We start from the raw sequence: 72,089 nt of genomic DNA, 5'->3' as shown, positions 1-72,089 counted from the left end.
CTTTCTCATCTTAAATTTACTTATTCATTGCTTTCATCCATTGTCCCATAACTCTCAATTCCCTCCCCCTTCTCCCTCCTTTGTAATCACTTGGCAAGACCCCATTACTCGATAAATGCCATTTTCTACCTACTTTGTGATTTTTACTTGAGCCCTGGAACATGGGGCCCTGGAACTCTCATTCCTGACCCACAATTGTACCCTGTTACGTAAGTTCAGGGATTTTGCAAACAGTGAGACACAACCCAGTGGAGGGACATAAGATTAATTTCAGAGGTGACAACATGCATTATCAATGAATTAGAAGACAAGAACAGAATTGTCAGAGTATATTAGACATAGGAATGGTAAGTATTGTTCACAAAACATTTGTTCCAGATTGCATATATGAATTGCAGAAGAGTTCACAATATTTTAAATATTTCCTATAATGGATTAGAGTCAACAATTCAAAACACTGACCTAGTCAATTTTCTATTTTACAGCTACTCTTTTCTCAAATCTCTAACCTGCCTTCCTCACTTCACACCTGATTTCACATACAAAATAGGAGAAGAAAACGCCCTTAACTTTCCACCACCACCAATACTAGACTATCAACATCTGTACCATATACACTGACTTATATCCTTTTTGAATGAACTTCTCTTCCTATTTAAGGCAGCCACTCTATTACTACATTGGTTCCTATGAACTTTTGCTTCCTCGAGACCTTTGTTCACGAAATGAAACCTCTGTCTCCTACATTGTTAATTATTCACTTTTGCTTGGATTATTCTCATTAATAAACAGAAATGTCTAATAAAAATGATAGGTATCATATACATAGTAGTTATTATGTGCCATATCCTGTTGTAAAATTTTACACGTTACTTATTTTTATTCTCACTCAAATTAGGAATTCTTTTTCTTACTCTTTTATGGACTGAGGCACAGAGGGTTAGGTAACTAGCTCAGAGTGACAGTACTGGGATGTGACAGAATCAATATTTGAACTAGGCAGTCTGGCTCCTGAGTCTGAATTCTTAACCACTATGCAATTTGCTTCTTTCATATGAATAAAACTTCTTTACTAAGTTGCCCTTCAGCTATTTTTAAATTTTCTCCAGTTCCCTTTATGACACTGTCACAAATGCCTTTTGTGCGGCACACCACAACCCCTCTTCACCGGGTTGTGGCATAGCTGAGGCTGATGGTTCCTTTTATGCTGCCAGCATTCACCCACAGCACCTGTGAAGTGTCTCTTGGTCTGTGTGTAGGTACGGCCCTGGAGATCAGAAGAGTTATTGTTCCTCAGGCCGCATTCTCAAACGAAGAGGAACAGGAGTCAATGAATATGTGTCCTAGGTTCCAGTTTGTTGAGCAGACCCCCCAGTGGTTTCCTGCTTTCTAGTATCCATGCTTTTGTGTAATTTTCTTTCTCTGGAACATGGGTAGGACTTATGAGTTGCTTTTCATCAATAGAACATGGCAAAAGTAATAGGATGTCATTCCTGTGGCTGTGTTTTATAAGACTCTATTTTAGAAGACTAAAGAAGAAGTTTTCCTTGCTAGCTTGGAAGTAATAGCCATGTTAAGAAAGTACATGTGGTAAAATCCCCTAGAAACTCCAGGTGGCCTGTAGAGTTAAACAGTGGCCTCCAGCCAATAGCCAGCAGAAAGCAGGCCTTTGGTTATACAGCAAGAGGAAATCTGCCAAGAACATGACTGGGCTTGAAAGTGAGTCCTTCACCAGTTGAGCCTCCTGATGAAAACACAGCCCAGCCAATGCCTGGTGAGATTCTCAAGCTGAAGACCCAGCTCTGCCATGCCTAGACTTCTGTTATACAAAAACTGTGGACAATAAATATGTGCTGTTTCACACATAGAATATTTTGGCAGCTTAGGGTTACTTAGTAAAAAATTTTTGTTTCAGAATATAACTCTGAGGTGCATTCTACATCATATCTTAGAGGGTATAGCCCACAGGATTATACTGCATAAATCAGCTCAATAACACACCTTTTATTGATTTTTATATTTTCCCATTCTCTGCCTCTGCCTCTGGGTTTATATCCTGATAGAATAGCATCACTCACATCTGTGTTTCAGGTTCTGCTTTCAGGAGAACCAAGATGTGACAGGCGTGAGGGAATAAGGATCTGAGAAACATCTGGCTCTGCCTTCTTTTCTTTATTCTTTTACCTAGTCTATCTTTGGCTCTCCACAGTCACATTTTTCTCATCATCACTCCAGTAAAACTTAATTTCTTGTTATCACCGATGACTTTATTCATGTCAAATCAAATGGTCAGTGTTTAGCCCTAATCTCACTTGACTCCTCAAAAGATGGTGCCAGAGTTAATTACTTCCTCTTTTTTTTATTATTATTATTATACTTTAAGTTCTAGGGTACATGCACATAACATGCAGGTTTGTTACATATGTATACTTGTGCCATGCTGGTGTGCTGCACCCATCAACTCGTCATTTATATCAGGTATAACTCCCAATGCAATCCCTCCCCCCTCCCCCCTCCCCCTCCCTCCTCCCCATAATAGGCCCCGGTGTGTGATGTTCCCCTTCCCAAGTCCAAGTGATCTCATTGCTCGGTTCCCACCTATGAGAGAGAACATGCGGTGTTTGGTTTTCTGTTCCTGCGATAGTTTGCCGAGAATGATGGTTTCCAGCTGCATCCATGTCCCTACAAAGGACACGAACTCATCCATTTTTATGGCTGCATAGTATTCTATGGTGTATATGTGGCACATTTTCTTAATCCAGTCTGTCACTGATGGACATTTGGGTTGATTCCAAGTCTTTGCTATTGTGAATAGTGCTGCAATGAACATATGTGTGCATGTGTCTTTATAGCAGCATGATTTATAATCCTTTGAGTATATACCCAGTAATGGGATGGCTGGGTCATATGGTACTTCTAGTTCTAGATCCTTGAGGAATCGCCATACTGTTTTCCATAATGGTTGAACTAGTTTACAATCCCACCAACAGTGTAAAAGTGTTCCTGTTTCTCCATATCCTCTCCAGCACCTGTTGTTTCCTGACTTTTTAATGATTGCCATTCTAACCGGTGTGAGATGGTATCTCATTGTGGTTTTGATTTGCATTTCTCTGATGGCCAGTGATGACGAGCATTTTTTCATGTGTCTGTTGGCTGTATGCATATCTTCTTTTGAGAAATGTCTGTTCATATCCTTTGCCCACTTTTTGATGGGGTTGTTTGTTTTTTTCTTGTAAATTTGTTTGAGTTCTTTGTAGGTTCTGGATATTAGCCCTTTGTCAGATGAGTAGATTGCAAAAACGTTCTCCCATTCTGTAGGTTGCCTGTTCACTCTGATGGTCGTTTCTTTTGCTGTGCAGAAGCTCTTTAGTTTAATGAGATCCCATTTGTCAATTTTGGCTTTTGTTGCCGTTGCTTTTGGTGTTTTAGACATGAAGTCCTTGCCCATGCCTATGTCCTGAATGGTATTACCTAGATTTTCTTCTAGGGTTTTTATGGTATTAGGTCTAACATTTAAGTCTCTAATCCATCTTGAATTAATTTTCGTATAAGGAGTAAGGAAAGGATCCAGTTTCAGCTTTCTACTTATGGCTAGCCAATTTTCCCAGCATCATTTATTAAATAGGAAATCCTTTCCCCATTTCTTGTTTTTCTCAGGTTTATCAAAGATCAGATGGCTGTAGATGTGTGGTATTATATCTGAGGGCTCTGTTCTGTTCCATTGGTCTACATCTCTGTTTTGGTACCAGTACCATGCTGTTTTGGTTACTGTAGCATTGTAGTATAGTTTGAAGTCAGGTAATTACTTCCTCTTGTTGACCAACTGTCCTCTGGCTTATGGGACACCACGTTCATAGGATGCTCCTCCACAATCACTGGCTGCTCCTCCTTAGTCTAGGTAGAGCTGGTTCCTCTTGCCCTCCAGACTCTAGGAGTTGGAGTACCCATGACCTCTATCTGCACTCACTGCCTAGCTTTTCTCCTCCACTCCCAAAGTTTTAAAATATACATGCCAACTGGGATCAATAATAGGCATCTCAAATTTCATATGTTCAAATAAAATCCCTCGATTCTTAGCCCAAATTATTTTCCCTCATAATATTCCCTATTTAATACTCATTCTATTCACAAAATTAGTCCAAAACCCTTGAAAGGCACCCTTTAGCCTTAGTCTTAGTCTTCTCTTTTTCTCACAATGCATCTCCAATCTATAAGCCAGTCCTGTGAGGTCTAACTTCACGTTGTATTACAAATCCAAGTTTTACTTCATCTGCCATTTGTTGCCCTCTACAACCTGTGTTCTTGCAACAACCATAAGTGATTTTAAAAATGTATAAATCAGATCATACCATCCTCTGAATCCTTCAGTGGTTTTTAAGAACACATGAGATTAAAACAAAACCTAACCTCTTTAGGCCATTGAGTTGTTTTTTATCTTTTTTTTTTTTTTTTTCTACTTCTTGTTCTAGTACCCCTCATTACCTCATTCTGCTCCAGCATCTGTGGGCTTCTCTGTGTTCCCTGAACATACCCAGCTATTTGGACAGGGCTTTTACATTTGCAGTTCTTTCAGGCTAGAATACTTTTACTCCAGATTATCAATCTCTTCTATCATTCAAGTCTCCAACCAAAGTTCACATCTCAGTAAACCTTTCCCAGGAAACCTCTCTAAAATACCCATTTCTCAGGCTATTTAAACTAGCTCAGTTGTCAGGGCTGTTTGGATTTCCTAAAAGAGGTGTGTCAGACAATTGTTGTTTCAGGCATTATGCAGTCATCATTGTTAATTACATGTGGCCTGAGAACATTATTAATGTTCCAGTTGAGAGTGTGAGCTAGAAAGACAAAGAAGTAATTAAAGCTTGAGCTAAAGAAAGAAATTAAGACAAATCAAAACAAAAACAAAACCCCATAACCTCTAAGTAGAGACGAATAGAACTATTTCAAAGAGAAGTAGGGTTTGATTTTAAGACTGGCATAAACCCTTTACTAATAAGGTGTTGTATTGTCCCATTTAGTATGAAGACAGTCAAAACACCTATCTTTGTTCCATGTTTACTCAAGCCTTAGATAATCATTTTGGCTATCCAAGTAAGAAAAGAATACCAAAATAATGTGGGGATATATTTTTCTTGCTAATGACTGTGGACATCAAAGTAAATTGTGAGAGTTTTGTCTACTGCAAGCAGAGGAAAATCTTAATGGCAAGTACAGTCTATCTGGAAGTCATATAAAACATCAAGATGCAGGGATTAGAATAAATACTCTTTTCCTTCACCTGGGCAAGAGAACCATTAGAAGCTTTCTAGCCATAAATATTTCACTAAAGATAGGAAAGATCTGGACATGAATGGTTATGTGGGAGAAATACTTTCTTGATGTAGGTTTCTACTGAAACTTGCTTGAATCAAAGGAAAGATGTTGCAAGTAAGAATAATGGAGTACAGATAACAACAGTCCAGGCAGTACAAGGGGTAGAACTGCAGTACATTTTGTTATGCCTACCATGAAAGAACCTCATGAAATATGCAAAGGTAGATCTAAGCCTTTCTCGTTAAAACACAGATTAGACAGATTATATAAGTGCTGCAAAGAAGGCTAAGAAATGGTGAATGGAGATGTTACTTCTAAGTCAAAATAAAACAGTTTTTTTAAAGGGTTATTTAAGAAACTGCCTCTTACAAAAACCCAGAGACCTGAATTCTTCCAAAATTGGTCTCATCATTTCATGGGTTTTATATCTCTGTCATCATATTTCAGAGGAAGTGAAGAACCATCAGGTTCCCAGTGGTGCACATGCTAATGGTTATGAACCACATTTTGAGAATAATTTATCTAGAGCAAGAATTGCCTTCCTGACCTGCACATTAGGGTGTCCAGGGAAGCTTTTAAATAGTGTAAAACATAAAATATAGAGCCCCCATCCCCAAAGATTCTGAGGTAATTGGTTTGAGGCGGATTCTGAGGTGGGGCCTGGTGGTTGGTGTTTATTAAAAGCTCCCTAGAGACACCAACATGCAACCAGAGTTAAAAAAATATTCCTCTTGATGATAATGCTCCTAAATGTGTAGCTTCCCTTGTGGACATAACAGGCCATAGTCAGTTCTGACCCAGGTGCAGCTGAAACTTCCCACACCTTTGAGTCATTTGCAGAGCTGGGCCTTTGTCTTTCATGACAATAAATCTTATCTTGGCATCCACAACAAAACTTTAAAGGGTCTTTTGGTTTAAAAGTTTAGATAGTAATGCTCTAGAGAAGATAATTTTGCCTTCTTCTTTCTACCTACAAATTCACCCTGTGAAACAAGAACTTTCACAGTTCTTATGAAAAGGAGGAATAGAAATAAAAATTCAAGTTGTGTTTTTAACAAATAAAAGATAATTCCATTCAAAGTGCACAAAACTTAATTTTTTTGTTTTTTTGAGACAGAGTTTTGCTCTTGTTGCCCAGGCTGGAGTGCAATGGCTCATTCTCAACTCACTGCAACCTCTGCCCCCTCACACGTTCAAGTGATTCTCCTGCTTCAGCCTCCCAAGTAGCTGGGATTACAGGTGCCCGCTACCAAGCCCAGCTAATTTCTTGTATTTTTAGTAAAGATGGGGTTTTACCATGTTGGCCAGGCTGAAATTTCTTTTAATAAACATTTAAATAATGTATATATTATACATAACAAATAAATTTTCATTAACATTTAGAAAACATTTTTGTTACAAAACAATAAAGAACAAACAAACAACCCAATTGTACTTACAAATGGCAAATAAGCATAGGAAATATTACTCAACATCAATAGCCATCAGAGAAAATTCCAAGCACAATGAAACATAATGTCACCAGGGAAATGCAAATTTAAACCACAATGAGATACCCACAATGGCTAAAATTATAAGACTGACAAAAATCTGCTGGCAAGTATGTAGAACAACTGAAATTCACATATATTACTAAGGAAGAAGTGAGAAATTGGTCTGGTAGTTTCTAATAAAGTTGAGTACAGCATCTATCCTATGACTGGGATTTTCTACAAGTAGATATAAATACAAAAGAAATGAAAACTGATATCTTACTAATATATTCAAACACACTGTATTAATTTAAAATATGTGGAATGAAAGAAACGAGACACAAAAGCATCGATACCATGTGGCATTCAGCCTTGAAGATAGGGCCCAATGATCTCTGTCTCCTGGATGTCACTTCCCTGTGTATTGCTCTTTCCTTAACTGTGGACTGTTCCTGGTGATTTACTTCTACCAATAGAAGTCAGCAGAGGTGATAGGGTGTCATTTCTGATACTGAGTTACAAAAAGACTGTGACTTCCATTTTTGAAACTCTATTTTTCTCACGTGTTCTTAGGGAAGCCAGGTATCCACGTTGTTTGATCCCCTAGAGAGGCCCTTGGGACAAGCAACTGATGTCTCTGGTCAGCAATCATCAAGAACTGGAGGTCTGCCAACTGCTACATGAGTGAGCTTAGAAACAGATTCTCTCTCATCCAGCCTTGAGATGAGCGCAGCCCCAGCTAACCACTTTGATTGCAGCCTGTATGACAGCCTTTGAGCCAGATATGGTTCGCTAAGCCATGCCTGGATTCCACAGAAACTGTGAGATAAGTCCTTCCTCTAAGCCACTAAGTTTTGGTGTAATGCACAAGTGATGTCTAGTGGATAAAAACTGAGGCAGCAATAGGTAACTAATTCAATGTGTGATTCCATTGATGTGAAATTCTAAAGAAGTCAAAACTATTCTTTTGTGACAGAAAGCAGAACACTGGTTGCCCCAGGGTAGGGATGAGTATGAATTGGGGTGAAGGAAATATTTTAACCTGAATGATGGTAACATAGGGATATATGTTTGTCAAAACTCATTGAACTGTACATTTATGGCCTATGGATTTTACTATATATAAATTATTACTCAAGAAAGAAGGAAATGTCAGGAATATTATTCTTTGGCCAACTGACTGGGAATAGGTGTATGGATCACCATAATTGGATCAAATGGAGAAGGAAAAATAATTTTCAAAATTATCCAGTTTTACAAGATTAAGAGGCCAGAGATTTGAAAAACACATGGACCTACACCAAGGCAACTACATCAGGCAAGTCAACAAATAATTCAAAACTTCAGTTAGTCTCTAAGCAGGAGATTTTATGGAACTTATCAAGAACACTGTAATCTTACTAGGAGGGGGAACAAAATAGCTTTTTTGATACATGCCTACAAACCTACTCGAACTATTACTAGCTCCTCAGTTTTTAAATGTTCAGGCAGGACCTCTGTATTAGAGTTGTTTAGAGAAACAGAGATCTGGTAAAACCCACCAAAGATGTGTGTAAGTCAAGACTAGTGCTTATCAGTTAGGGAGGGGTGTAGCTTATAACATTTGAAAGACAGATGCAGATATGAGCCTTGAAAGCAATGCAAGAAAAGAAGTGGTTATTGTTCTGGGATTGTGCCTACTCAATGAACACTAAATAGCTAATTTGTAGAAAGCTACCCGTCATCTAGAGACAAAAGACTTGGGAAACCGGGTAGGTTGGAAAGAAAAGATAAATCAAGATGAACAAATCTTGAGGTAAATAGCATTAATTAATATGTAATTATGAACTAATAAAATAATAAATAATTCTTGAGTTAAATAATTCGCTAGCCCATGGGGAGCTGGTGGCAAAAGCTGCCTCTCTGCTCCTCAGCTAATTAATAGGCATCTAAACTGGGGAATACACCCCTTCTCCAGGCTGATGCTAAGGAATGGTCATCCTGAGCTTCTGAGAAAGAAGAAGACTGATGGGACAGTGAATCAGGGAATGACGCCGGGATCAATGACACATGAGGTCTGGCAGTCAGCCCACTCACACCTGTAACCTTCACTCTTGAGCAATGCCTTCTGAACAGACAGATGCATACAATGAGTTCCTGGAGACGTGTGAATATGCAGGAGAAACTGCAGTCTCACCCAGCGGAGAGAGATTTTTCACTCTAGAGGAAATCAAAGGGAAGAATTATGTGATGATTCTTAGATGAGGTGGACAAAAAATTCACCCTGTATCAGGGCTTGGTTATATGGCTTTCGTTTAGTTGCTATAAGAAGTTATCTCTCACACAATAGGGTTTTGTCTTTTGTGTGGAAATTACCATTCCTTCCAGCCAGTGGGAAGTTACTGGAAGATTGCTCCTCCCTCCTTAAAAGGACTGGTTGAAGAAGAGGATATTTGTAAAGGAGTCTGAAGATTTTAGTGGAGGAAGAGTAACCCCATTGTAACAGATCTTGACTCATTAATTAACAAGGAGAGACTGGAAGGGAACCTTTCTGAGCTTGGCACGCCCTATCTGGACTAAACTATTGTAATAGTGTTACTTAGACTGGACAACGCTGAATTTGAGAAATGTACAAATGTCCGACTTTTGAATGATTGTTGCCAAGGTTATAGTGAAAGGTCACATTTCTGTGGACGGGAGTGAGCTGTCTCCTGAGAGGAAGGGATAGTCCTAGTGTCAATCATTCTGGGGAGATATGATTCCTAGGAAGAGAAGTGAGGACATGAGGAGACCCACAGTAGAATAGGGGGAAGGGGAAATGTCCCTGGAGGCCAAGGGTCATTTGGATCTAGAGTTGAGGTTCTCATTGCTGTGTGGAGTAGCATTCCCATGGGATTGAAATTAGCACCAAGTGCAAATTAGGTGCTTGCCATGGGTAAATAGGTGAGAAGGAGGCACATCGGGATTCTGGGATGGCTCTGCTAGTGGGCAGCAATGCATTATTTCTAATTGACTTTTGACTTAAACTTTCTATTATCCCCAAGGCCCCAGCAGTCTTTTGAAATGACCAAAAAGTCATGGTTGTTCTCACTAGTGTTCTGGGAAATCTGCAGAGCCTCTAGTCACACTGCGGCTATTGATCCTAAATAATATTCCAAACATGCTTCTGAGTTCATGTCCCATGGCAGAATTCATTTTTGTGCCACAAGATCTACACAAATCTTTTACTTGTTTTTAATTCAAGCTTTTTTTTTTTTCATAAATTCCTCTGCTTTTTCTTGTAAGTTTGTCTCAAACATCATATAGTTGACCTGGCAGTATTTTGTAGCAGTATTTGAGGAAACCTACAGTTGCCATGTCACAGTCCAGGTAAGCCACCGAGATGAGTAGGTGTGTTAGACTAGCACCTGTTGGTGCTGAATTGTGCAAGGCAGCCTGGCTGGTGGGCCAGAGGTCAGGTCCCACCCCTAAGATTAGTTAGCTCTTCCATAGCCAGAGGTTTCTCATAGGTCCAGAGTGAGAGTACTCTTCTTCATTCTCTTGTTTGCTTTCTGCTGAATATGTTGCAATTCACCTGAATTCCTGAAGTTTTGTTCTTTAGTCTAAAGTCGCTTCCCATTTTTGATCCTTTGTTATTGCTGCTCTTACCCTTCAAACTAAGAACATAACAAGGGAAAATAATAAATTGTTTTCCCATTTTGGGTCATTATCGTTTTAGCAGTGACTTCCAGTTGACTGTGCAGTTTGAGGGATGGGGTATTAAGATAAAGACGGTTCAGAAAACTCTTTATGCTTTATGATACCTCATGATGATTTAAAATTAATTTTATAATAGAAAGCATCCAGTTCTAACTATATCTAAACTGAAGCTCATATTTTTTAAAAAATCAATAAACTATTTAAAATCATAATTTATATGGGAAAAGTATAAGCAAAAAATATAAGCAATTTAATTTATCCTCAAGTCATATTTATGTTGTAATCTGTAAAGATTCTTCTTTATATGATAAAAATACATTGCTTTTTATTGGGACTTAGATTAGTATGCTCATGATGGACAAACAGGAAATTTCAAAATCATTACTAATACTACCTTCAGTTATTAATGTTCATATTGCACCTAGAATATTGCAATACAAGTTAAAAATATCCATAATATGTTTTCTTCCAGTTTTTCTAAAGTAGATTCTTACAGCTTTTATTTTGCAGAAGCTAAAAATGGAAACTCACAGCAATTGTCATATTAGTCATTAGGCTTAACAATATCCTCTATTACACAGCACAGTGAAAACAACCAGAGGATAGCAATTTTAGAGTTTTAGTCTGTCAGGACAGTCCTAACCAGGCCAGACTCTTATAAATCTGAAGATAAAGTTGAAATCATAGAAAGACTAAGCATAGTTAGAATAAAGAAAAACACTTCAAAGTCTTTTATTCCCTAGGTATTAAAGCCATATTACAGCACAAACGGGTTCATATGTGCAAATTCACCAAAAGTGACACTTCTGTAACAGTAGTTATCCTTTTCACACATTGACTAGATGGTTCTCCATTTCTGTCAGGATGAAATTAAATTCCTCAGCATGGTTTGTCATGAGCCATCTTTTTTTTTTTTTTTTTTTTTGAGATGGAGTCTCGCTCTGTCGCCCAGGCTGGAGTGCAGTGGCCAGATCTCGACTCACTGCAAGCTCCGCCTCCCGGGTTCCCGCCATTCTCCTGCCTCAGCCTCCGGAGTAGCTGGGACTACAGGCGCCCGCCACCTCGCCCGGCTAGTTTTTTGTATTTTTTAGTAGAGACGGGGTTTCACCGTGTTAGCCAGGATGGTGTCGATCTCCTGACCTCGTGATCCGCCCGTCTCGGCCTCCCAAAGTGCTGGGATTACAGGCTTGAGCCACCGCACCCAGCCATGAGCCATCTTTCTAACCTAATTCCCAGCCACAGGAGTTCTTCATCTAACCAATCTGAACCAACCCCTTTCTGCTTCCTTGGCCTGGGGCACTCTCACAGGTCTCTCCGGAGCTTCTCATGTCCTGTTGATGTTGTGTTATCTTGGAGCATTCTCCTACCTTTTTCCTTTGCTTTGCTGGGCCTGTCTCAACATTTTGCTTCTTCAAAGCTTTCTTCAGCTAAGTTAGATAATCTCCTCTAAAATGCCTTAACACCTCAACCCTTCACTCTAACAGTGAATTCAAAGTGGTGAGGCAGGGAGATCAGTACTAGGGTCTCCTTTACTCATCTAAGTTCAAGAAAACCATTCTACTTGGGTTTCTGAGGGCTAGCTGGGGCTGGGGCTGGAAGCTTTCCCCGAGGTCATGCTGGAGGCACGTGGAGGATGGGAGGCGAAAACGCTGGAGTGGAGAGAAGTTTGGAGAACTTTCTCTGAGACTGGAAGGGCTCTTCCATACAGAGACCTCCACTGATGGGTGCCTGGGAGATTGGCACTGGGAAGCTCAACTTAGAGTGTCTGAGCCCTTAAAACTGAGCCTCATGAATTTCAGGGAAGCCCCAGATTTCAGGGAATACATGGCTTAGACGATGAGGAGTCTATTAGACTTGAACCAGAGTGAGATGAATGAAGCTCATACCACCCTTTCATGATTACTTGGCTGTCTGAAATTCTTGACCTTGAAACTTTTGAATGGACCTCGAGGAGTAGCATCACATATCTGAGGGGAATTTCCTCCGGAATCCATAGGTGGGAGCTCGGGGGACATAAAAGTCAGTTTAGAGAGAAATAAGAGAATATCCCCCTGGTGTTACAAACGACATCGCTATGAAAAAGTGTAGCCTAGTGGGCTAGGAATGATTGCCTTTCGTCCCTTTCTGATTTGGAATTGTTTCCGATAGGAACTGGATTTTATGCATTTCCTTTCTTTCAGCCCCTCACACAAAGCTTGGCCGACTTTGGGCCCTGATAAATAGTCGTTGCATGATGTAGAATCTGTAAGCCTCGTTTTAGAAGGTTTCGTGTGGTAGATATTCCTTTGACCACCTGAAAAACTTCATTTTGGTACCAGTAATTAGTAAACCAATAATTTACATCTAACAACAAAGTCGTTTTTAGAAGGTGCATATAAGTCCCCCAAACTGTCAGTTAATAGAGCACTGAGTGTAATCACTCGTATTTTGGTTGCGTAAAAATGGTTAGATTCTAATTTCTTATATTTGGTTTTAATTTCTGACATGCCCAAACCTGTTTATTCATGCCATTTGGCATAAATTCCTTCTGTCGTGTATTTTGTCATGTTAGCCAAATCTGGAGAGAATACTGTACATGTATTTTGCTTTAATCTGAAAACATTGGCAGAATTTGTTCAGACGTCGAAGGGCAGATCCGCTGATCCAATGACAAGGGTGTTCCTGGCATCCAGCAGGGCCCCTGTCGAGGCAGGGATCCCTGCGGGCGGATTGGGGTTCTGCATTGAGATGCACCGCGCAGCGCCGGCGATGGTGCCGCCCTGGGACGATCTGGCCTGCCAGGGCCTCTCTGCAGGCCGGGCGGGGCGGCAGCGCCGCGGGGCAGACGAAGGGCGTGGGAGAGCTGGCAGAGGGTGCGCCAGAGACCGCTTTCCCGAGCGCGATCGCCCCGGTGGCTGCTGGGGAGCAGAGGGGCAGGCTCGGGCAGCTCCTCAGCTGTGCCGGCGATGATAAAACTTGAGAAATAACAAGGAGTGGCCTCTCCGCGTCCTCTGGGTCCAATCTGGTTTCAGGAGTGAAGTTGCTCCCGGGCAGGCAAGCCTGAGAGAGGCCAAAGACACTTAAAGACAAGCAGCGGCGAGAAAAGCACCTCCGCGCCCCACACCTCAGCAGGTCTCGCTCTCGACACCCTCCTGGCGCCCGCGTTCTCCTGGCCCTGTCCCGCATCCGGATGGCCGCCGCTGGGCTCCGGCGCTCCGTGCGCGGAGCCGCCTGCCGGCAGCTGCTGCTGACCCTCGTGGTGAGCCAGACCTCGCCGGATAGGGCTGGGATGGGGACGGGGGTGGATCCGCTCTGGACGCTGCGCGGAGCTGGGGCCAAAGCGGGCCGAAACGTGACCACCGCGGCTCAGATCAATGCTGCGGGTCTGGTAGCCGCCCCAAGTTCGGGCCTGCAAGAGTGAGGAGAGAAAACGCGTGCTTGCTGGTCGACTCTGGACTCAGCTTTTTGTTTTGAGACACCGCGTTCGATTGTTGGAATTCTGAGTCGCGCTCAGGCTTCGCTGCGCTCTGGCGGGCGCCGTCGCGGGTTGGGCAGGGGGTTGGGATTCACGCTCCTCCCCAGGTGGTGGAGCTGCTGGTGGTGGTGGTTGGAGGGCGCCTTTGGGTGGAGAGGGAGGAAGAGAGCTTGTTGGTCAGTATTTTAGGATCCCTGAGAGCTCAAAGCACAGACGTGAAATGGGATTTAGGGGCTGCCCCTCCCCAGCTCCGGGTCCCAGTTGACCTGGATGGGTTCGTTAGTGTGTGCAGCCGGGGCTGTGGCCCTGCGTCCCTTTGTGGGGCTGCCCCTGAGAAGCGGGTTTCTCGGTATCTCCCCTAAAGGGTATTCAGAAGCTCACGCATGCGGTCCACCTCCGCCAGCCTCCCAGCCGGGGGCGGGATGTGCCCGGGGCGCGAAGGTGTGGGAAGGCTGGGCCAGAATGGGGGTTGGGGTTGTGTTGTGTTTTGGGGATTCGGCCGAGGTGGGGAGACGGGTAGAGAGTGACAGTGGTGCTGGATGATGGATGCGGTGGGGTTGGGTAGTACTTGGAAGGGTGCGCGATCAGAGCACAGCCTGGGGTTTCGAGTCTCCGGAAACCTGCCGCCCAGGACCAAATCCTCTAGGAGAGAAAGTTAGAGACAATGCTCTGAGAACACAGGAGACTTGAAGTGTTCAGAACTCTGGCGGCGCGGCTGCACGCGAAGCTTCAGGCTTCAACAGAGTTTCATTCCGCACGCTCAGAAAGGATCCGCGGACCCGCGACTTCCCGCATCCACGGATGTACATGGGGTCCGATGGGAGCGAGGTGTATAGTATCCGCGTCAGCAGTGAGTCGAATCTGGTCTCGCGGATTCTTACTGCTTCCCGGCCCTCCACCCTGGCAAGTGGGAGTGGGTCTAAGGGTTGTCCTCCCTTTAGGTTAGCGAGATATGAATATGGGATTGGTAGTTATGATCTACGATATGTTTATGCAGAAGGAATTGGACAAATAAGCGCATCTATTTGCCCGGGAACTGTTCCGACAAAGTATCTGAGCTTATGAAATGACTACAAATGCAAACTGCTTGCAAAATGTGTTCTTTTGTAACGTATTTAAAAGCTTTTTCAGCTTTTCAGTTTACAAGCATGCATTTGGGGTTTTGTGTTTCCTTTACAAAGGGATTGAGGATGGGGAACGAAACTGCGGGTGCTGCTCTCAGATTTTCTCGCATTCGCTCATGGCTTCTGGAGGCCATAGAAGACCAGGAGATGTCCTGGCAAGGCATGGGTGGGGGTGTCGGGCTGTGGCAAGGAAGAAGGTGCGCGTAAATCTAAATGGAGGAAGCTTCAGCTTTGATCTAGTACATACTGGTTTAAGATATTTTTAAAAAAATAATTCCATTTAGTTTAGATTAAATGCTATATCTGGAGACTTAAATATCCGAAAGTGTACATAAAATGACAATTGCTTTCATCTGCAATTGTCAATTTACAAACACTTGCAATTTCGGACCGAATGGGTCCGAAACACTTCTCTTGACCATCTCATGTCTGTATTTCCTTCCTTTTGACTCATACGACTCTCAACTTTTCACTATAATATTAATGACATAGCATTTTAGAAACACTTTTCATTTTATAGAGACTTTAATGGGTATCTTTAAACCATTATTTATCTTTAAAACATTGCTTGTTCTAAGGAGACAGCTTTTCAAAGCAAGTCTTTAACAAGAATCTGAGACTTGTTAAATTTTAGTCTTCCCAGTAAGCAGCCCAACAGGTTGAGGAATTTTCCCATTCTGCACTTTTCCTGTATCTCCTTCCCAGCCTGTGCCCCACCACACTCTAAAGTGTAAATACAATTTCTAATAATCACACGCAGAAAGAAAAAAATGAGAGGGGAATACCAAAAAAGAAGTATATCGGAGCATCTCACTATTGTTAAGTTTTTGATTGCCTCAGACAGTGTATTTTCTTCTTAATGTAACCAGAATTGTTAGGGATGGTGGAAACTAATTTTCATGAGATCAGTTGTCTTCTGCCTGTTACAAATAATATGATTCTTTTAAAAATGTGTGTTGATACTGTTACCAAATCCACTTTAAGAATTATATTATCTATTATACATTATAAATGGCACATACTTGGACACAGCTAATCCATCATTTTGTTAAATGGGCTCCTTTCCTAAAGGAACTAAAATAGTTGAAACCTTTGAAATAACTCCCCTCAAATCTGTACTTTTCCTCTTTGGAGTATATGAACTCTACCTGCAACCTATGTTGATAAATAGGCATCCAAATTTTTATATTTTATAGGGTTAATGTGAATAATGTGAGTTCTTACCAGAAAAACTTGTGTGATTGTTTTGCTGTTGATAATAGTTGATATATTCATCATTTTAAAATAAAAGGGAGTATAGTAATTTCTAAAGACTTTTACATTCATGAAAAGAAGATTATGGCAAATAAAGGAAGTAGATGAAAACTAGTTTTAAAACTGCAAGCTTAAAAAAGTCAAAATTGTAGTATAGGTATATTTAGATTGATGCATTATCAGCTACCTTATTAAAAGGAGATTGTTGATGTTCCCATTGAGATACAGCTAGATACGGAAGCACGTTCTGAATAAATAAATGTAAACTCATGCACATTTTTTGGTCCTGTTGTAATTCCCATGTGGCAGTCCTGTTCCATAGATGGTATCTGTGGTGACCTGCAGTTAATCATACTTTCCACTGAAAGTGTGATAGCTGGAATTCCCATCTTACAATGAGTTTGGGTAGAAACAAATTTATTATACTCATCTAAGTACTGAGAATGCAGAGCAGTAAATCTTGCAATTTACTTTTTGAAGTGGTAAGAATTGGAAAGGTAATATTTCCATTCTGAAGAAGACTTATGGCCACAGGAGAGATGAAGAGTTTAAAATTCTGTAATTATTGTGTTCAACCCAGAAGATGCTCTTCACATTTAAGACATACCATAAATTTCCATTTTTTTCTTCTTTCTCTACTGAAGCAGGGTGTCATTTTAGAAAGCCTACTTTGTGTATTTACTATAAAATTAAACACTAGCATAAAAGTGAAACAACTGCAGACAACACCTTTAATTTTCATTCTCTCTTTGGCATTAAATTTTTCAATCAGGATTTAGTGATTTGTCTGATAAGCTTTCTATCATGCAATTAATACAATTTGCTTAGTACTGTAAAATGCAACAAACCAATTTATTTTGCTTAGGCTGCAGTAGGTAATACTTTATCATTTTTAAGCTTAGTTTTTTATATTTTAATTTAAAATATGGGCACTCTTGTATACAGAAGTTATTTTTATTATAAAATAACTTTAAAGGTCATTAGTTCATCATCATTAATATACTAGTGTCTTTACATTTTTTTACTTTATTTTATTTTCAATAATGCATCCAAACCTCACAAAAACATAATCTCAATTGAATTCATAGTTTCAAGAAACATACTATAACTGAAGTCTATATTGAATATTATCCCTTTCAAAAGTTGTCTTAATGAATTAACTGTACATTCTTTCTAATAAAGTCCTCTGTGGCAATGAAAATGAATGAACTACTGCTATATAGTTAGGAACTTTGAAAATATTAGTAATGTTCCATTTCTTAACCTTGAATGTGAGTACCCTAATGTTCATTTTATTATTTATTAAAACACACACGTATGCTATATGTAATCTTTGGTATTTATAATATATTTTAGGCAGAACATTTTTAAAAAAGGAAAGAAATGAGCAGTAGAGGGTATCAACTAAACCAAACCTCTTGAGTATAGAGAAAACCCTGCTCCAATTGAACAAGTAAAAACAGAAAAGGCATAGATAAAACAATATTAGGAATGAAAAGGAAGTACAGTTTTGGAGAGAACAAAGGTTAAAAAGTAAAATAATAATATTAATAGATAATTCCAATTAATTTGAAAATACAGACAAAACAGACAACTTCTTACAAAATACACATAACCGACATTGACTTGAGTAGGTATACAAAACCTAAATAGACCTATAACCATTAAATAAACTGAATTAGAAGCCAGATAGCTCCACACACACTTCTTTAGATCCACCAGGCCCGGGCTTATGATAAGTTAATTCTTTCAAAATTATATGGAACAGAGAGTCTGTACTTTCTGTAAATTGTTTCAAACAACAGAAAAATACAGTACTCTTCTTAACTCATTTTATGAGGATTGTATGAAGTTGAAAAATCGTAGCCTGATCTTACTTACAAATATGTGAAATGTTGAGATAAATTGAAAGCAAACCAATATATTTGTAAGCATAAATATATGATGTTCCTATAAGGCTTATCTCAGGAAAGGAAACATGGTTTCACATTAGAACATCTATTACTGTATTTTAACATAGTATCAACAGAGAAAATGTATCAACAGAGAAAAACTGATTATTTCAAAATAAGTGGAAACAGTTCATTTTAAAAGAATTCATATAATTCATAGTACACTCAGAATATAGAGAATGAACTTTTTTTTTTTTTTTGAGATGGAGTATCACTCTGTCAACCAGGCTCCAGTGCAATGGCATGATCTTGACTCACTGCAGCCTCTGCCTCCCAGGTTCAAGTGATTCTCCTACCTCAGCTTCCTGAGTAGCTGGGATTACAGGCTCGCGCCACCACACCCAGCTAATTTTTGTATTTTTAGTAGAGACGGGGTTTCACCATGTTAGTCAAGCTGGTCTCGAACTCCTGAGCTCATGATCTGCCTGCCTCGGCCTTCCAGTGTCCTGGGATTACAGGTGTGAGCCACTGCACCTGGCCAAGAGTGAACTCTCTTAATGTAATGAAACATATCTAAGAAAAGTGAATGAATGAATGAATGTTAGAAGGAAAAAAGAAAAAGACTCATAATTAATGGCAAAATTATAAAAAATATTCTCTTTAAGTTAGAAACAAATCCATAATGGTCAGTATAGGTGCTTCTATTCAGCATTCCAGAAGAGGTCCTAACAAGCATATTAGATAAAAAATAGCAATAATGAAAGACTTGTAGGATTAAAAGAAAATAAACCTAATTGTCATTTTGCCAGCGACAGGTTTAACTACATAGAAAATCCAACACTATCTATTGACAGATACTAGAACTAATAAAAGCAAGCAAGTTTCATGAATATAAGCTTAATATTTTTACATGATTGCATATATTATCAAGGGACAACTCAAAAATATGTTAAGAGGAATCCCATTCATACAACAACAAATCAATGTATCTAAGATAAATGTAACAAAAAATGTGAAAGACCTTTATAGCAAAAATTACAAAGCTTTATTGAAAAGCAAACATAATTCGGCTGAGCGCAGTGGCTCATGCCTGTAATCCCAGCACTTTGGGAGGCTAAGGCAGGCGGATCAAGAGGTCAGGAGTTCGAGACCAGCCTGGCCAACATGATGAAACCCCATCTCTATTAAAAATACAAAAATTAGCCAGGTGTGGTGGTGTGCGCCTGTAATCTCAGCTACTCAGGAGGCTGAGGCAGGAGAACTGCTTGAACCCCAGGGCAGATATTGTAGTGAGCCGAGATCATGCCACTGCACTCCAACCTGGGTGACAGAGCGAGACTCCATCTCAAATTGGAGGGGGGGGGGGCGGAGAAAAAAACAGCAAAAAGGAAACATAATTCATAAGTAATTGAGAATGAATCATGTTCATGGATGGAAAGTCTCAAGAGCCCTAAATGTCAAATCCTCTTTAAATTAACATTTAAATGAAATGGAATGTTATCAACATCCTAAAAGAAATTTTTACAGAACTTGGGCAGCTGATCATAAAATTGTTTTGAGAGTCAAAGTCTAAAAAGAGCAAAAATACTACTTTAAAAAAGAAGATTGAGCAATGGGGACTTCGAAATTTTTGAGTATCTGGTATACATAAAATTTTAATAAAGATGTGTCAAATAAAAAAACAAAATTGAAGCACTCTGTTTATCAAAAGATTTTGTAATAAAAGGTAAAAAGCAAACTATGTAAAGCTATAAGAAAAAAATAAATTTAAAAAATGCAAACTTAAGTGATTAAAGGAGAAGAATAGACAATTTACAGAAAATAAATGGCAGATAAACACAAGAAAATACAGTCAATCTCACTAAAAATTAATAAAATGCAAATTAAAACAGCCGTTAGGTTGGCAACATGGAAGAAGTCATAAAATTATTTGTAAGGGAGGATATGGGAAATAGAGAGATTTAATATGCTGGGGGCATTAATAGAAATTGATATTAGTACTTTGGAGAGCAACTTCGCAATAGCTAATAAAATTGAAGATGTTCATGTATGGCACAGTAATTTGCGCTGTAGGCAGTGCTGCTCATATAGCATCATTTGTAATAGAAGAAATGAAAAACAATCTAAATAACCATCAATAGAAGAATGACTAGTAATAAACTGTGGTACATTTATGGAAAAATCTCAAACATACTGTTGGGTGAAAAAAGCAAATGGCAAAGGGGTGCATATAAACACATACTACCCAATACCAACATACTACCCAATACCAGCTTATATTTTATAGGCCCAAGCATATACTATATAATAAAAGTATAAAATCCTACTGAGGAAGTATAAATTCTAACTTCTGAAAAAACTATTCCCTGGAGAAGAGTTGGAAATATAATAGAGCATAAGACTTTAGCCACATCTGTAAATTTTAATTAAAAAATGGAGCAAAAATTGCAAAATATTCATTTTTTTAAAGATCTAGATGGACACAGAGCATTTATTATGTTCTAATTGATTTAAATATTTCAGTTAGCTGAAATATTTTGAAAAGAGATGTGAATAAGTATATATTGGGCGTAGCGTTTTTTGGGATTCAAAAATAGCAACTATAGAGTTACAATATATTTCAGCCAATGGGTGGTTTGTTGAAGGAAACCATTTTTCATCCCAAGGTGGCAACTATATGCTTAAGGAAAATATTAAATTAAGCATATGTATGATTTTTTTTTAAAGGGCAAACAACTTATTACTTCATTGTCCCAGTTTGCAATCTGGTTATGATTTTCTGAAAATGACTTCTTGGCTTATTATATCTAAATTAAACAGCATTGTTACATGTTGGCCCTATTTGTCCATATTTTTGAGATATTTTATTTATTCTGACTAATTCAAGTGAGGGTAAGGTGAATCTTTGAGAAGTACAATAATTTTAGATCACGTATTAGAATAATTTTGATAATGTATATATTTGTATATAGATATATTTACAGTTATGTTACTATGAGTTAAAATCGTTTAATTTGTGCAGAAATCCATTTTATATTTGATTATATCAGAAATAAAATACTTCTTTGTGGTTATTATTCCATTTTATTGTGTTGAAATTACTTCTGTGAATTTGTAAATTTGACAAGGCCTTTCACTACCAATTTGTAGAAGTAACTGGAAAGAGTCATTTTTCGATCAACGTCAGTGCCCTTTTTTGTTTTAAACTGCATTATTGAAATATAATTTACATTCGTAAAATTCACCTTCGTTAAGTGTACAGTTCAGTGAATTTTAGTAAATTTGAAGAATGTGCAATCATTACTACAATCTGATTTTAGAAGTTTTTCATCACTTTAAAAATAAGCTTCATGCCCATTTACAAGCACTTCCCATGGAAACTTACTTTGTTCCTGCGTATTTACCTATTGTGGACATTTTATGTAAATGAAATCATACAGTATGTGTTGTTTTGTTCTAGTTTCTTTGACTGAGTATGTTTTATAGGTTTATCCTTGTTGTAGCATGTATAGTACTTAACAAAGTAAATTTCGTTGTATGGATTGTTTTCACTTTTTGCCTGTTGTGAATAATGGTATGTACTGTGAATATTCATGACAAGTTTTTGTGTGGACATAGGTTTTTATTTCATTTAGGAAGAGTGGAATTGATGGATCATTTAAGTTTATTTTTAACTTTTTGAGAAATTGCAAAACTATTTTCCAAAGTGTCTGCACCACTTTACATTTCCTCCAGCAATGTGTAGAGGTTTCAGTTTCTCGACATCCTCACCAATACTTGTTATTTTCTGTCATATTTATTTTAGTTATCCTAGCAAGTAGGTATTGCATTGTGATTTAGATAACCATTTCCCTAAAACGTAATGATGTTGGGCATCTTTTCATCTACTTTTTGGCCATTTTAATATCTTTTTGGGGATAATACCTATTCCAATCCTTTGCCCATTTTTCTGTGTTATTTGCCTTTTTATTATTGTGTTGCAGGAATTCTCTAAATATTTTTGATACCAGTCCTTTATTGGTTTGAAACTATTTTCTTCTATCCCATGAGTTATATTTTTCACTTTTGTAAAGAAAGTGGTATTTTTCTGGAGAGCAGAAGTTTTTACTTTGAATAAGTATTATTTAACAACTTTTCTTTATCACTGTGTTTTTGGTGTTGTATATAATAAATCATTTCCTAACCCAACATCATAAAGATTTGCTCTCAAGTTTACCTCTAGATAATTTATTTCTTACATTTATGTCTGTGGTTCATTTTGAGCTAATTTTCATGTATAATATGAGGTAGGGGTTCAAATTCACTTTTTTTTTTTTTTTTCAGGAAGATATCAAATCATCCCAATACCATTTGTTGAATAGACTATTTATTTCTCTTGAAATTTCTGCAAGCTAACCATAAATGTAAGGCCTTGTTTCTGGCATTTAAGTTCTATTCCATTCATCTATATATTTATTCTATTGCCAGTACCACTCTGTTTTGATTATTGTAGCTTTGTAGCAAGTTTTGAAATTGGTAAATATGTCTTTCAATTTTTTTTTGTTTTTCAATTTTATTTGGGTACCTTGTATTTCTATAAAGACTAATTTTCAATTTATTCAAAAAAGTTATCTGGGATTTTTATAGAGATTGTATTGAATCTGTAAATTAATTTTGGGAATGTGTATTCTGATCCATGAAGATGGCTATCTCTCTATTTATTAGGTCTTTAAAAATTTCCTTCAGCAATGTTTTATGGTTTTCAGTGTATAATATTTTATTTCTTTGATGACCTTTATTCCTAAGTATTTTATTCTTCTTAATACTCTACAAATCAATTTTCTTGCTTAGTTTTCAAATTTTTCAATGCTAGTGTACAGGAATGCAGTCACATGTTCATCTTGTATCCAGTAGCCTTACTAAACTCATTTATTTAGACAGTTTTTTAGTGGATTCCTAGGATTTTCTATCTACAAATTTATGTCATCTGTGAATAGAAACAATTTTACCTTTTCCTTTCCAATTTGGATGCCTTTGATTTTATTTTCTTGTGTAATTTTCCTGGCTAGAAGCTGCAGTATAATGTTAAATAGAAGCATGGTGAAACCCCATCCCTACTAAAACTATAAAAATTAGCTGCTCATGGTGGTGGGTGCCTGTAATCCCAGCTACTTGGGAGGCTGAGGCGGGAGAATTGCTTGAAGCTGGGAGGTGGAGGGTGCCATGAGCTGAGAGCATGCCATTGCACTCCAGCCTAGGCGATAGAGTGAGACTCAGTCACAAAAATAAATAAATAAATAAATATAAACAAAGAAGCAGTTAGAGCAGAGCAGACATCATTGTCTTATTCCTGATGCTAGAAGAAATAATTCAATCTTTCTCCTTTAAATATGAAGTTAGTTGTTGTTTGCCATAAATGAACTTTATCATATTGAGCAAGTCCCTTTCTATTCCTAGTTTGCTGGGGGTTTGTTATAAATGGGTGTTGGACTTTGTCAGTTGCTTGTTTTATATCTATTTATATGATTATGTTTTTTTAATCTTTATTTTCTACTGTATTAATGTGACCTTTTAAATTCTAGATCTTCAGTCTTGCTGGTGAAGCCTGCAAAAAGGTGATACTTAATGTACCTTCTAAACTAGAGGCAGACAAAATAATTGGCAGAGGTGAGAAATTTTAAAAGTCTGTTTAAAGCAGAAATTTAGTTTACATAGGCTGGAAAGAGCATGAAAGAGCATACCTTTGCCTTTTGGAGGTAGCCTGAGTCTACTAACAAGGGATGTCTCTCCAGGGAGTAAACCAGAAGTTATCATTCTTCTAAAAATGTGAAGATGAGAGAAATATGTTATCAGCCCTAAAGATGTTTATTTTACTTTTTTGCTAAATATTTCCACCTGTGACAGATTTGAATTAATGTGTAAACACGACTCATGGACTGAGCAAATGAATCCTTTGAAAGGTTGTTACTTATATGAGTAGTAATTTATCCATTTGCTTTCTGTTAAGACAAATAGTTGAAGAATGGGATGGATGACAGGTACATTTTGATGTTTATATGCCTTTTATTACCCGTTACTAGAGGCCAGAAATCCCAGGGAAGAAAGACTCAATGTGGAGTTTCAGTGTGGGACCCTGGGAAGCTTGGAACACACAGAGTATCGTGGGCCTGCAGGGGAAATTCTGTACAGAAAAGTGCCAGTGGGAAGAAAAATTCGGAGATCAGATTTTTCTTATGTGACTCTTTACCAAACTCATACACTCCATCGCTCTTTGGCTCATGACTTCTCACTAAATATAGGTGTATCTTAAACCCTCAGATTGTATTGTTAGGGAAACTCTTCTATATGTTTATTCAGGTGTGTTGGGGGCATGTAGCTAAGTTTTGTCATGATTATAACCTGCCCACATCTTTATCTGGAAGGTCATTTCCATAAGTCTATTAGAAGCATATAAAGATTTTTCAAACTTTATTTAATAAAAGGTTTATTTAATAGAAATATACAGTTGATAATTATTTTTTAACTGAAAGAAAATGATTATTTTTTAAGTAATGTAAAAAAGAGGTTTAGATATCTGGTAAATGCAAAGTGATTGGCTGATTTCATCCCACTTCATGGTTTTTAAAAAGATTATATACATTATTTTAACACATTTTTTCTTGTCATGTGTTTCCACCTTATAACTTGGAAATTTTTACTTGCAGTTAATTTGGAAGAGTGCCTCAGATCTGCAGACCTCATCCAGTCAAGTGATCCTGATTTCAGAGTTCTAAGTGACGGGTCAGTGTACACAGCCAGGGCTGTTGTACTGTCTGATGAGAAAAGATCATTTACCATAAGGCTTTCTGACAAAAGGAAACAGACACAGAAAGAGGTTACTGTGCTGCTAGAACATCAGAAGAAGGTATTTAAAGTACATTAAATATTCTCAAGCATTTTTTTCATTAAAATACTCTCATTAAAAATTGCAAAGAGAAACAAGGATAAATAGGGTATTTTCCCCTTTTGTTTTCATTTTGTTTCCTTTCCTTTCACTTCGCTTCCGTTTTCTTACCCTTTTCCTTCCCTTCCATTTTTTTACCCTGTCCCTTTCATTCCTTCCCTTTTCCTTCTCCTTTCCTTCCCCTTCTCTTTCCCCTTCCCTTTCTTCCCTCCCTGTCACCTTCCCTCTCTCCCTTTTTCTATCTTTCTCTCTACCTCTCACTCTCTTGTCTCTCCCTCTCTCTCTTTCTTAACACTTGTTGAACTCTGGTTTTGGTTTTACTTTATTAAACCTAAATTATTTCTCCTCTGTGAGGGCTTCTTCCACCTCTAAACTCTAACTATTGTCTTTTGTGCACTGGTGTCGGTTTGATTATCCCTCTATTATAGAATTCAGAATTTTTTTAATGCAAAGCCTTTACAGTGAGGAATGCCATTATGAAAGTAGTCACAAAATGATGAAAGGTTTAGGCTGGATTACACCTAATCTGTGTTAACTGTATCAACAATAAAGCTAATTTAAGTTACAGCTTAGCACTTTGCTAAATGTTTAATGCAATTACTTATTAATTAATTCTCATGAAATAAAATATCTCCCTTGTTGCATCATGAAATGAGATGGACATCACTAAAAAGTCTAATAGAACTTTCTCCCGTGATAGAGACGTGCACTGTCCGCACTGTTTGATATGGTAGCTCAATATTAATGGCTACTCTGCACTTGGCATGTGGCTAGTGCAACCGAAGGATAGAGCTTCTTATGTTATTTAATGCCGGTTAATTTAAATTTAAATAATCACATGACTTATGGTGGCCAAGGGCTACCATATCAGACAGTGTATATAGAGCACTGTGGCAGTGAAGGACATATATTTTCTTTCTCTGACCTAAGGGCATGAGCTTTTAACTAAAAGAACAGGTAAGTGCTATCTGGAGATTGTTGTAGAGAGAATGTGTTATATATCTCTATTTGGGACAAAGCAAGAAGAGCTAAGCATATAATGGTGATTTTCCTAACATGAAAGTATAGTCAGCATTAGAATGGTGTACAAAAAGAAATTCTCTGTTTCTTGAAACCTATAAAATCTGGATATATTCTTTCTTACCCTTCTAATGCAGAAAGACTTTATTAACTGGTTTAGCTTCAGTGTGGAAATGCCTGACACTGAACCTCTAAAGAAGGATTAGGTTTATGAGGTGTCCACTATTTTACACAATGTAGACTGTGATGCTTTTGTTTATTTATGTATTTGTTTTTCTCTAAATTCAGGTACTGAAGACAAGACACACTAGAGAAACTGTTCTCAGGCGTGCCAAGAGGAGATGGGCACCTATTCCTTGCTCTATGCAAGAGAATTCCTTGGGCCCTTTCCCTTTGTTTCTTCAACAAGTAGGTTTACATCTTTTCTGGTTAGGATTGCTTTAATTCTAAGAGTCTGTTTCATTGAGATTTAATACCTCTTTAAACATATAAAAATAAACAGATCTGATTAAAGATGTTCATGAGGTGTAACAAAAGTAAAATGAGAAATAAAATCACTAAAAACCTAATAATAGGTTTCCACTGAGAAAGGCTCTAAAGCCATTGAATGATCTTTATTTGTTTATTCATTCATTTAGCAGGGAGTTACTGAGCACTTACTCTATCCTGTGGGAGGTACTGCTCTAGGTCCTAAAGATAGAAGTAAATTTAGTCATGGCCCTTGCTCTCATGTGGTTTACTGGCCTCGTGAAGGAGACAAAAGTAGGATAATAATTACAACTTTTAGTTGTAATTACAACTTTAGTGATGAGTGCTATGATTCTAGTATAGAGCTATTTGGTGATTTGGTAACAAATGTGATGAACATTAAACCCTGAGGTAAGGTGGTAAAAAACAAGAGAAGGCTTAGAGACGGAGACAACTGAGTTGAGTCCTGAAGAATGGAAAACTTTTCTGCAGGTGAATAACTGTAGAAGAAGAGGAAGTACAGAAGTGAGAGCTCCTTAGAGGAGCTCTGGGTGACTTAGGCTTCCAAGTTGTGATGGAATGGAGCAGGTAGATGAGGCTGAAGAAGGAGGTAGGGATCAAACCACTATGGACGATGTGCATTCTACTAGTAAGTTTATCTTAATAACAAGGAGAAATTCTTAAGCAGATTACTGACATGATCAGGTTTACTTTTCTCATTAAGATCCAAATGGAACATGCACAACTGAAACCATTGCTGAAGTAGGGCTGTGGCCTTCTGCTTGCCTTTTTCCCCTTAAATTTCCAATAGTGTACTTGATATTTAATACTAATGGTGTAACCTGTGTACTAATTGTTTCAGTTTTTAACTATCCTTCCACCATCATTCACACTTACTTTTTATTCTACCCCAGTGCTAGATATTTGTTTATTCTCCATGAATATTATAACTTGAACACTGATGAAGCATGTTAAGAAATGATTTCTAATTGCCAAAGCTGTGCCAATCATAGCTAGTTTTACCCTTTGCTTTGCAAAACCAGTCACCATCTCAGTCCTCATTTCCTTGACATATTTACATTTGACATAGCTGACCTTTCCCTTATTTTGGAAATGTTTCTTTATTTGGCTCCTAGGACACCACTCATCTAGTTTTCCACTTACTTCATTGATCACTCCTTAGTAGGTTTGGTTGGATCTTCCTCATCCATCCTCCCAGCCCGCTGTCCCAGTCTCTAAACTTTGGAGAGCTCCAGGGCTCAGTCAATGAATCTTATCTCTTGTTTCTTGATATTTACTCTCTCAGTGATCTCATCAGATCTCCTAACTCTACATGCTATTTATACACTGAACACTTAAAACTTGGCATTTCCAGTCCAAACTATCTAATTGATATTATCACTTGGAATTTTAATAGGGTTTCAAACTAAACTTATGGAAACAAAATGCTTGTTATTTCTCCTAAAAACAGCCATCTCAATTAGCAGAGTTCAATCCTTCTAACTCTCTGGGCATTGGAGTCTGATTCATAAGGTTTAAGCTGCAGAAAACATAGTTCTGTCTAAGTTCTTAACAGATAAGGATTTTTTACCATTTATTAAAGAGTTTACAGAATTGTCCAGAGGGCTGAAGAAACAAACTTTAGGTTGAACTTTCAGGAACAAATCCTCAAGCTAGCTACACCACAGAATCTACAACCAAGGGACATATTGCTTCTCCATGATAGAGAAGACATTATTTCAAGAACCAAAGTGCCACTGGCACAGTGAGGAAAACACCATAGCCATATTCCTCCTCATGCAACTTCAGAACAGTCTCTGAACTGTGCCAACCAGCATCAGTGAAAAGATTGATCTGTATCTTATTTTGTAACACAAAGTTGGCGAATATCTAGTAGTACATATGCTATTGCAGAAAAGGAAGGAAAGAAGGAAGGAAGGGAGGGAGTGAGGGAGTGAGGGAGGGAGGGAGGGATGGAGGGAGAGAGGGAGGAGGGAAGGAAGGAAAGAAGGAAGGAAGGAAAACAAACGCATCTGAACTGAGATGTCAGAAAAAATAGCAGAAGTAGCAAAAATGAGACACCTGCCTACCTCAAAAAAAGAAAGAAAGAAAGAAAAGAAAGAAAGAAAGAAAGAAAGAAAGAAAGAAAGAAAGAAAGAAAGAAAGAAAGAAAGAAAGAAAGAAATGCAAACTGTAATGCCAGCAAAAATAACAGAAGCAGCAAAAATGAGACACCTGCCTACACATCTGACCATCCATGTTTAAATCCAGAACTCTGGTTTCAAGAGATTCTGCAAAATTTGGGGATTTTGGTTTATTTTTGTTTGAACATTTCTAGCATCTGCACTATGAGAAGACACTGTAGAAGGAAAATGAAACAGATATTGAGCTTCAATTTAGCCTATATGTCTATTCTTCTCATAGTTATTTGATTTCTGTATTATACAGTATTGGCATAGGTACATTTTACTGAAATCCCAAATAATAGTGGCTTAAGCAAGACAGAAGTTTATTCCTTTCTTGTAAAAGTGTGATCTGGTAAAAAAGGCTCTAATTTGAGAAAAACCAAGGACACAGGTTTCTTTACTTTTTAGCTTGGCTGTCCCTGCAGGTTCCAGATGACTCACCTCTGTGTCCAACAGGGAGAAGACACTTTCTCACCTTCTAGAGCACAACTGGATTTTGCACATATCATTTCTGTTCGTGTTCCCTTGACCCGACCTTTGCATGTGGCTCTAACTAATTGCAAGGGTGACTGAGAAATCCTTTCTTCTGGGCAACCCTGTGATCACTACAAATTCGAATACTAAGGAAGATGGGAAGAATAGATATTAAGAGATACTAGCACCCTCCGACATAGCATCCTTGACTTCCATCTTTATACCACACATCCAACCCATCAACAAATTTTGATGACTGTACCTTTAAATTATGTCCAGAATCTAACCACTTCTCACCACCCCTATGGCTATCATGTTAGTCTAACTAACTACAGTCTCTCTCTGGGTTTTTGCAGTAACTTCCTCAGTGGTCTACCTGCTTTTTCCCTTACCCATCCAACCACATCTAGTCATGCTTGACAAAACAGCAGGTATTACCTGTAAGGATATAAATCAGATGATGTTACTCTTGTCTAAATTCTCCTGTGGTTTTCCATTTGACTCCAAGGATAAGGCAGCATCCTCGAATTCTCCAATGTGATGTGGCCCCTATTACCTCACTACCTCTTTATCTGCTACTTCTTTTTTCCATGCTCTTTCTATTCCAATCACAGTGACTTTCTTGCTACCCCTTGAACATGCTAGGCAAAACCCCGGCCTGTTCCCTTGCACTTCCTATTTTCTCTGCCAGAAAGATCCTTCCCTGTTTATCTTCATAGCTTATTCTTTTAATTTTTGTCAGTTTTCTTCCTAAGGTACATTCCAATTGGGATTCCCTTCTTCATATGAGAATCCCTGTTTGCCTTACTCTTGCCAACAAAGGTTATTATTGTTCTTTTCTACCTTTTCTATTGAAATTGTCTCTTTAAAATGAAAAGATACATCGGCTGCATTTAAAAAAATTATAATTGAATTTAGTTTTAATTGTTTTCATGCTTTTTTTCCACTTTTAGGTTGAATCTGATGCAGCACAGAACTATACTGTCTTCTACTCAATAAGTGGACGTGGAGTTGATCAAGAACCTTTAAATTTGTTTTATATAGAAAGAGACACTGGAAATCTATTTTGCACTCAGCCTGTGGATCGTGAAGAATATGATGTTTTTGATGTAGGACTTTTATTGATATGCCTGACTTTAAATTATTAAACTATGTTTCTTCTGATGCTTACTCCAGCTACTCTTTCCTGTCTCCTTGCACTCCCTTCTTAGAGGGTATCTTAGAATCAAGGGGAAATAGAATGTGCAACATTTTGGAATACTTGGTCAGCTCTTTGTCTCAACTGCTGTTAGGTAAGCCTGAAATGAAGCAAAGAGGTTCAATTCTGGAACGTAAATTTCAATGTATTTAGATGTAAATGTCAGTAAATTTCCAAACAGTTGGTTTTGCTTATGAGATAATCTATCTCTCTTTCTCACTGGTTACTGGCACCTTTTCCTCACTTCAAGGCATGTCTACAGTTGATTGGAAGAATCCTCTTTCTATACTGCTCTTACTTCCATTTTTGTCTTTCTTCCACACAGATGATTATTTGATCACATCTGAGAACAACATAAGAAAGTGAAAGTGGGAGACCAAACTCAAATAAGGGTTAATAAGCCAGTATTCTGATCTAGATGAGCTTATAGTCAATGGGAAATAACTCAGATAATTTTCAGTATAATATGGTAAATGCTGGGAGGTCATGTGTCATTCCTATGATTCCGATGGAATGATTATTGGAAAGAGAGATTCTGTTCCTGCAGAAAGAGAGAAGAGATGCTGTGTAAACAAACATGACTGATGTCCCCCACGTGACATGCTTTGCATTTGCTTAGAAAATTTTCAATTCAGTGTTGTGATCACATGTTGAATAGAAATACATTCTATTTGACATTACATTGCCTTTAATCAGCAATGGGGAAATTAGTACATGTATTTTGTCAGAAAAATTCCTACAAATATGTGGTCTATTAAGTAAAATAATAACAGCTCAGTAGTTACAAATTGGGCATTGCTGCTTTATTTAGATAATGTAGTAGGAATTTTTCCCATTGCAGTGAGTTTAATTGTTCTCTCCAGCATAATTTTCTGATTATAGAGAGAATTTATATTCACATTTAATTCCTCAGTCTAATGGACAGAGTCAGCCCCGACTTCACTGTACTCTGACCTTGGTTTTATTTGCGATAGCCATTTCCACCACATACTGGATGATCTTTGCAGTAAAGTGTTTCTCCATTTGGTGCTTTGATAATTAAAAACATAGTGAATACAAAAACTTCAAAGTAGTTTATTATTGAAAAGATTTCAAAGCAGGTAGTAGAGAAAGCATCTTATTCTGTCTTGCCAGAATCTGATATTAATGGAACTTTCTTCTTGCTGTTTTGCAGTTGATTGCTTATGCGTCAACTGCAGATGGATATTCAGCAGATCTGCCTCTCCCACTACCCATCAGAGTAGAAGATGAAAATGACAACCACCCTGTTTTCACAGAAGCAATTTATAATTTTGAAGTTTCAGAAAGTAGTAGACTTGGTAAGTCTGTTTTTAAGAATAAAAAGAATCATTTTAAACATGTGCGTGTACATTTTAAAAGACATTGAGCTTTTTACACTCAAGGCCAGATCAGCCTGAGATAACGCTGAACTAGTATCTACTTACCAGAAAACACTTAATCCCATCACTTTCAATCAATATGTGCCTTACCCAGATAGTACAGAAGTTTTTGTCGTTGTCAATATGATACTAATTAACTGTAAAGGCAGCTAACAGTTATTCAAGCTTTGTATGATACTTAGTTTATGTATTTTATTTCATTTCCTCATTATGTGAGTGTTTCATTATTCTCAACTCCAAGAGAGGACATGCAGGGCGGAATGAACAATAAAACTAAAATCGGTATGGTTTTTTTGGGGGGGGGGCTTTTATTTAGGAAGGTGTTAAATGGTTTCCACTGAGGGTACAATTTTTTTTATGTTCCTATTCATATTCTCTTCTTTTAAAACTACTACCTCACTACTTCCAATTTAGAATGAATACCAGAATAACTTCAGAGAAACTTACATCAAATGTTCTCCATTCTAAACACTTGCTCTTACCTGTGGAAAACTGAAGTATTTTAGTTTACCTGGCCCTTAAAATGTGGCACTTATGATGGCTTCTGAGACTTGTAATATGGAGAATAACTACTCACAATAAAGTTTAAAGGAGGAGGATTCAGTCATAAAGGATGACTTTGCCAATTTGCTTTTTAAAGTTTCCAGTAGTTGCTTAGATCTTCACTGCAATATTATATCTGCTTTTTCCCTCCATGTTTTCCTTTGTTAACTTGATGTCATAGATGTTAACTTCTATGGTACAGTTTTAAAATTTAAAAAAAATTATTGGTTTGGAGTTTAGGAAACCTAGTTTTGTTTCTTTTTAAATAAATTTTATTGTGTATACACTATTGTGTATAGTGAAGGTTTACAACATGATGTTATGGAATACACACAGATAATAAAATGGCCACTATAGCATAGAAAACATAGTTTTTGATGTAGGGTCTGTTACTAACTCACTGTGGAAACTCATGGAATCCCTCTGAGGTTTCTTACATGTAAAAGGAGCTCATTACATTAGATGACCTATAATGTTTTTAGCCTCACAATTCTATGACATTACATTGACAATATATTGCCTTTAATTAATTAGCAATGGGGTATGCTTTCCCTTTTTCAAAAAGGGGTAATTGGTTTCAGGCTTTCTTGAGGATTCTGTTCTCTTCCCTAGTAACAGAGAAAAATAAAGGACAAACACTTTGATGCGCAGCTTAACCCAAGGTACTTTAAGCACATTTTATCAGTAGGTTCAGATCAGTTGAGGCTGTGATACTAAACTGGTTTATTAGAACAAATCAAATCAGGAAGTAGCAAAAAGATTATAGAAAGGAGAGGCTGGACTACTAAAGGTCGATCGATCATCTATATTATTACTGCATACCCCTAATCAGTCTTGATTTAGCTATCAATCAAAAGTCCAATTTTTAAAAAATCTGATTATTAAGGACACATGGTTTATTCCTCCAGCTAGGTTTGTTATTGAAATATGTGCAAATATGTATTCAAATTATTTTTGATTGCCATTTAACTAATTTCTTTAGTAATTTATGATCAAATGTGTTAAACTGTGAGCAAAACAAAAGTATACCTTCATTTTCAGCATCAGTGTTTTGTGTGATAATTTGAAGTTATCTTCATCAGTCCTATCTAAAGATGAAATAATACTCTGGTAATAAATACATTTTAAATTAGGTTTCCACCATCATTGTTAGCATTTTAAGAATTTTGAAAGCATATTTAGCAATTCTGAAAATTAAAGGCTCTTTTATTTTTTAATGTGTAGGTACTACAGTGGGCGTGGTTTGTGCCACAGACAGAGATGAACCAGACACAATGCACACGCGCCTGAAATACAGCATTTTGCAGCAGACACCAAGATCGCCTGGGCTGTTTTCTGTGCATCCCAGCACAGGTGTAATCACCACAGTCTCTCATTATTTGGACAGAGAGGTAGCTCATACACTCTGTAGAATTTCATTTCGCTGAGGATTAAGCTTCCTTCCCTCATTTATTATAACTTGCTATCCTGTAGATTAATAGTTTAATTTTATTTTAGTCATAAGACAGTAAGAATTCCTAACATTTTTTCTGTTTTTTTAAAATATTATTTCTATTTCCTTATGTTAGAGTAGCCATAAGGACTAGAAATGCAGATCAATTGGCATTTAGAAGGGATGAGAAAAGAAAAAATTTCATTATACATTTTTTTTTCTTATGTGTGGCTAGGTGCCCACCACCTCGCCCGGCTAGTTTTTTGTATTTTTTAGTAGAGACAGGGTTTCACCGTGTTAGCCAGGATGGTCTCGATCTCCTGACCTCGTGATCCGCCCGTCTGGGCCTCCCAAAGTGCTGAGATTACAGGCTTGAGCCACCGCGCCCGGCCATGGGTCTTTGTAATTTAATCTCTGCCTGCCTCTTCAGTTTTATCCTTGTCTACCACATTGCTAGAGTCCGTGCAAATATGGAAAGCACAGACACACACAGATGTGTGTGCATGTGAGTGAGTGCAATTGAGGTTTCACTCATAAATCTAACAAAAATTTTTCAAGACTAGTTAAATATTTGCTTTGTTTTCAGGTTGTAGACAAGTACTCATTGATAATGAAAGTACAAGACATGGATGGCCAATTTTTTGGATTGATAGGCACATCAACTTGTATCATAACAGTAACAGATTCAAATGATAATGCACCCACTTTCAGACAAAATGCTGTAAGTATATAATATCAAAATCTGCCTCTGTCTTATCTGCTGTCATTTTTTATTTAAACTGAATTAATAAAATTAATACTTCATAAAGTATCATACTTTGAAGTATATATATTTTATGAATAAAATTAAAGTTTAAACAAATGATATGTAAATTTATTTTATTTATTCATATTAGTGCTCCTATTATCTCCCTTCTGTTAAAGGGCAGTAACATCAGTCTTCATTTGTAATGAAACTTCTTTTATTTACAAGATAACCCTTAATGAAACAATAGTGTTTATGATTCATAGTTTTAAAATAATCTATATAAAATTATAATGGAAAGTATTTTTGGAATGGAAGAAACTTTATTTTTTTTTTGTAAAAGTTGTCTATAAAGTAAAATTTCAATTTTCAATGACTTCTTTCTGTTTCAGTATGAGGCATTTGTAGAGGAAAATGCATTCAATGTGGAAATCTTACGAATACCTGTAGAAGATAAGGATTTAATTAATACTGCCAATTGGAGAGTCAATTTTACCATTTTAAAGGGAAACGAAAACGGACATTTCAAAATCAGCACAGACAAAGAAACTAATGAAGGTGTTCTTTGTGTTGTAAAGGTACAGTAATGTGTAATTGACAACTTAGCAAATTAACAGATTTTAGTTAACTAATAATTTAATCAACTAGTTTCAGATCATAGACTCTGCAAGTTGGAAGAGAATTTAAAATCTATTTAAACCACTATTCCAATCTCATGCTTGTCTGTCTTCTGTAATTTTATTGCCGATTGCCAGTCACCTAACTTTTGCTTGAACACTCTCATTTATAAGGATCTCCATAACTCCATCGACCACTTATTCCACATTTGAAAGAACATGCTTTGGTTCTCAGAAGTTCTTTCTTCTACTGTGCCCAGGTTATTTTTCTTATAACTCATGTATTTGGTTCTGATTCTTCCTCTAATGCTATTCAGAACAGGTATAATTCTTTTGAAAAGGCTGCTATGTTCATTTGAGACTTACCTTCTGTAAGATAAATATTCTCAGTTTCTTAATTCTTACATGATGTGACATACAAGCCCATATTCTTCTCGTTTTCTCTATAATATATGCCTGGTTGTATTTGATCCTTTTAAAGGTGATATTGACAATGAAATTTAGTGTTATCTCAGACAGCAATGAACGAACTTATTTTTTGTTCAATATCTTGTATATTTGGTTGTGCTGGTACATTCTAGGGTCCAGGGTAGGAAGAGGGTAGGAAGGGATCTGTTTGAAAAGGATTATTGGTTTTATACTTCCTGCCCAGAGCAAAAAAAAAATTAATATTGTCCTATGGACAAGAATAGGGGTCATTCATTGAGTGAAAGAGGCTTATCTGCCAAAAATAGTATAGTGGCATCTTTGGTACATAAACCCCTCTATTTGCAGTTATTCCTCCATAAAAATTTCCAAGGCTCATATACTAAGACTTGGCAAGTTCTGTCCAGATGTGAAGAGTCAAATATCGACTCTTGACATCAAACCTCCCTATTTCATTTTTCTATCATATGATCTGCTCAAATTGAATACTAAAAACCAAGTACTTAAGAAAACCACTCTGCTTTACAGTTGACAGTAATAGGAAAGGAAATAAGAAAATACCACTTATTGCTTTTGTTTTTTATTAGTCCAAATCAATCTAGTCTTTATTTGAACTCTCCAGAAAGCAGAATGCAAGACAAAGACCTGAACATGGGTAGATATTTACGAAGTGGGTCCCAGGAAGCCAATGTTAAAATGGGGAAATAAGACAGGAAAGGAGGAAAAGCCAATCCAGTCTGCGTTATTGAGCTCGTCATCTTTGGTGTTCATCCATTCAAGAAACCATGTAGAACTTGCCTCATAATTATCCCCTCAAAGATGGATACTTTGGATACTTGGGGCATTTACCCCTCACATCCCTTCTCAGTACCCAGACCCCACTGGTTGAAGGTTTCCCCCAGGGATCCTTAAATTCACCGCACTTCTGGATTGGGCTGTGCCTGCTGTCTGCTGAGGGAGTCCTCTGGTTTTAGGGTGACCCTGAATCTGAAGAGCCAAATCTTTCAGTGCTTGAGATGTAAATCTGTCAGCACTCATGGGAACTGGCTGAGGAGCTGTGGTGTATAATTGTTCTGAAAAGGGCTACCATGTATCTCATAGTTTTCAAGGCTGAACACTTAGGTAGTACAGGCATTTGTTTCGAATTGATGTGATTGCAACAGATGTTTTGTTAAGTGTTCTCCTGGACACCCTTCTCCCCTCTTCCTCCTGATGCAGGCGAATCCCAAAATTGGGCCTCAGCCCATACCTGGCTTCACTCAGAAAAGAATTTAAGAGCAAGACAACAGAGTAAAGTGAAAGCAAAGCAAGCTTATTAGAGCAACAGACAAAGGAAATTGGTGACTCCACAGACAGAGCAGGGCTACTCCCTAGGCAGAGTAGCAATTGTGGATTGCTGACTAGCTCTATTTATAGCTACTCCTTAATTATATGCTAAATAAGGGGTGGGTTATTGATGAATTTTCTAAAAAACGGGCAGGAGTTCCTGGAACTGAGGGTTTCTTCCCTTTTAGATCATATAAAGTAATTTCTGGACATTACCATGGCATCTGTAAACCTTCATGGCACTGGGGGGAATGTCTTTTAGCATGCTAATGCATTATTATGAGCATATAATGAGCATTGAGCCAACTAGAGGTCTCGTTCATCATCTTCTTGGTTTAACTGACTGTGGCTGGTTTCTTGACTGCATACTGTTTTGATGAGATTCTGTTTTAATCAGCAGGGTCATGACTGGTGCTCAGAAAACAAGTCCTGCTGATCACATACCTCACCCCCACCAAGCCTGGGCTTCTCCTGTAAATAAGTCAAAGGAATAGTTTAAGATTTGGGGAGGGTGGATGATGCTAACTACAGTAGCTTCTGTCAGAGACCCATGCTCAGACCTTTTGGTATGCTGTCCATCTGTTCCTTGGTCAGAAGGCAGCTCCTCCAGTCTCTCTCAAGGCCGTTACTCAAGAGCCATATGGAGAAACTCTATTATTATCATTATTATTTAATATCAGTGGTTTTGTCTTGCTTAGAGGAGATAAAATTTAAATACCATTAGGAATTAAATTTCTATTTGTAAGTTTTTTTGACCAATACAACATGAGCTCTAGTAAATTTTTTCAAAAGAATATACTCTAATTTTTAAAAAGGCCTAATCAATGAGTATATATACTCAATGGTCTTTTGTATGTTTTTTTGTCCAAGGAGTTCTGACCATAGAGGTATTAAGAAAATATTTCCAAAGATGATTGGAAATTATAACCTATATCATGGAATATTTCTCATTCCATGTGACTGATACGCATTTGTTTCATTTCTGGGTAGCACTCCAGGATTCTCCAGAATGGGGAGTAGTTAGATAAATAATGCTTTGTTTCTGGTTCAGATTAACCTAATTTCACATCTGGAGAATATCAAAAATTTCCCTAATACATTTATATACGTTTGCTTCCACTATTTTAAAACATAATATAGTTGCCCTTATATTTGATATTACATCTTAATTTCTGCATCAAGGAAATACTTTTAATATTTTTAGAATTTTAAAAGAAGTTACCATGAATCAAGTTCCTTTTATGTCACAGAAAATGCTAGGCACTTTACATAAGTTGTACATAGTTTTCACATCCCCTATATGACAAAGTGTTATTATCCCTATTTTACATTGACTAAAAAAACAAAGCAAACCCCAAAAACACAACAACCACCTAAGGCTGATGAAGGTAAATAACTTCCTCAAAGTCAAGCATATATTAACTGTCCACCCTGGAGTACAAACCTGGTCTGTTTTGTTCCTAAATTAATTATCTTTCCATTACCGTGTGCCATGCCTCATTAAGCCCACATGGCAGTTTGTATTCAGTATGTCATAGAATCTATTATATCTGCAGCCCCTTATCATGAAATCCAATTATGTTCTCAGATTCATACTTCATATTAAATGCAAATTAACAATAATGGCTAACATTTATTATTTACTAAATGCCAGACACTATGCCAAGTGCTTAACCTGTAGTATCTCATTTAATTGTTTTAAATGTCAATAGATTATTTATTACATTTATTCAATAATAAAAATAATAATTTTAAATTTTTCAGTAAGCAGTTCATTAGTTCAAAGTTCAAAAGAACAAAAATTCAAAGTTCAAAAGAAACAAAAAGCATGGTGTAAAACGTCTCACTTTTACTTGGTCTGTCAGCCACTCAGCTCTCCTTGGAAGAATTAATACATGCCACCTGTTTCCTGTATATTATTCAAAAGATATTATCTATACACACAAACATGTTTAGGTAATCTTATCATGTTTCTTTTTTAAAAACAAATACGTTTCACTTCAATTAGCATATCTCTTGAGTTCATTACATATACATTGGTAATATTTCATGGTATGGTATGGACATATCATATTTTTTTAACCAGTTCCATATCTATGGATGTTTAGACCACACACATGGATATTCTGTATTCTTTATTCTGTGCTCTTCTTCATTCAACAACCTTTCTCTCAAGTCATTACATATTGGTATGTAAATAGCTTTGCTATTTTTTACAGCTATCTATTTTAGACATTACAGTAAAATATCCATCATATGAATGTAAATTATTATTTAACTAGTTCATTATAAATGGAAATTTAGACCATATCAATTGAAATTCTAATTTATTTTCATTATTTCAAAATATACTACAATGAATATACTACAATTTAAATGCAGGATAATTTTCTAGAAATGGAATGGTTTAGTCAAGGACATGGCTATTTTTTCTGTGGTGAATTTATTGCCTGATTGTCCTCCAGAGAGGTGGTGCATGTTGACATGCTCACCAGAAATGTACACACATGCCTGTTACAGTACAATAATTGCCAATGATATTTTCAAGTTTTGATATTTATCAGTCAAATAGCAAAAAAAAAGGTGTTTCAGTGTAGCTGAGCATTCCTTTTATATGAAGACACCATTGAATATATTTTAGATCTTCAAGCTCACTAGTCCTGTCTTTTAGCCACTTTCTGTGTTTTGCTCTTCTCATCTATTAACTATTCATTTATAGGAGTTTCATGGTAGGAAATATTTTTGCAAATATTTTTACCCATTTTTATTGTTGTGTAAGTTTGCTTGTGTTGGTTTTTGACCTCTAGGATTTGTTTTGTTGACAGGGTTTGCTTGTTCAAGGTCACAATTTATCAGGGGCTTCTATGGTTATGAGATTTGTGTCATTATGATGGTATTGACATTATGAAAGTATTTTATCTGAAATTCTTCTAATTTATTATTGTTTAATTATCTATCTATCCAGTTAAATTTTTGATCTGTATGAAATTTATCCTAGAGCAAATGTGATGTGAATCCAATTTTAGTTTTTCTATCTGTTCCAACACAATTCATGTTTTGACATATTTTCATTGTCATAAAACAAGATACATGTATATTTGAGTTTGTTCTTGACTTTCTCTTTTGTACCATTAATTCATTGTTTATTAATTAGCATCTATACGCTACTGTATTATTGCTAGCTATTTAAGAATATCAAATGTATAATATGCATTTTAGTATTTGCAGTGTTCCATGCCATTCTTACCTAGTGATCTTCCTTTGTGGATTTTGTTCTTATGAATATCTTGCTTGTTTGTTCTTCCATGTGAACTTTCAGATCAGCTCCCAAGTTTAAAAATATTCCTTTTGATGTTTTTACGATTATATTAATTTTGTAGCAAGAGTTGGGGAGAATTAGCATTTTTCTCATAAGTCATACCCAAGATCGTAATTTCATTTTTTCAGCTGTTGTGTCTAATATCTGTCTAGGATTTACATCCATATCCACAAAAATGATTTATCCATAGTTGTTCCTTTTGTATAATTGCTATTAAGTTTTTACTATCAAGTTTTCGCTTGCTTCATAAAAATAATTTATTTTCCTTATTTTTTTTCCATGCTCTGAAACAGTGTCCCACAAAACCCCCCAAAAACATTGAATTAAAAGATTTATTCATCCTTCCAAAACAAGCCCATGGGGTTATTACTCTCATTCTTCTCATTTGCAGATGAGTAGACTGAATCAAAGAGAAATAACATGCTGCAGCCCATACAGCTAAGATAGGTAATTTGTACCCCACAATCAGGTGTTGAATGTCCAAACTATCTAGGAGAGATAACTCTGTTCGTACATCCAAGATACAAATCCAGATCTGTCTGATGCAGAGCTCTTACTCATAATTCCTGGGCTATTCTCCTTCTGGCTTGGTATCCTTGCTTCCCTTATGTTGCCTCTTTTCCATACCTGAGTTACTTAGCTTGACAAAGCCATTACTTCATTTGTACAAGAGGATCTTCTCTTTTTGGAACCTTAATTCATTTCTACTTTTGGGTGTTTCCTTTTTAAATTATATTCTTCTTCTGACGTTACTACTCCTTTGCTAATCGTACCTTCTCTTTTCCTTTGAGTCATTCATATTATTTGGTAACATTTTGATTAATAAAATTTGCTTTTGCCATGTTATGTTATCCTTTTCATATTTTATCCAAACCCTTAGAAAAGCTGAATTATCACAAAGCTCCTTTGATAGCCATGCTAGTCTTTGAAAGTATCTTATTCTTTTCCTTGGGAAAGAGTTGTGATTGTGTGGTTAAATCATGTCTTTAAGTATTTTTTTTTTTTTTGGAGATGGAGTCTCACTCTGTCTCCCAGGCTGGAATGCAGTAGTGTGATCTTGGCCCACTGCAACCTCCGCCTCCCCACCTCTCAGGTTCAAGCAATTCTCCTGTCTCAGCCTCCCGAGCAGCTGGGACTACAGGCGCACATCTCCATGCCCGGCTAATTTTTTGTATTTTAGTAGAGATGGGGTTTCACCGCGTTGTCCAGGCTGGTCTTGAACTCCTGAGCTCCGGCAATCCGCTCGCCTTGGCCTCCCAAAGTGCTAGGATTACAGGTGTGAGCCACCGCGCCTGGCGTCTTTAAGTACTTTTTAACCTCAGTGAGTCACCTTTTATTTGAAAATCAAACCCTATATAATCAGGGTGTTCAAAACCCATCTTTCTGTCATGTAGGCTATGTACCTAATGATGAGTAACCTTTTGCGTGCTGATTAAGGAATGACATCACTATGTTGTTAACTCGAAAGGAATCTTCCTCTTCCAATGCCCTGGTTCTTCCTTGCTAGTGAGAATTGTATTCAGGGAAAGAGTGCACCTTATTCATTCCTTTATGCCTCAAAGAATTAAGTAATCAGTAGGCCAAACCAAGAATTGCTCTGGTATACTTCTTTTAGCTGAATAAAGCTTGCAAACATTTTCTTGTTAGTTAGCGTCTCCTTTTGTCGCATTACATTGGCTGTTAACAAAAACATACATCATTTACTCCCTTCATTTGCCTCTGCGACAGCTTGAGAGATTACTCAGAATTTAGTGTAAAGCACTTATTTTATGCTGTAGTGTTAAATGTCATTCTTACAACAATTTCACAGAAGAGAAAAGTTAAAGAGACTAAATAACTTTCCCAGTGCCACACAGCTAGCATGTAGTGTAGACAGAATTTGAACCTAGCTCTTTGACTATAAGTATACGCTGTCAAGCACTATGTTAAATTGTTTTCCACAGCTGTGTGATCTTGGAAAGTTAGCCTCTGTGTTATCTGTGAAATGGGAACAATACTTCTCTCTGCCTCCCTAATAGCTTTTCAAATATAATATTGAATGTAAAAGCACTTGGTAAACTGTAGGATATTATTATTTTATTTTAAAAAGTTATACTATGTCCTTGAGACTAGTGTTATACTGTTCCATAATAGATAACTTTTCTGTAACCACAAAGCATGAGTGATACGGCCTTTTGCTGAGTTCTGGGTAAACTCATTCCATCTCAGTAGCTTCTGTCCATTTGAGCAGCAGCAGTGATGCATATGGGCTTGAGTGAGGATGATATTATTCTTGGTCATTCTCAACATGGAGAGTCCTCAGCTCCATTTCCACAGCTATCCATTTTCTAGGGAGTTGTCATCTCAGTGCAGATGTGGGATATTTTTAAACACTTTTTTTAAATGGCGAAACAAAAACGTACCCTGAGGTGGAAAAGAATTTACATCCTTTCCTATTAATTAATGGAATTAACTAATCTCGTTAATCTTTGGGATTGCATCTCACCAGATTTTTAATTTTAGAGAGTTTTAAGCTACTAAGACAATATCCATCTTAAGTGTTGAAAAATGGGACAAAGAAGCTCCAAGGCTTCAGTGAGTGTTTTTGGATTGAGTAGTTGCACCTCCTCCAGTGCAGCCGCTGTTCTCTACATTTCCATCCATTTCTCATTGCCAGCAGTTGCTCTTACTCTCCATGTGATCACACCAGCGCATGAAATTTGTGAAGCAGTGTTCATCAGCATCAAATGAACAGATATTAATATTTTTTTCCTTGACTCTCCAGTTTCTGGGATACTCAAACAAAATATAAAAGATTTTACATACATTTTGTAGATTCTAAGATTCAGAAACTTTCTTGACTTTTTAGTGGACTCGTGATATTCGTGTCTTACTCCGTTAATACCTAGGTGTGGAGAAAGATTTAAAATAATTTTCTTCACCAGTTTTGATTATGTTCAATGTTTAGCCAGTGATTGTTCTGATAAGCAGAAAGAGAAATTGAAGAAAAAGTGCTTCAACTTTATAATACAGTGTAACATAATGTTTTATGGGTTTAACTTGATTTGTTATCTAAAACTGAATTTAATCAAAGATTGATTTGGAAATCTTTTAGAGACCAGTGAGCCAATTAAGCAGCACACGATAGCATAGGGATTATAGCGTGGGCTAAGGAAATGGGCTCAGGTCAGCCTACCTGGCTTCAAACTCAAGCTCAAATGATTATCTTTTGGCCTTAAAAAAATAAGTTTATCTCCTTTTCCCATTTTCTGCTCTGTAAAATGAGGATGAGGCCAATAATACTTAGTTCATAATGTCATGAGGATTTAGTGAGTTTATTTTCACTGTTAGAGCAGTGCCTGAGATTCAATGTCATTGAAATTATCACATTGTATTTCCCTTATTCCTCTGTGTATCTACTGTGAAAATTTCATTGGATGAATTATAGACAAAAGCAAAGTATAATTCTCAAATTTTCAAAAATTTAATTTTCATAAAAATAGGTAGTGGGTATGGATGGATAAAGGTTTTCACTCATTCATGAAGGAACCAGAAAAAAGACAAGTTGATTCCTAAGAAGAAATGAGCCTCTGGATGGATTTTGATAAAAGCAAAAGCAGAAATTAGATGGCTCAGTTAGATGCCTTAGAGGGCAATTAAAACAGACATCTGGGCCCGGGCATGGTGGTTCACGCCTGTAATCCCAGCATTTTGGGATGCCAAGGGAGGTGGATCACCTGAGTTCAGGAGTTGGAGACCAGCCTGACTAAGATGGCAGAACCCCATCTCTACTAAAGAAAAAAATACAAAAATTAGCTGAGTATAGTGGCACGTGCCTGTAGTCCCAGCTACATGGGAGGCTGAGGCAGGAGAATTACTTGAACCAAAGAAGTGGAGGTTGCAGTGAGCCAAGATTGTGCCACTGCTCTCCAGCCTGGGTGACAAAACAAGGCAAGACTCTGTCTCAAAAATGAAATAAAATAAAATAAAATAAAATAAAATAAAATAAAATAAAAAAACACCCAGACATTGGGAATATCTTTTCTATGAGACCGAAAATGAAATCATTGCACCTTTTGGTTTTGTGAAAGTCAACATCAAACTTTACAAGAATTATACAATGCCTGGGCCATAGTCAGTAGTAACTGATAAGCCAAATAAAGGCACCTTCCCATACTCAGATGACCCTTAGCCCAGCCTGTTAGACAGTGCTCCAAGGAGGGCCATAAGAATACTGTCATCTGTTTGCATTATTTTTTGAATCAGAATCATTTTCCTTAGTAAGAGTGAAATATAAAAATACTTCAGGAATTTCTTTTGTCCAACTCTATAAAACCACCTGCAGAAGCTTTTGGAACATTCTTGGTAAAGGCTTAACACAGGATTCACTCTCTAGCAAGGGATAACAGTCAGTATTAACAAAATGTGAACATAGAATTTATGCAACACTGGTCAGAATGACAAATGTTCACTTGTCATTTGAAGTACCAAATGTATTTTACACTGATAATGACATACATGGACTTTATTTTAAAGCCACTGAATTATGAAGAAAACCATCAAGTGAACCTGGAAATTGGAGTAAACAATGAAGCACCATTTACTAGAGATATACCCAGAGTGACAGCGTTGAACAGAGCCTTGGTTACAGTTCATGTGAGGGATCTGGATGAGGGGCCTGAATGCACCCCTGCAGCCCAATATGTGCGGATTAAAGAAAACTTAGCAGTGGGGTCAAAGATCAATGGCTATAAGGCATATGACCCCGAAACTAGAAATGGCAATGGTTTAAGGTAAAAATAAATCTATAACCACATACTAATAATGTATTTGTAATCATTGAGATAGTAACTTACTTGAAAACGTTTTCTAATGCTAAAGATTATTATTATTTTTTTATTAACAGGTACAAAAAATTGCATGATCCTAAAGGTTGGATCACCATTGATGAAATTTCAGGGTCAATCATAACTTCCAAAATCCTGGATAGGGAGGTTGAAACTCCCAAAAATGAATTGTATAATATTACAGTCTTGGCAATAGACAAAGGTAAAAAATGAAGTTTTAATCTGGTATTTTATAAAGGAATTAGAGAATAAAATATAATTATTCTTATGCAGTTTTTTTGGTGGTAAGTATATGGAATTCTTTGAAATTAAAGACTCTTTCTGTCTCTCTTAATTATCTAACAAGGTGAAACTGGTGGCAAGAAGCCATGTTTTATTTATCTTTATATTCCCAATAGGGCAGGACCTTACATTTTTATATATTTCTGTGCTAGAGGATAAAAATAAAACTGAAATCTAAAACTAGATAAAATGGTCTCATCAGACTTCCACATCTGTTTGTGCCACTTTAAATTGAGCTTTAAATTGAACTATATGTTCAGCCGAATATTACGTCAAAGTGATCCTTTTCTTGAATTCTGTTCCTTAAAGTAACTCAGAGTTTTTCAACCTTGTCTTCACATTAAAATAAAAATAATACTCTGTAGATACTTTGTTAGAATAACTGAATCAGAATCTCTGGTTGTGGAGCCTGGGAATCTTATATTAAAAAAAATCTTCTTAGTGGTTTGAATATATCCTGGGATTGGAAATCTTATCTGTAACCACTTTACTGCTCATTAACACCTGGCACCTGGAACCCCCAAAAATAGAGATTGAAATTGAGACATTTATTTTTATTTGGTAGTAATTCTGGTAAAAGATTTATTGGCAGTTGTATCTGATATTATCAGTAGCAATAGTCATTTCAGACTAGCTGCAGATTCTATTTATCCATCTATGTTCTTATTTATTTATCATTTCCTTTAATAATCACTTTATTTAAAAACAGATATCCTATATAGAATGAACCTGGGAGGCGGAGTTTGCAGTGAGCCGGAATTGTGCCACTGCACTCCAGCCTGGGCAACAGAGCGAGACTCCGTCTCAAAAAACAACAACAACAACAACAAAAAAAACAAGAATATAATTGAATTGACTTTGAATTGACTTTTTATTCTTTAAGAAACTATAAAAGAATTTTAAAATAACACTAAACCTTATTCCTCTGTCCTTAGATAATAGGTCATGTACTGGAACACTTGCTGTGGACATTGAAGACATAAATGATAATCCACCAGAAATACTTCAAGAATATGTAGTCATTTGCAAACCAAAAATGGGTTATACCGACATTTTAGCTGTTGATCCTGATGAACCTGTCCATGGAGCTCCATTTTATTTCAGTTTGCCAAATACTTCTCCAGAAATCAGTAGACTGTGGAGCCTCACCAAAGTTAATGGTATTTAATAAAAAATAATGATTTATAAACTCTGAAATAACTGAGAATAACTGGAGGATAGATTGACTTGCTTACCTACACAAAGCATTAAGTAAAACTGAGTCCCATTAATATATTTTAGAAGGATAAACTAACCTTTTATAAATATTGTATGGGGGCTCTGTTATATATAAAATGAAAGAAGTTGTAATTTTTATGAAGGCAAAATTTACATTTACAACAAAGAAAAGCTTTGTTAAAAATGTTGGGCAGCTTATCATTAAGACAAACTGTGTGTGTATGTGTGTGTGTTTGTGTGTGTGTGTGTGTGTTTTTAAAAATAATACCGGTGGCTGGGCACGGTGACTCATGCCTCTAATCCCAGCACTTTGGGAGCCCTAGGTGGGTGGATGACTTGAGGTCAGGAGTTCAAGACCAGCCTGGCCAACATGGTGAAACCTCCTTTCTGTTAAAAATACATAAATTATCTGGGCGTGATGGTGGGCACCTGTAATCCAAGCTACCGGGGAGGCTGAGGCAGGAGAATCGCTTAAACCCAGTAGACCGAAGTTGCAGTGAGTTGAGAGATGGTGCCACTGCATTCTAGCCTGGGGCACAGAGGGAGATTGCATCTGCTCTCTTCTCACCAGTGAGGTGAGGAGAGAGCAGAAGATGTGTAGTTTAAATTGTATTGTAAGCTGACTCTGGAAGTGAGGAGCTCAGGTGTATAGACTAAGCACTCTAGGGTATCCTGGAAGTGAACTTGGCGGGATATGGGAAGGGATATGAGAAGGACTGTTGAGGGGCTGCTGCCTATTGTAGCAGTTTATGGGGGGTGTCATGTTCTGTACTTCATCCATACTTCACTCTGTTGTTACTGCCATGTTCTTTCATGCAACTGGGCTTTTGTGTGGATAGCCCTATCTACATAGAATACCTCTTTTTCCGATTCTTAGCTTGATATTTTTGAGCATGATATTTTTTTCACATATTTATGAACACCTACTATCTATTAAGCACTAGTCCAGATCCTGAGGATTTATATAGAGATGAACAAGACAGACACAATCCCAGCTGAGATGCTCCACCTCTGAAGTTTGTCTTGAATTGGAAGGAGTGGCACCATGACCCTTTGCTACCTGCATTGCAGTGCCTTTCCTGTTGTATTAACATCTGATTACCTCTCCCTTCCAATACATGAGTTTCCTAGAGCGTTTGCAATTCATCTTTGTACTTCCAGCACCTAGCCTAATGCTTAGTAGATACTAACTGCTTCATAAATGTTTGCTTGTTCAATAATTGATTAGTAATGTGCATAAAAGAAGAAACATACCAGAAGAATTAGTACATCCATGTCATTAGAGTTTAGAAGGTTTTAGTAAGAATGCCAAGAGGTTGGGTGGAAGAAAGGGTGGAATCTGGTGGTGAAGGGCCTTGTGTGCCAGGCTGAGAGGACTAACCTTGGTACAGTAGGCAACAGCAGTTATGCATTGGGAATGTGCAAGTAAGGCAATGCCATCCCAGGATTTACATCTTTTAAAGGTGACACTGGTGACAGGAGGACAATATGAAGGGAGCATAGGTGAGTGAAGGAAAATCAGAGGCAAATACACTACTGTAAATAAGACATTACTATGGCTCACTTGTTGTCTTGAGGGAGTGGAGGGATTTCAAGGATCTTACCTTAGATACAGTGTGGTATTGAGTGGTCCTAAGTAAACCCAAGTGGTAATTCATATTCCTCTAGGGAGCCTTCAGGTACGAGGTGCAGCCAAAATCTTTGAAATTCTTACAGCTACAGCAGAGCATTTAATTAAGGCTTAGAAATTCCAGATGACTTCCAGGGTGTGTTTTATGCTACTTTTTCATTTTACTTATTCTATTATAAAAACTCAAGGAGGTTGTAACTGCCATTGAAATTCTGTGGAGCTTTTGGTTAGTTGATAATATGGTCATTAAAATAATAGACCAAGACTATTGGGGAAAATTGACTATCACAGTTGGTAAAAGTGAATTATTATATAGACACTTCTGTTTTGTGTAAGTCTTATAAGTAGCCTGAGTGACATTAATTAGCTTCTGGTACTAAGATTACTTCCAGATACAAGGCGTTAATTGTAAACAATCTATTGTGCTTTGAAAAAATTACCTTATCCATATGAATAATGTGCAAATACTAGAAGGTCAGTGGATAAGAGAATGTGAACTTCAGAAACTATTTGTGTGTACCTGTAGATACATTGGTACTGGAGAAAAATGCTTGAAGCGTATGTTAACAGCCAACCTAACATTATTAGTTTGTATAGATAAACATTACTAGAACACTACTGGGCCACTCCAATGCCAAATTATTTCTTAAGGGCTCCTTTCTAAGGAATTACAAGGGACAACATATATAAGATAATATTAGAGTTTGAAAGGGTTGAAGATAGTCCTCCATTTTTATTTACTTTCATGTGGCAGGCAGTTCCTTGAGAATGATGCCTTCAAAAACAAGTGTGATGAAACAAATGCTAAATGATAAATGATCATTAAAAAATAAACTTCTTTTATTTTCTTTCAGACACAGCTGCCCGTCTTTCATATCAGAAAAATGCTGGATTTCAAGAATATACCATTCCTATTACTGTAAAAGACAGGGCCGGCCAAGCTGCAACAAAATTATTGAGAGTTAATCTATGTGAGTGTACTCATCCAGCTCAGTGTCGTGTGACTTCAAGGAGTGCAGGAGTAGTACTTGGAAAATGGGCAATCCTCGCAATACTACTGGGTATAGCACTGCTCTTTTGTAAGTATTTTCACTTTCTTGAACTTAAAATATATATAACAAATCTAGGTGCGGGAAAAGATCTTTAAAAAATAATCTTGTCCAAGCATCCGTCAGGTGTGAGTCTCTTTCCAAGTTCCTTTTGTGTTATTACCTGAGTTCTGTTTGAATATTTTCTGTGAAGGGAACATGATCCTTCTTGAGATAAAAGACTTTATGCTTAGACATAATTTTTGAAAATTCCTTAAATTTCACAAAATCTGACAAACAGATAGCCTTTATTTCTTGGTTCCAGTGCCATTCCTTTTAGGGCTAAATAGAATAATCTAAAATTTCTGCCTTAGGAAAGTCCACTAAAAACTACTTTCATTCCGTATCTTTTTTTTTTTTTTTTGAGACGGAGTCTCGCTCTGTGGCCCAGGCTGGAGTGCAGTGGCCGGATCTCAGCTCACTGCAAGCTCCGCCCCCCGGGTTTACGCCATTCTCCTGCCTCAGCCTCCCGAGTAGCTGGGACTACAGGCGCCCGCCACCTCGCCCGGCTAGTTTTTTTGTATTTTTTAGTAGAGACGGGGTTTCACTGTGTTAGACAGGATGGTGTCGATCTCCTGACCTCGTGATCCGCCCGTCTCGGCCTCCCAAAGTGCTGGGATTACAGGCTTCATTCCGTATCTTTTTACCATTCAGCCGCAGAGTTATGGGAGATGTTCTGTTCTCAGCCGTATCTCTTCTTGGGTATATCTTGCCAATTTTAAATTCTGTTAACCTCCTCCAGCCTAGATTAGCTTTGTTTTGTGGTAAGAGTAGAAGTTAAGCGCAAAAAACTCAGGAATCAGACTGCCTGGGTTTGTACCCCGGCTTCGTCGCTTGTAAGCCATGTGACCTGGGACAAATTACTTAAGTGTGCTTCAATTTTCTCATCTGTAAAAGGAATAATTGTAGTAGCCTACCATGTGGTGTAGCACTGAGTATTAAATAAGGTAATGCATGTGAAGTGCTTAGAACAGTACATAGTAAATTTCTAATGTGTTCATTATTTTTCATCAAGTCAAAAAATAAACATATCAAATACCTACTGTAGGCGGGAAACTTTTAGGTGCTTAGGAAAAATAGGGAAGGTCAAACAAACAAACGAACAAGCAAAAACAATCAATCTGTCTTGTGACAGTTAATGAATAAATTAAATGCTATGGAGGAAAAAAAGACAGGGAAATAATTAGGATCTGTAGTGCCATGGAGTGTGTTGGTGAGGGGGGTATTGGTGCCAGTGATTGCAATTTTCAATAGAGAGGTCAGGCCTGAGAAGATTATTTTTAATGATTTTTGGAAGAGGTGAAAGAGTTAGCCAGGTGGAATGCCTGGGGCAAGAACTTTCAGTCAGAGAGGGAAGTCAATGGAAAGACCCTAATTTGTGATTATGTCTGGAGAAACCAAGGAGTGGCAGGGAAACCAGTGTGGTAAGAGTGGACAAAGGGAAGAGGATTAGGAAATGGAGCCAGAAAGGTAGTGTGGGGCCACGTAGGATAGGCAAGAGTTGTCACACTTTTTCTGTAAAGGACCAGATAGTATATATGTCAAGCTTTGCAGGCCATGTGTTTTCCATTGTATCCAATCAAATCTGTCCCTGAAACAATAACATTGCTATAAAAATATATAAATTATGGGCATTACTGTGTTCCAATAGAACAATACATATGGACTATAAAATTTGAATTTCATGTAATTTTCACATTATAGACTCTTATTCTTCTGAATTTTTTCAACCATTTATAAATACAAAGTCTTAGCTCATAGGCCATGCAAAAATATGTAGTGGTCTGGGTTTGGGGATTTTGCCAATGCACTATAGGGTCTTTTAGACTGAAAGAATTGTTGTTATTATTCTTAGTTTAATTATCATGTATTTTCAATCTCCCACAATTATGATTTAGAATAAGAATTCTTAATAGGCAAGATGCAAAGTAGGTTCAATTAAGATAAATCTTTTCTAGGAAAGCAGTCTGTCTTTTTCATGTTTTTTTGTACACAATTCTCTTTTTACATTTTCATGTGGGGAAATTATTTTGGGGGGAATCAGTAAATTTTTTCAAAGTCTTTGTCTTAAATGTTGGTGATTTCTTTTCTTTATGTACTGTTTAACTCATAATTCTAAGTACTTTATTTTGATGGGCAGAATTCAAGCAATTAGAGAGATACAATAAAAAAATACAGATGATTGCTCCTGATTCTAAAATCTAAGCTAGCTGGTGACATGTTAACTTAGAACAGCCAAGATAATTCATGGGAAGCCATGCTTAGTGGCTTTATCTTCTACTTTGATCCTTAGGTCGTAAGAAATAAATGATGATGATTTTATTCTATGTATGCTAAAATAAGTTATTTTATTTTTATTTTTAAATTCAGCTGTATTGCTAACTTTAGTATGTGGAGTTTTGGGTGCAACTAAAGGCAAACGTTTTCCTGAAGATTTAGCACAGCAAAACTTAATTATATCAAACACAGAAGCACCTGGAGATGATAGAGTGGTAAGTAATTTTTAAATAAATACATATTTGTATCTCTGACAATTTATTTAATTCATCCTCATAAACTCATTTCAGAATGTAGGAGTTAATTTATATTTTTAATTGAATCAGATTTAGTAGGCATAAATATTGTCTGTCAATATGCAAATGTTTATATAGTGGTAATTTATTAAACTTCGTGATCCAGATGTATTGTTTTAGTTATCTTTTTTGCACTCTAGTGTTATAGTTTCAACTTGTTCTTTGATGGTGAGAATTTATTATAGCAATAATTTGTTTTGCCTGCACTCTACAATGTATATTTCCAGATATAATTTGTTCATGTAACTTGTTAACCATTTATAATGGGGAAAAAAGCTTGCTAAAAGTTCTCAAGTTAACTAGGAAAATATCAATGAGATACTTCTAAAAGAAAGGGAGAGGGGTTTGGAAGACTATTGCCACTCTTTCCTTATATATTTCTTAGGACTTCTGAGGTGCTTTTATGCTTCTTGTTTTGTGTGAAGTGTATATATATACACAAAAGTACTTACAAGGCATGTTCTCTCCTCAAAAATATGTCAACTTATTTATGAGAAATAGATCCCACTTTTATGGAAAAGCAAAATAGGAACATGACAATAAACCAATATGATAAAGCACTGTCAGCATTCAAAAATTCCTGTGATACCTAAGTGTACTCATGTGGTTTGGATCAACCAGAAAGGCTAGTGACAAGAGGTACAGCTTATTTGGTAACTTAAAGAATCAGAAGGGTTTGAAAGTGAAGAGATGGTGAGAATAGCTAAAGGAGAGGAAAACAGCATAACCTATAAGACTTTTACTTAATATTTGTTCTTTGCCATTTAATGTTAGAGCTGATTATATTGAGTGGCCACTTCACAATATTTACCTGTTCTGTGTTAGGAACACTTCTAAAAGGAGCTTGGAAATATTAATTTATACAAAAACATAAAATTTCTTCTTGAATCTATAAACTTGCTTTAATACAATGAGTAAAAGTGATCATTTTAGCTTTGGATCTGAATTTCATTTGAAGGCATGCACATGGGGTTAGGAGTTGGGTGAATAATCAGGGCTGGAAAAGTAAACTTGGAAATTATTGACATGGATAAGGAGTTGTTGATACCCTGTGAGAATGAACTTTGGGAAATGCGGCTGTAGGAGGACAGAAAGGAGCAGAGAATAGAAAATATGAAAGCTGGCTCTGTAGGTTCAGCATTGCTTTAGTTTGTTTTAAATTCCTCTTTTATCCACTTAGAAATATGATCTTTGAACTTGTGTTTATTACAACAAAACTGTACCATCAAGAAGATTTAATAATGAGGAGAGCTTTTTTCCTTTTTTGTAATTGAATTTTATTGTAACAGCAACCTAAGTAAAAAAATATAGGGTAGCACTGCCACCAAATGGCTACTTTTCAATTTTTTTTTTCTGGTATTTTTTTCTAAGGCAATATAAATATTACTTGTAGATATATTTCAGGTTCATTAAATCATCTGCACTTGAAAAATCTTTCAATTTAGTTAAAGACTGCATTTTAAGTAGAAAAATATTTAAATTGATAAGAAGGTGGCACAAAGGAACCTGAATGTAATGGAGGTTCTTGCCCTGAAAGTAATGTAACTGTTTGTAATGAAAACTGACATGTCAAGGTTACCACTGTAACTAAACTTCTGTCCTATAGCTCAGAGGGTTGGAGTGAAGTTCCAGTATTAAGCTAATGTTCAATGAAGACATTTTCATTTTAAAGCATTTCCTTGACTCTTTGTCATCCTCTAGTTCCCTCCAAATCTCTCTTTTTGTTTCAAACTGAACTTTTGGAAAGAAAAAACTATATTTGATTTCTCTATGATACTACTTCCTGCTTACCCAGCACTCCTTGGAAATTCTTTCGACAAAGATGATCAATGGCTGTTCTTTCACTTAAATCCAATGGACACTTATACTTTAATTGAACCCATTCTTACCTTGCTGTGATTTTTCTGTTGTTGTTAACATCATTGGCTGCTCCCACTCCTTATCATATTCTCTCTTCATGGCTTCAGAATCCTGCCTCTTTGGTTTTCTCTGTTGTCTCAGTGGCTACTCAGATCTGGCCTGTCACAGCTGTCTCTTACCCACCCCTTAACATGTGATTTTTCTTGTGGTTCTATCCTTAGCCCTTTTTTCTTTTCATTGACAATTTTCTCGGGATTGGTCTTCTATTCCCATGGCCTCAACTATCACTTATTTGGGAGTGACTCCCAGAGTTATATCTCCGGCTCAAAGCTCTCATCTGACTTCCAAATCCGCATATTCATATATTCATCTTGGACATCCCACATGTTTCTAAAGTTTACCGTATCTAAACTTTAGTTGCTCACTCTCCTCTTGCCCACAAGCACATCTTTCCTCCCTGTTTCAGTGAGTTGTACCATCTACCTATTTGCCTTCATGGAACACAAAAGAATAATTTCTGACTCTGTCCTTGATTGCCTCATCAATCTAGATACTTGTAGACTCTCTGTGGAGTCCACCTACTTCTTTCAATCATGACTGCTTCTACCTTGGCTTAGATCCTTATCATTTTCACCTGGAATATCAGATCAGATCAGATGCAGTGACCGCCATCTGACCTCCATGACACTAAATTTGTCTTATTTTTCTTCCACATTATTGCCGAGAATGATATTTTTGAAATGGGTTTCTCTCTGTAATGAGTTAAAATTCTTCACAGTCCCTATAATCCTCATAATAAAGTATTTTTTTTAGCATGGCATATAGATCTTTATATATTATGGCCTTTTATAAACCTCTCTAGCCTCCCCCCAACGCCAATCTTATGTGGTAGCTGTTCTCAACTGACTGAAGTTGGGGACCCCTGAAGGACATTGTTTGCCTTTTGCCTCCAGAACCTTCTGCAGTGGTTGCCTTGTTTGTCCCACTCCTCCTAGTCCCTAGTCTCTTAGCTCAGAGTTTTTCCAGTCTATTTCACTTACCCTGTTTGGATTTGAATTTTAATGCTCTACTTCTGTGCTCCTGTAACATTTTGTGCTCACCTACATAGTAGAGTAATCACATTCTTAAAGTATTTGTTTTTCTCTCTCCTTGGAATAAGAGCTTCTTGGAGCCATCAAGAGACTATGCCTATCTTTATATCCCTAGGGTTTTGCATTTGCTATGGGTGAAATTTGTCCCTAAAAGCTGATGTGTTGGAAACTTAATCCCCAATGCAACAGTGTTGAGAGGTGAGACCTTTAGCAGGTGATTAGATCATGAGGGCTCTGCTCTTACAAATGGATTACTGTCCTTATCATGGGAATGGGTTTATTATCATGAAAGCTTATTGTAAAACAAGTTCAGTCCCCTGTTGATCCTCTCTTTCTCTCTCCCTCTCCCTCTCACTCTTGCTCTTTTGCCTTTCCACATTCTGCCATGGGATGGGCCCTCGCCTAATGTGAACTCCTTGATCTTGGCCTTCCCAGACTTCATAACTGTAAGAAATAAACCTCTGTTCTTTAAAAATTACCCAGTCTCAGGTATTCTGTTATAGCGGCACAAAATGAATGAAGACAGCATCTGGGCACATAATCAGAAACTGATAAATGTCTGTTGAATGAATGAATGAATAAAAAGGTTGAATAAATGTCCTCTCTCCTTTGCCTTCTCATGACAACTTAGAATCCATTTCCTCTCAACATGAATTATTTTATTTTATTATTTCAGTGCTCTGCCAATGGATTTATGACCCAGACTGCCAACAACTCTAGCCAAGGTTTTTGTGGCACCGTGGGATCAGGAATGAAAAATGGAGGACAGGAAACCATTGAAATGATGAAAGGAGGAAACCAGACCTTGGAATCCTGCCGGGGGGCTGGGCACCATCACACCCTGGACTCCTGCAGGGGAGGACACACGGAGGTGGACAACTGCAGATACACGTACTCGGAGTGGCACAGTTTCACTCAGCCCCGTCTCGGTGAAGTGAGTTTCCTTAGGTGTTTTGACCCTAAAATTTAAACTTCTGAATGGAGAAGAGTAGAAAATTCAAATTAACATATATTTTCAGAAACTGCTTTTCCGTCTTTTTCTGTGGGCCCTCTCTTGCTTGCTCTGTTCATTTTTCTGTGCTCTTTGATTTTGTTACATTAATTTAAAAGAGATTTTATTTCACTTGTCATATTTCACTTAATTTATAAAATCCCATAAATATTGGAGGTTTTTAATATTCTTCACTAACATCTCACTTTTAGTTGTGTATTTACCTCATTAACCCTTTTGATATAGAAGAATGTGAAAGCAATTCTACTTCCTCACAATGACAAACTTTTCAAATGAAATCTGTATTTCTCTGTGAAAACACAAACATTTGAATGCAGTTTTAGCATAAAGATTAAATAGCATGATTTATATATTTTTTATTTTATTGCAAATTGACAAAATGTAACTGAATGTGTTTATGGGGCACAAAGTGATATGATTTATGTCTGCAATGTAGAATGACTAAATCACACTTAACATACACATCACCTCAAATACTTATTTTTTTGTGGTGAGAACATTTGAAATGTACTTTCTTTGCAATTTTGAAATATACAATATACTATTATTAACTATCATCACCATTGCAGGGCATGTTTTAAATATACAAAGCACCATGCAAATGTAAAGTGTTTTATTCTAAGGAAAGCAAGAATGTGAAAGAAAGAAGGAATTAAAATAAGGAATTCTCTGTTCATACCAAAATCCCCTATGAAGTGGAAGCTTTTTTCTTTCTTTTCTTTCTTTCTTTCTTTCCTTTTTTTTTTTTTTTAAAAAAAAGACAGGATCTTGATCTGTCGCTGAGGCTGGAGTTCAGTGGTGCAATCTCCGCTCACTGCAGCCTTGACTTCCTGGGCTCAGGTGATCCTCCTATGTCAGCCCCCTGAGTAGCTTGGACTACAGGTGTACACCACCACACCTGGCTAAATTTTGCATGTTTTGTGGAGAGGGGGTTTTGCCATGCTGCCCAGGTTGGTTTCCAATTCCCAGTCTCAAGTGATCTATCCACCTTGGCCTCCCAAAGTGCTGGGATTATAGGCATGAGCCACTGGGTCTGGCAAAATCCACTACGAAGCTTTTAAAATATACTGATGTCTGTGTTCTACTCTAAAAGATTCCTATTTAAGGAATTTGGGTTTTCTTGTTTGTTTTGTTTTTGTTTTACATTTCTGAGATGATTCAAATGTGCAGCTAGATAGAAAGCCACTGGATTAGACACTCTTCTGAACTAAATTTTTACCTCTTTTATCAGAGGATACCAGTGCCATTGCAGGACAAACAGTGGACCTTTCATCCTTGGATGGAATGCAAATGGGCGATACTCTGGTATAGGGCTGTAGGTTATGTATCCATAGCATTTTGGAGGGTCAAATTCAAGTGTTAATTCTTTTTCTACTTCTAGACAGTCAGTATTCATGTAAGATCAGGTTGAGACGGAGTGAGGCTTAAGACATAGTCTTAGGAGGGTTCCTCAATTGCACACCAGGTAATGGGAGGTAAGGCTAACAACGTCATGAAGAAAGAACGTAAGTCATGCCAATGAGCTCCACATAGGCAAGGAGTGGGCACCCAGGTGAGGAAAAGGAGGAGACATGGCAGTTGATGAGTTGGCAGACAGGCCAGTGGCAGACAGGGTAGATGTGGCTGAATGCCTGGCTTCTTTATTACAAAAGCCCCGTTTTTGCAATATGGGTTATGTTCATTCTTTTTAATTTCATTGAACTTTTTGGTGCATATATGTATTTTGCCATGTTTTGGGTATCTTGGAAACTTGATTCTGAAGTTAAACTGGTAAATCCTACCTACTTTATGACTGCATATAATAGTGATTCTAGTTAAAATGTATTTTACATTTAATATGTGCTGGGCATAATATGTGTATTATGCATTATTATTTTGTCATTAATTTCTAAAATAATCTCGTTAGGTGGTCACTGAGACTAAAGGATATTTGGTGACTTGTCCAAAATCATATAGCTAGTTGGTAAAGCTAGAGCTTTGACTCACAACCAAGATTGTTTGGCATCCAATCTCAAACTCCCAACCAGTATGACTATTATCTCTATTTTTTGGACTAACCTGACCTCTGTGTATAAAATTGAGAGATAAACGTTTAATGATAACTTGAATGTACTTAAATATAACACTTGTATACATAATTTTTTACTTATATGGATAATTAGAAATGTAAACTATACTGACTTTATGGTATGGTTGTAATATAGACCAATCATGTGCATTTTTTGTGTGTAGGAATCCATTAGAGGACACACTGGTTAAAAATTAAACATAAAAGGTAAATAAAAATAAATTTTATGTTCATATATTTAAGTTGTTTAAAACTATAATACAATTCATTTTTTTAAAAATTTTACAGAAATTGCATCGATGTAATCAGAATGAAGACCACATGCCATCCCAAGATTATGTCCTTACTTATAACTACGAGGGAAGAGGATCTCCAGCTGGTTCTGTGGGCTGCTGCAGTGAAAAACAGGAAGAAGACGGCCTTGACTTCTTAAATAATTTGGAACCCAAATTTATTACATTAGCAGAAGCATGCACAAAGAGATAATGTCACAGTGCTACAATTAGGTCTTTGCCAGACATTCTGGAGGTTTCCAAAAATAATATTGTAAAGTTCAATTTCAACATGTATGTATATGATGACTTTTTTTCCTCAATTTTGAATTATGCTACCCACCAATTTATATTTTTTAAGCAAGTTGTTGCTTATCTTTTCCAAAAAGTGAAAAATGCTAAAACAGACAACTAGTAAATCTCAAGCTGCAGCACTGGAATTAAGGAATTAAGCATCTGCTCTTTTTTTTTTTTTTTTTTTTTTTAACAGATATTTTAGTAATAAATATGTTGGATAAATATTAGTCCAAAAATAGCTAAGTTACGCTAATATCACATTATTATATATTCACTTTGAGTGATAGTTTAAAAAATAAACAAGAAATATTGAGTATTACTATGTGAAGAAAAATTTGGAAAAGAAACACTGAAGACTGAATTAACTTAAAAATGTTGCAGCTCATAAAGAATAGGGACTCATCCCTACTGCACTACCAAATTCATTTGACTTTGGAGGCAAAATTTGTTGAAGTGCCCCATGAAGTAGCAATTTTCCATAGGAATATAGTTGGAAAAAAATGTGTGTAGATATATTATTATTAATCAATGCAACATTTAAAATGAAATGAAAACAAAGAGGAAAATTGTAAAAACTTGAAATGAGGCTGGGGTATAGTTTGTCCTACAATAGAAAAAAGAGAGAGCTTCCTAGGCCTAGCTCTTAAATGCTGCATTATAACTGAGTCTGTCAGGAAATAGTTCCTGTCCAATTTGTGTAATTTGTTTAAAATTGTAAACAAATTAAATTTTTCTGGTTTCTGTGGAAAGGAAAGAGGGAACTCGATGGAACAGTAGGTTTGCTTTGCAGTCTGTTTCAAGATTTCTGTATCCACAAGTTAGTAGCAAACTTGGGAATACTCGCTGTAGCTGGGGTTCCCTGTTTTTTGGTAGCAAGGGTCCAGAGATAAGGTGTTTTTTTGGGGAGCTAATAAAAAAATATTTTAAAACTTACCTTTACTGAAGTTAAATCCTCTATTGCTGTTTCTGTTCTCTCTTATATTGACCAACATCTTTTTAATTTAGAACCAAATAACCATGTTCTCCCAGAGTATAGAGGCTAGAGGGAGCTGAGGGGCGGATCTCACTGAAAGCACCCCGGGGAGATTGAGTGTCCTTAGGCCTAGGCCCCACAAACTTGACACCTGATCAGGGCCTGAGAGCTACAAAACTTCATTTTTCTCTTTACCGCCGTTCTTCTGAGTGGTATTGGCGTGAATCAAGGAAAGCCAGGCCTCGTGGGCCCCCTTCTTTCAGCTTTCTGCTAACATTGTCAGCAACGCCTCCAGCAGAGATTCCCTTAAGTGACAAATACTCCAGGTTTTCCACCATCCTTCAGTGTGAATTAATTTTTAATCAGTTTGCTTTCTCCAGATAAATTTTAAAATAATAGAAGAAATAGAAACTTTGAATGTATAAAAGAAAAAGAACAAGTTGTCATGTTAGAACAGAGGGAACTTTAGGAGAAAGCAGCCTAAGTAAGGCATTTGGAAGTCAGAGGGCAACATGAAGACGCAGGCCTTCCAGGGCAAGGAGAGGACACAAGGACTATGGGTGAGAGTAAAGGCAACATCATCTGCTTCATACTTTTTCCTAGGCTTGGCACTGCCTTTTCCTTTCCCAGGCCAATGGGAACTGGCATTTGAGTCCACTGAGGGATCAGCCAACCTCTTCTCTATGGCTAACCTTATTTGGAGTGAGAAATCCAGGAGACAGAGCTGACTGAATGATGAGTAGGCTTGGCACTGCCTTTTCCTTTCCCAAGCCAATGGCAACTGCCATTTGAGTCCACTGAGGGATCATCCAACCTCTTCTCTATGGCTAACCTTATTTGGAGTGAGAAATCCAGGAGACAGAGCTGACTGAATGATGAGTTTGAAGGCATTTGCAGGATGAGCCTGAACTGGTTGTGCAGAACAAACAAGGCATTCATGGGAATTGCTGTATTCCTTCTGTAGCCCTCCCTCTGGGCACTAAGAAGGTCTATGAATTAAATGGGTATCTAAAATTCTGATTTATTCCTACATTTTTTGTTTTCTAATTTGACCCTGAAATATATGTGTTTTAGATTTACACTTTTTATTTTCCTTTTTTTTTTTTTTGAGACGGAGTCTCGCTCTGTCGCCCAGGCTGGAGTGCAGTGGCGCGATCTCGGCTCACTGTAAACTCCGCCTCAGGGTTCACACCATTCTCCTGCCTCAGCCTCCCAAGTAGCTGGGACTACAGGCGCCCGCCACCACACCCGGCTAATTTTTTTGTATTTTTAGTAGAGATGGAGTTTCACCGTGTTAGCCAGGATGGGTTCGATCTCCTGAGCTCGTGATCCGCCCACCTCGACCTTCCAAAGTGCTGGGATTACAGGCGTGAGCCACCGCGCTTGGCCTTATTTTCCGTTTAAAGTTTTCTTATTTTAATGTAATCATTTTGAACATGTGTGAAAGTTGATCATACGAATTGGATCAATCTTGAAATACTCAAGCAAAAGACAGTAGAGAAGCCAGGGGGAGAAAACTCAGGGCACAAAATATTGCTCTGAGAATGGAATTCTCTGCAAGCCTAGTTGATGAAATTGTCTACTGTAACCAGAAGCCAGTTTTATCTAATGGCTACTGAAACACCCACTGTGGTTTGCGCACTCCCTCACTTGCCAATCAAAACGTGCCACCTCCCCAAGACCTTACTAGGGCCGACAAACTTTCTCAAAGAGCAACCAGTATCACTTCCCTGTTTATAAAACCTCTAACCTTGTCTTTGTTCTTTGAACATGCTGAAAACCACCTGGTCTGCATGTATGCCCTAATTTGCAATTCTTTCATCTCAAATGAAAATTTAATTTCAGGGATTCATTCCTATGTTTTATGTGACTTTCCCATATGTAGTATTATTATTTCCTTATATGTGTAAAATGAAATTTATGGTATTTGAGTGTGCAAGAAAATATATTTTTAAAGCTTTCATTTCTCCCCCAGTGAATGATTTGGAATCTTTATGTAAATGTACAGATTGGTTTTTTCTTATTTTTATAAGGAAGCAGCTGTCTAAAATGCAGTGGGGTTTGTTTTGCAACGTTTTAAACAGAGCTTTAATATTGCTGTTAAAAGAAGTTCCTTTGCTTTTAAAGAAACGTGGCTGCTTAAAATAAGCAGAAATTGGATGTGGAAAGTAATATTTACAGATATGGGGGGATGTAATAAAACAACACTAACTTGGTTTCTTGTTTTTGCTGTATTTAGAGATTAAATAATTCTAAGATGATCACATTGCAAAATTGTGCTTAAGGCTGCCATGGAAATAGAAATACTCAATTATGTCTTTGTTGTACTAATGGGGAATATTTTGGACAATGGGTCATTGTCAAATTGTCGGCATCATTAATATATATTGTAATGTTGGGAAGAGATCACTATTTTGAAGCACAACTCTACAAATGAGTATCTATGTATACATATGTATAATACATTTTGATTGGGTATTAAAAGTATTAGAAGGTGGTTATAATTGCAGAGTATTCCATGAATAGTACACTGACACAGGGGTTTTACTTTGAGGAGCAGTGTAGTCAAGGGAAAACATGCGTTAAAAAGAAAAGCAGGCAATATTGCAATCTTGATTCTGCCACTTACAGGATAGATAACGCCTGAACTTTAATCACAAGATGATCCAACCAAAAAGGTGCTCTGTGCTTCACAGTGAATCTTTTCCCAATGCAAGAGTGTGCTCCCCCACAAGCATAAGACTGATCATTTCAAAAATGTATTAGTTATATCAAAAGCCTTAAAATTTAATATAGGTTGAACCAAAATTTCAATTCCAGTAACTTCTATTGTAACCATTATTTTTGTGTATGGCTTCAAGAATGTTCATTGGATTTTTGTTTGTAATAGCAAAATATTGGATAAATTTCACATGTCCCTCAGTATTGATTTGGTTGAATGTTGGGTCATAATGGTTGAGAAGCATGGACGCTAGAGCCAGAATGCTTGGATATGAATCCCGGATCTGTCACTTAATTTCTGTGTGACCTTTGAAAGGCTACCTATTTCTTCTCTTAGCTTTCTCATTAAAATCAATGAACAATGCCAGCCTCATGGGGTCGTTGGATGATTAAATTAGTTAATATACTTAAAGTACATAGAACCCTGCCTGCACATAGTAAAATAATTACAAGTGTGAGTAGTTGGTAAAATTATGTAGTTGGATATACTTCCGAACAATATCTAATCTCTTTTTAGGGAAATACAGTTTGTGCATATATATACATATACATATATGTATACACACACAAATATACACATATATATATGTGTGTGTGTGTGTGTGTGTATAAAATCCCAAAACATGATTTCCAGACAATGGAATTGATAATTTATTCTTTCTGTATTGATTTTTTCACAATGAACACTGATAACACTTATTTTATTTTAAGTTCCAGGATACATGTGCAGGATGTGCAGGTTTGTTAGATAGGTAAATGTGTCCCATGGTGGTTTGCCGCACCTATCAAGCCGATAGCATTTTTAATTTAAGAAAAAGGTTAATACCAGCCTAGACAGTTTCTCTTGGCTCTTATACTATTTAGAATTAGGCTCAGTTTCTAATTGGACAGAAAAATTAAATAGTATTCAGAATATGTTTACAGGCTTCTCTATTCGACAGATTATTTTGATTGCAAAGGTTTGAATCTCAGAACCTTCTTTTCCCTTTACTTAAAAAAAGTGGTAAAATTAATAAAACATGGTTATGAGTGGTTAAAATTCATCATTTTCACCATTTTAAAGTGTATAATTCAGTGACTTTAGTACATTTGAAATGTTGTGCGACTGTTAGCACTATCTAGTTCTGGAACATTTTCATCACCCCAAGAGGAAACCTTTTAAGCCGTCATTCCCCTCTTCCCCTCCCTGTATTATTCCCTGACAATCACTAATATCTTTTCTGTCTCTATGGATTTGCCTATTCTGGACATTCATATAAATGAAATCATACATACGTGGCTTTGTGTGTCTGGCTTCTTTCACTGAAATGAGGACGTTTCATGCATCTCTTTACTTGGGAATGAAATCCTAGAATATCTTAAAGGACTTGTTCAGGCTTTTCGCAGGGACAAATATGATTATCAGTCTTCTCTCAAATTCAAAATGCATATTTTTAAAAGGAACGTCAAATGAGATAAAGCAAAAATCGATCTGACAATAAGTATAACAGTATGTACAAATACTTGTTATTTGTGCAAGTATCATATCTTCTTGGCAAAAAATTTTCAGCTATAAAAATTGGTTAGCATAAATGGTCACAAAGAAACCTGACAATGCAAATACTATGAATGGTTTAATTTTATATAAGGGGCCGATCAATCAAATGATTCAATTTTTATTGTAAAATATAGGCAGAAAATAATTCCTATTCAAAGAATTTTAATGAAATAATTTTAAAAATTAGTTTACCTTTGCTTTGGAAAAATTAAAATTGTTTAATTTTATTTAAGCTTAAAATACCTTATGGATAAAAATTTATAAATCCAGGCATAATTCTAATTATGGTATCTATACTCAAAAGGGTAAAACCTTCTAAAAAGTTGAAACTTGAGTTGAAAATCTGCTGTTGTTCAGATCTGAACTATCTAAATGGATCCATCTTTCTGTCAACCTGCTCTATACGTTAGTCAGCATGCTGTCTAAAATAGAATCCATTCTGGAGGGTAATGTCTGCTGAAAATAACATGCTACATTCCTGTGCCAGAACGCGTTCTGTGTAACACCACTGAACATCTTTAGGGAGTTCTTGCCTAGACTTTTTACATTCATGACTGAGAGTGGCTTGAACTAAAATACTAGCCTCTGCTCTAAAATAAATTTGCCAAAAAAGTAGCAGCATCAAATCTACTTAGAAATGATCACATTTGCCTCTATATAAGATGATCTTTCTCCCAGACTGTGCTTTACTGAGTCTCAAGAGCCCCCCCCAGCCCCCCCCACCCCAGCAGCTTCTGTCCCTGTCTGTCGGCTGCCCAACATCTTACCTTCCAGAGAACAGAGAGACCACAGGATTTAGTATGGGCTATGGGGTAGACCTGGGAAGATGGGGAAGAAATTAGTTTTCTCCTGAAAAGCATGAGATTCTAATACACACAAATATTCTGTAACACTTTTATTTTTCCTTTTCTGGTGTTTGATTTGTTCTTATTGCCCAGCTCCCATCCCATTTAAGCAACTATGCCTCTCAGTGCTTGTTAGCTACTATGTAAGTAAACCATAAAATTAATGTGGAAATTCCTGGTCTGAAGCTCCCAGGTGACCCTGACCAGAGTAAGTGCTGCCTCAGTGATCACCTGTGTAAGTTTATGACCAAACACCAGATGCCGTCCTTACCCAGAACTCTTATCACCCCATAAGAGTAGGCAAAATTTACACTCAGTCTCAGAAACATCGGGGTGAAAATAAAATCCCAAAAGACTGAGATTTATCTCCACTACTTTGATTCAATTAGGACTCTAAATAGAAATCGACCAATAGAAAAATAAAGGAAGCTAAATTTCTGGAACGTAGGAGAAGTGAACTGAGATTCTTACCCACTAGTCAAACAAGAGAACAACTGGAAATTAATGACAGAGAGGCAGAAACATTTCCTTTCGAGATAAACTGGTTTGCACTTTTTGTTGTTGTTTTTTTTTATTTTTGGACGGGGGTGGGTTACGTAAGTTCCACGTGAGTCCTCCAGGTGGAAGGGCCTTGTTGTTCTGCCTTTGCCTCTGGGCACCAGTGTGCATGGCTCCTTTTCAAGTTTCTACAAGAAAGTGGGGGACACACCCTTCAGTGACTCAGACCTCTCCCATGCCCATGAACAAACAGGAATAGACACATGGGGCTGGACAGACACATTGACAGTGCCAGGACCGTTGTTACTAAAGATGACTTCAAAGAGAAAAGGGTCTTCAGAAACCAATCTGAAGAAAGATACAGCTGCAACTTACCCGTTCAAGAATATGCCTCTGCCTCCCATGCACAATGCAACCATAGTGGGAGGAGCATACGCACTGTGAACGCTGTAAACCAGTGTTTTTTATTGGTTCAAACTAATAGATGCAATATGATTCCACAAGGAATCTGAGTATTCTACTACTGAATTCTCATGTAATTTATATTGATTTTGTTGTTTTATTTTCCAGATACCTTAAGGTAAATGTGTGTTGTGCAATACAAATGTATAATTTATTTTATTAAAAGATAGATTTTAGTTTTAACCTTAATAGATTCACTCCCTGTACATATGTAATCTGATTCTATATAAATTGCATTACCCGTTATAGAATTGTGTTGCGACATTAAAATTATGGCTCATAGACTTTTCAAGTTTCTGTGACATAATGTGATGTGTTCCAAGCTAAAGAAGACTTTCACAGAAATTTCTAATATGTTGAGAGCTCTCAGTTTTTTTTTTTTCTTAATGTGAATCATCACAGACACCTTAAAGCAGATATATATTATATAAGTTTATTTGGGGAAAGATAAAAAAAGGTCTTAAGCATATAAGGCATAGTAAGAGAAAACAAAAGTAGAGAAGAAAGAAGTGACATGAATTTTCTTAGAATCATATTGGTTTAGTCACATTTTTATTCTGTGGTTCTACCTTAGAGAAGTGGGATATCTCTGATCCACAAAGCGATGTCTCAGAGTAGGGTAACATGAATACCTTTCTCAGTGTAACTTTGAAATGCTGTACTCTTCAAAAGAAAGCAAGTCACCTCATGCTCTTGATCCAGAAAGATCACATATAATTTAGAAGGAATTAGATTTTATTTATGTATTAAGTTAGACTACAAATCACATCATCAATCACAAATTCCGATGTAGAAAATATGCCATTATTTTTTCATAACTTTTGTCTTTATCTTGACATCCTCCCCATTTAGGCAGGTGGCAAGAGTGAAATAAAAACATAATTTTATTAGGTTAAAATTAGGGTTCTCCTCATTATTCTATCCACAGATTGTGTCTGAATTTCAAGGATTATATGCCCCTTCAACTAACTGGATATCAGAGTGAAGGATTTCTGCCCTTGAGATCTTCAGAGGGAGGACTTCTCACATTTTTTAAAATACTATTTTATACTAGTACTTCAAAAAGTTGTAATTTTTTGGCCGGGCGCGGTGGCTCAAGCCTGTAATCCCAGCACTTTGGGAGGCCGAGACGGGCAGATCACGAGGTCAGGAGATCAAGACCATCCTGGCTAACACGGTGAAACCCCGTCTCTACTAAAAATACAAAAAACTAGCCGGGCGAGGTGGCGGGCGCCTGTAGTCCCAGCTACTCGGGGAGGCTGAGGCAGGAGAATGGCGTGAACCCGGGAGGCGGAGCTTGCAGTGAGCTGAGATCCGGCCACTGCACTCCAGCCTGGGCAACAGAGCGAGACTCCGTCTCAAAAAAAAAAAAAAAAAAAAAGTTGTAATTTTTGAATCTAACCAATCTTTCTCACCAGATTTTCCTGGTAATCCAATTAAACAAATTATGTCAGTGATCTAGAGTAATTTCCTATCTTCAGTCTATACACCCACATGCATACCAAACATATTAACAACAGAATCAGATTATTGTCTTGATAGATGAGGACAAGGCAACAAGAGAACAATGATCCAAAGAGAAGAGCAACACATAAACACACATGCGCACACACACACTCACACACACACGCACACACAGAGACACATGCATACATGTGCATGCACACGCATACACAGACACACACGGACACACACACGCACACAGATGCACACACGCACACAGACATGCACACGCACACAGACACATGCACACATGCACACACACACATACACACACACAAAATATAAACCAAGTTTGAGTGCAAGTTACGTTCTAAACAGATACAATAGCTGTTTGGCTCATTATGAGAAAAATGTTTAGCTTTCCAAGTGACCTGGGTGAGCGACTTAGTTTCTCTGAGTTTCACTTGGTTGTCTAAAACAGGGCTCTTCGTTCAATTGCTCAGTTATTCAGTTATTCAGGCATTCAAATTTTGACAAATATTTCTTGGTGAACTATCACATGCCAAGCACACACAGTTTTAGAGGCTAAAGATGTAGCGGTGAATAAAATGGTCAAAATCTGTGTTCTCTTGTCGAATGCATCCCAGAAACAAAGGGGAGACAGGTAATAAACAAATATACAAATACATGTATAATACATCGTGTAGCAATAAATAATATGAAGAAAAATAAAGCAGAGTGAGGGGCATAGAGAACAATGGCAGGTTTTTATTTTATTAAGAATGGTTGAAGGATGCCCTTATGAAAACGTGGCATTTGAGTAGAGACCTGAAGGAAGTGAAAGGAAGTGAGGGAGCAAGCCATGCGGGCATGGGGTAAAAATGGGCAGAGAACTTTTGAGGAAAGGAAACAGCTAACTCAAGGGCCCTGAGGTGCTATTTTGCTTGATATGTTCAATAAAGTGGATGCAGCTAAACTTGATTGAGAGCGAGGAAGAGTGAGAGGAGATGACAAGGAGGCAACAGTGGGAAGCCAGGGTCTGTAGGGTCATTGACTATGATAGCAGATGGGAGGCCAGGCATGGTGGCTCACGTATAAACCTAGCGCTTTGGAAGGCTGATGAGAGGATACTAATCTCTGTGTCATTGATGTAAAATTTTAGTATACGTGTTGCAGAAGCCAACACTCTTTTTATTTTCTTTCCCCGCCATCCGCCTCCCTCCACCTTCTCCTTCCTCCTTCTTTTGTGTTATTTTTTCTGCTTCATTGTTCTAACCCACAGTTAGAACTGAGTTTGCATCCTGGCTTTGCCACTTGCCAGATGCCTTATTTGCATGTCATAGTGGAGGCCCTATGTGAGTGACTCTGGAACATCACAGGGAATATATAAAAAGACACGAACCAGCAAGTGTTCTTGAGAACCTAAGCTGCCAGGATCAACATTTGGCATCTTGTTCTAACAATGGGACTCTAACTTGCCTTCTAACATATCTTCACAGCAAGGAGCCTGATCTGATTTCAGATCTGATGTCTTCCCTCCAGCCAGCTTACATTACCTTTGAATGTTTTGACTCCACCTCAAGTCAATCCACTCTTGTTACAATGCTTGGAAAACATCCCCTTCACACAGAGCCCACATAGCCTTCCAAACCTTATGCCATCTTTTGATCCCTCAGTCTAGGTTTCCTTTTGATCTTTGCACCAATAGTTCTACAATTTACACGGTGGTAAGAAAGGTAAAAGATAAAAATATTTAGGCTCCGAGGAGCCTGTGAAACAAATATATGGATCAATCTTCCTTATGATTAAGCAGATTAAAACAAAGTTTTCAAGGTGATTAAATTTGGAAATTTGTGTAACTTTTATAATAAAAATCATATCAATTTTGTCTACTGACATTCTCTATAAATAGACATAAGGTCACTTGTCAAATTGTTTCACTAGGGAGTTAATTCTACCCCTGAGTTTATGTATGTGTCTAAGTAACATATTTTAGATAGTTTTTGGAAGGAGTCAAACATGACTAATGTATGATATGGTAATTATTGATCCATTTATTATTAATTACTTCAGCTGTACCTTAATTCATAGTTAATACACTGTTTTATTTTCTTTACTTTTCCCTTCTTTATTTAAAACCAGATGCTTTATTTTACACACCATAAAAGCTCAGTGTAATTTAGGTGTGGTGGGTAGATATTTGTAAGTGCTTTCTTCCTGCTGCTTTTACACGAATTGGCCAGGTGCAGTGGCTCACGTCTGTAATCACAGCACTTTGGGAGGCAGAGGTGGGTGGATCAGTTGAGGTCAGGAGTTCGAGATCAGCTTGTCCAGCGTGGTGAAACCCCATCTCTACTAAAAATACAAAAACATTAGCCGGCGTGATGGTGCATGCCTGTAGTCCCAGCTACCTGGGAGGCTGAGCCAGGAGAATGGCTTGAACTTGGGAGGTGTAGGTTGCAGTGAGCCAAGATCGCACCATTGCACTCCAGCCTGGGTAACAGCAAGGATCCATCTCAAAAAAAAATAATAATAATAATAAATAAATAAATACATAAATACATACATAAATAAATGTACTTGAGATAATTTCCATGATAAGATTTATTTATTTTCCATAGCTTGTCAACACTAGACGAAAAATCTCAGTTTGGGATTACGGCCTATTTTTTTTTTTAATTCTGTTAAAAATTCTGTAAAGTTGATGAGGTTAAGATTTCAGGATAGAGACTGATCTAGGCGACTTTTTGAAAAATACATAATATTGTTAAAATGGCAATAAACCCTAGATTGATTTCAGATTCAACACAATTCCTATCAGAATCCTAGCTGGTTTCTCTGTAGAATTTGACAAACTGATACTAAAATTGATAAGGAAACTCAATGGACTTACAACAGCCAAACCAAATGAAAAAGAAGAATGAATTTGGAAGATCACACTTTCTGATGGCAAAACTTACTCTAATGCTTTTTTCACTTGTGGATATTCAAGTAATGTTGTTAGGTGGTGGTAAAATTAGCCTATTACCTCTTCTCTCTCTCTCGTTTTTTACATCTCTTCACTACACAATTTTAGTCGATAGTATTGTCTTTCATAGTGTTTACCTCTGTACTTTTAAATATGCTGAGACTTCTGTTACTTGAATTGTCCTCTTTACACGATATATTAAATATTTTGAGTCTCAGCTACTATAGATAAGGGAATTGGAATGTATGTTTTATTTTCCTCCTATTTCCCTTTTTCACTTCCATGTTTTAAAACAGATTTGTAATTTTCCTTTAGCTCTTTGGGCACATTTAAGACAGTTGTTTTAAATTTTTTTGTCTGGTAAGTGTGCTGTCTAGGCTTCCTCCCAGCCAGTTTACGTCAATTTATTTTGTTCCTTTGAATGAGTCATGTTTTCCTGTTCCTTATTTACCTGGTGATTATTTTGTTGTCATTGCAAATCGGGCATTTCGTTATTATAATGTAGTAACTCTGAAAATCAGATTTTCCTCATTCTTCAAGACTTTCTATTTTTTAATTGTTAAAAGCTTCAGTAATCCATCTGTTTTGAGACATTTTTAAACTATGCAGCAATTATTCTTCTATATGGACTCATTGAAGCCTCTGTTCCTTTAGCTCATGTTCAGCAAGTGCTTTGAAAGAGATTTCTTGAATGCCAGGAGTCGAAATAGACAAATAAACAAAAACGTCACCCTGCCCCCCCCCCACACACACACAGACACACACACACACACACACACAGACACACACAGACACACACACACACACACACACACAGACACACACACACAGGACTGAAAAGAAAGAACGACTACCTCTCCCAGTCTACACAAACTGACTTCACGCAGGGTCAGCCATTCATCGGTTAGCTAGGCTCGCTCTGAGCCTAGGCCTTACCTTGAGATGAAAGCTTAAGGTCTTCTCAGGACATTTCTGAGTGTGAATCTTGGCTGGACATGCACTTGTGATTCTCTAAAATCCCCTATGGATGTAAACAGTTGCTTTTCAATGTCCTAATTTCCCAGAGTCTTACCCCAGCTTCTCCTCTGGGCCTTAGATGGTCTATTGTGCGTGATCTCTTATCCCAGGCATGTGTGGGTTTGTAGTTCCTTACAGCTTTTACGAGGATCTCGTTCTTTGCCTGTATTCCAAATTATGAGAGAGACTAGTGCATCAGTTCTTCAAATAACCTCCAAACGGTTAGAACAGATATGCCCAGTAATTTGCAAATAAGGTATGTTCTGCTCCCTTCAATTTGAGGATGAGAGGAACTAGAAACTGAGTTGCTTTTTCCATGACCAAGATTACCACTGGGCCAGGGACGGAGTGGAGAAAGTAAAAACACCACAAAAGGTTTCCTGCTGTTTCTGAGATACCTTATTGATTTGGTGTTTGCTTGGTTGCTATAAACCTTTGTTTTCAGAGCTCATTCAAAGTTGGTTAAGATCATTTGAGAGTGTTTTGTTGTTGTTGTTGTTATTCAACGTTTCTTTGGAGGAAAAGCATTTGGAGCTTTTTAGTCTGCCATTCTGCTGATGTTGGATTCTACAGAATTCTTAACTTTCCAAATAATTCCATTTGTTTTCATGTTTATATGCATCTTCTGGTATTTTATGTGTAAAAAGATGTGATCAGAATAAAATAATCAAAGAATGCATTGTTTATCGTCTAGAAGTTTAGCTTTATTCCCCACTGAGCCATGAGTAGAATGTTAAATCCTAATGACTCAGGCTCAATGATAACATTTGTCTGTGGAAATTATTTATAAAGTATTTCCTGATTTTGGTAATAGTTATGTAAAACAGCTTACATTGCTGTGCTTGATTTCCCTGTAGAGCTGGTAAATATACTTCAAATACTTTATATATACTTCAAATATCACTCATATTTATTTCAAGTCATAAAATTATTTGCTTTTATTTACAAATATATATATATCTGTTGGCTTTTAAAAAATATATTTTAAAATACCTAGTAGTGTTGACTTTGTTTAAAATCCTTTTTTATGTTTTTAAGGATTTCTTGTATTTTTTCTTTTAGAAGAAATGACACTCTTTTTCTGAGGAACTAGAACTGTCTTTGTGAAGGTAATTTTCAAAATCATGTTGACTTAATCAACTCAA

The 72,089-nt window shown here is 37.1% G+C and overlaps 1 protein-coding gene across 1 annotated transcript; it reads left to right on the top strand.

The window, feature by feature from the left end:
* Positions 1–13,420: 13,420 nt before the first annotated feature.
* On the top strand, positions 13,421–58,978 carry DSC3 (desmocollin 3). Its single transcript, XM_025365134.1, has 16 exons — positions 13,421–13,701; positions 23,749–23,833; positions 24,871–25,070; positions 26,418–26,537; positions 30,211–30,366; positions 31,630–31,774; positions 33,623–33,789; positions 34,417–34,551; positions 34,968–35,153; positions 44,779–45,035; positions 45,149–45,291; positions 46,307–46,531; positions 49,074–49,298; positions 51,678–51,799; positions 55,508–55,765; positions 58,200–58,978. Exons 1-16 carry the CDS (start codon positions 13,633–13,635, stop codon positions 58,395–58,397), a joined length of 2,691 nt encoding a protein of 896 aa, XP_025220919.1. The 5' UTR covers positions 13,421–13,632; the 3' UTR covers positions 58,398–58,978.
* Positions 58,979–72,089: the final 13,111 nt, after the last annotated feature.

Source organism: Theropithecus gelada, chromosome 18 (genome assembly GCF_003255815.1).
Source record: "Theropithecus gelada isolate Dixy chromosome 18, Tgel_1.0, whole genome shotgun sequence".
Lineage (NCBI taxonomy): Eukaryota > Metazoa > Chordata > Mammalia > Primates > Cercopithecidae > Theropithecus > Theropithecus gelada.
Note: the sequence above shows the minus strand (reverse complement) of the source record. Positions and strands in the feature narration are given on the sequence as shown.

What these genes read in the sequence shown, in the direction of transcription:
- DSC3 (XM_025365134.1), top strand. Translation starts at nt 13,633, where the DNA reads ATGGCCGCCGCTGGGCTCCGGCGCTCCGTGCGCGGAGCCGCCTGCCGG. An exon ending in AGCTGCTGCTGACCCTCGTG is followed by an intron (nt 13,702 to 23,748) that starts GTGAGCCAGACC and finishes TTTAAATTCTAG; the next exon opens with ATCTTCAGTCTTGCTGGTGA. An exon ending in AAGAATATGATGTTTTTGAT is followed by an intron (nt 30,367 to 31,629) that starts GTAGGACTTTTA and finishes GCTGTTTTGCAG; the next exon opens with TTGATTGCTTATGCGTCAAC.